General features: G+C 38.9%; 4 protein-coding genes across 7 annotated transcripts in view; 1 reads left to right on the forward strand and 3 right to left on the reverse strand.

The window, feature by feature from the left end:
- Positions 1-1,841: 1,841 nt before the first annotated feature.
- On the forward strand, positions 1,842-4,933 carry LOC116842769 (guanine nucleotide-binding protein-like 1). 2 transcript variants are annotated; one of them, XM_032812435.1, is made up of 6 exons: positions 1,842-1,968; positions 2,039-2,158; positions 2,343-2,665; positions 2,749-3,394; positions 3,976-4,398; positions 4,606-4,933. In XM_032812435.1, exons 2-6 carry the CDS (start codon positions 2,062-2,064, stop codon positions 4,848-4,850), a joined length of 1,734 nt encoding a protein of 577 aa, XP_032668326.1. In that variant the 5' UTR covers positions 1,842-1,968; positions 2,039-2,061; the 3' UTR covers positions 4,851-4,933. The 2 variants fall into 2 exon arrangements, with proteins under 2 accessions (XP_032668326.1, XP_032668327.1); XM_032812436.1 differs by having other exon boundaries at positions 1,863-1,983.
- Positions 4,922-48,013, reverse strand: LOC116842767 (otoferlin-like). Of its 2 annotated transcripts, none has more exons than XM_032812430.1 (27): positions 47,496-47,574; positions 40,387-40,445; positions 32,734-32,922; positions 30,067-30,338; positions 25,664-25,925; positions 24,888-25,064; positions 23,572-23,634; positions 23,150-23,234; positions 17,227-17,570; positions 16,718-17,028; positions 16,337-16,580; positions 15,875-16,111; positions 14,791-15,099; positions 14,564-14,716; positions 13,837-14,037; positions 13,177-13,428; positions 10,235-10,542; positions 9,794-10,155; positions 9,387-9,572; positions 8,531-9,269; positions 7,971-8,141; positions 7,287-7,456; positions 6,759-7,077; positions 6,382-6,580; positions 6,007-6,225; positions 5,729-5,829; positions 4,922-5,632 (listed from the first exon to the last, which is right to left on the reverse strand). In XM_032812430.1, the coding sequence occupies exons 1-27, from the start codon at positions 47,572-47,574 to the stop codon at positions 5,452-5,454; spliced, it is 6,192 nt and encodes a 2,063-aa protein (XP_032668321.1). In that variant the 3' UTR covers positions 4,922-5,451. The 2 variants fall into 2 exon arrangements, with proteins under 2 accessions (XP_032668321.1, XP_032668323.1); XM_032812432.1 differs by having other exon boundaries at positions 5,452-5,632; positions 13,180-13,428; positions 47,496-48,013.
- Positions 48,014-54,465: 6,452 nt separating this feature from the next.
- LOC116842801 (putative fatty acyl-CoA reductase CG5065) lies at positions 54,466-61,686 on the reverse strand. 2 transcript variants are annotated; one of them, XM_032812502.1, is made up of 9 exons: positions 61,601-61,686; positions 60,011-60,291; positions 59,383-59,580; positions 58,049-58,245; positions 57,811-57,920; positions 57,451-57,646; positions 56,923-57,162; positions 56,567-56,821; positions 54,466-56,403 (listed from the first exon to the last, which is right to left on the reverse strand). In XM_032812502.1, exons 2-9 carry the CDS (start codon positions 60,230-60,232, stop codon positions 56,292-56,294), a joined length of 1,530 nt encoding a protein of 509 aa, XP_032668393.1. In that variant the 5' UTR covers positions 60,233-60,291; positions 61,601-61,686; the 3' UTR covers positions 54,466-56,291. The 2 variants fall into 2 exon arrangements, with proteins under 2 accessions (XP_032668393.1, XP_032668394.1); XM_032812503.1 differs by having other exon boundaries at positions 60,011-60,236; positions 61,601-61,676.
- Positions 61,687-67,442: 5,756 nt separating this feature from the next.
- LOC116842771 (putative fatty acyl-CoA reductase CG5065) overlaps positions 67,443-72,089 on the reverse strand; it is a 5,060-nt gene continuing 413 nt past the window's right edge. Inside the window, exons 2-9 of the mRNA XM_032812438.1 lie at positions 71,638-71,883; positions 71,254-71,451; positions 70,900-71,096; positions 69,778-69,887; positions 69,478-69,673; positions 68,664-68,903; positions 68,312-68,569; positions 67,443-68,207 (exon numbers count right to left, since the gene is read on the reverse strand). Coding sequence (XP_032668329.1) covers positions 68,129-68,207; positions 68,312-68,569; positions 68,664-68,903; positions 69,478-69,673; positions 69,778-69,887; positions 70,900-71,096; positions 71,254-71,451; positions 71,638-71,838 — 1,479 coding nt within the window. The 5' untranslated portion in view covers positions 71,839-71,883 and the 3' untranslated portion in view covers positions 67,443-68,128. The remainder of the gene's footprint in view (positions 68,208-68,311; positions 68,570-68,663; positions 68,904-69,477; positions 69,674-69,777; positions 69,888-70,899; positions 71,097-71,253; positions 71,452-71,637; positions 71,884-72,089) is intronic.

A 72,089-nucleotide genomic window follows, 5' to 3' on the forward strand; every position in this document is an offset into this window, starting at 1 on the left:
ATCTTACATCTTAATCTGTATCCTGGCGTCTAACGAGGAACTGTACACATAGAAAAATTTGTCGCTCGTATTCTCCATCGCGCTGATGCCGGTAGGTTAAGAGCGTAACGCGTATATCCCTTCGCATCTCCTGTCACTGTTAACGCTACATTCCTTCGTACCCTTGCAAATCGCGTTGGTTACAAACGCAACTGTATACATCAAGAAGTAAATTCCACTTGGTGATTGCGCCGCCGCGAGTATCATTCTATCCTTTGGTCTGTTTCTTGTAGGTGCGTTCCGAAATTCACTGTAATGGAGGATTTACACCGCGTCCGATATCCGATATCCAATAAAAGAATAGCTTTCCAATGGAGAATTGAATTCTCTATTAGAAAGCTGTTCTCCTATTGGATATCGGATGTCATATATCGGACATCGGACGCGGTGTGAATCCTGCATTAAGGTGCAAACCATCGACATTTATATCATGTTCTGGCTCTGAGTTAACCCACTCTGGATTATTCAGCCTACGTTTATTGGTCGAACAACTATTTATAAGTAGCTTTATGATTGGCTAGTAGAGACTTATGACATCATTAATCGCTCTCGGAGCGATTAACCAGGGGGTCGATTATGTATCTCGAAACGGAGTGAAATTACAAAAGTGATCAAATTCATTAGGCGTTGGCCAATGAAGTTACAAATATTCTAGTAAATTTACTCACTTTTGTTATTTTCACTCCGTTTTCAGATACACAATCGACCCCCAGGACTAGTTGTACGGTTATAGTTTTTGCACATAGAACACGGTAATGCTTGCCGCGCGGTGGAAGTCCACGCGACAATTAATCAATATATTATTTTTCCGTAAGAGCTAGAAGGTTAGATTACGGAAAGCAGCATATTGATTGGCTGTCGCGCGAACTTCTGCCGCGCGACAAGCATTACCGCGTCCTGTGTGTAGGAGCCATTAGGCTGATATTCACGTGTCGTACGACAAGTTTTTGGATACGTTCATTGGTTCACGAACAGAGAACCTAGAAATACTCTATTCGCCAACTAATAAACGTATCCGAAAAACTTGTCGTACGACACGTGAAATAGCACCCTTAGGCGACAATTTCCCGAAAAGTGGAAGGGATAATGTTGGTACCAAGGAAAATCTCTACACGATATAATTTAAAGGTCTGTTCTTTGTGACTGCACTACTGAATTGGTGCAATAAATTGAAGGGAGACAAGTTTCTTCTCACTATAACTTTTTGCATTAGTTCAGCAGTGCAGCAAGAACAGATCATTAAATTATATCGCGTAGAGATTTTCTTTAGTACCAATATTATCCTCTCCACTTCTCGGGAAATTGTCGCCTAAAGTATCTTTAAATAGAAGCGTCCGAGCGTCGAGCGTCGAGCGTTAAAGCGTTAGCCAATCAACGTATCAGGTCCCAGAAGTATACTTGTAGTTTTTGCGGAAAGTGGCACGTTGATTGGCTACCGCTTTAACACTCGACGCTCGATGCTTCCATGTAAAGGCACCTTAACCCAGTCGAACACGCTATAAGGCTGTGTTCGGAAACGTCACTCGAGTACTCTCCCTCTCTTTTTATTTCACTCTTGTATTTCGCTCACTCCAACGGTTATCGTCTAGTAGTGTGCACACAGTGTGTGTTTCCGAACGCAACATAATAGCGAATCGGTTGCTTGCACTAGTGCGCACTAAGTACGCATTAAGGCTTGTTCATAGTATGTTATTATATTTAAAGATTGTCTTAAATAAATTATCAAATATTTTTAACCGTAATGTGATATTTACAACACCCGTACGAATCATTTTATTAGCTAAAATGTTTTTAAATATGTATTTAAGACACGATCTTAAATATAAGAATGTACTGTAAACAAGCCTTAACGTACACTCAGTGCGCACTAGTGTAAGCTGCCGAATTCGCTATAAGAGACTGCGACAAGATACGAAAGATAAATTTGAAGTAATGTAGTATAAGGTAGAATTAGTTACAATTGATACTTTGTGAAAAGTCACGAAAAAGATATTTTCAGAGTTACAACAAAATTGCGAGAACATGCCTCAGGGAAGAAGAAAAACTCCATTCAGTGGCAAAGCTAAGAAGCAGCAGATGCAAGCTAAAAAGCAGCGACAACATCAACAAGTCTTACTTGGTAGGTATTTATTAAAAAATCAGTGACTCCTGATAAGTTTAGTATCACTTTAGTTATCTCCAGCAACTGATCTTTAAAAAGACTATCTTCAACATTTCTGTTCAGAGTAGTCATTAGTAAATTATAACATATGTTGTCATATAACACAGCTAATATGAAATGATATATACATTTATGTTAATAGCAAACCAGGATTTGGATGATGACAATTATTCTAGCAATGCTAGTAGCATGGAATATGAAAGAGAAATGCAGAAAATAAATAAACAACCAAAGGATGGCAAGTCATCCAGAAATAGGTATACACTACAGTTTTTTCAAGAGACCAAAGAAGAATTGCGAAAGCGCAAAGAACAAGCCATAGAAAGCATTGAACCGGTGAGCCTTAGGGATCAAGAAGTATCTGACAATTATTTTCCACCTGAAGTTGACATGCCTAAACGGCCACCATGGGACTTTAATATGACAAAGGATCAATTAGAGATGAGGGAACAGAAATACTTTAGAGTAAGAGATCACAGTTTGATGTTAAGCAAAATTTCAATTCATCTCTACTATGTATTGTTGACTAATAATTTTCTTCTGCTTAGGAATATTTAAATAGCATAAAAGAATTAGGTGACCTTAGTTATTTCGAATTGAATTTGGAAACTTGGCGGCAGTTGTGGAGGGTCTTAGAGATGTCAGATGTTCTGCTGGTTATTGTTGATATTCGCTATCCCGTCCTGATGTTTCCTCCTTATTTATATGATTATGTGTCAAACAAACTGCAGAAAGACATGATCCTGGTGTTGAACAAGGTTGACTTGGCACCACCGGCTTTAGTAGTGGCTTGGAAGGAGTACTTCCATAATCAGTATCCAAAATTGCATGTCCTGATGTTCACATCGTATCCTACTTACAATCTTCGTGATAATATAGACAATGACGAAGGTATAAAAAGGAGACGCCGAAAAGGAAAGTTAAAGATGGCCGCGGAAGGAGCGCAGAAGTTATTGGAAGCCTGCAAGGATATTGTCGCGGACAAGGTTGACTTAAGCTCTTGGCACGACAAGATCCAGGAGGAAATGCATTCTGAGTATGATCTTGACGACATAGATCGTAAGGATAACGTGACAATCGAGAAAGAAGACACCACTTATTTTCAGCATGAAAAGTACAAGAACGGTGTTTTGACGATCGGATGCATCGGAACACCGAATGTCGGGAAGTCGTCGTTAATGAACGCGCTAATGGGTACATAAAAAATTCATCACTTTTCACTTCGCAATAACCTATACGTTATGTCGGCAGTAAATTGTCAACAGATTCGATTAAAATAGTAGATCATAGCCATCTATATTCTCATTAAATATTTGATCTATCAGCAGAGTCTGCAGACTTTTCTTTTTCTTGTGGAATTTTGTGGTGAATGTTTATTTACGGTAATGTTCATTATATTTTGTCAATAAGGTTCGAAGTAAAAGAAAGAAATTAAACGTATCTAGACGCATAAATATATGTCAGTATTCCTGAAAATTTTAACTGCATTTAAATGCTTACAGAACGACGGATGCTGCTCGATTTCTACCGTCATCGTACTCTGTGAGAAGCTTCTATTATATTTCTGTTGGCAAACTGTCGGCAAAAATTTTTAGCAACATAGTTTTTGCAAATTTAGACGTTTAAGTTGCAGCCTGTATTTAGTGTCAAACATAGCTATTTGATTCTCAACTGGAATAAGATCCTGTTACAATTTACTGGACAGATCTTAGAATAACCATGTTTATTTGACGAATACGAATTTAACGAAACTCCGTCGTTTTGTTCAATTGTAGGCAAGAAAGTTGTGAGCGTGTCTCGCACGCCCGGCCATACCAAGCACTTTCAGACTATTTATCTCACGAAGACTGTGTGTCTGTGCGACTGTCCCGGCTTAGTCTTTCCTTCAGTAGTGCCCAAACAATTGCAAATATTAATGGGCTCGTACCCGATCGCCCAGGTCAGAGAACCGTACACTACCGTGAAGTTTTTGGCTGAAAGAATGAATCTGCCGAAGCTGTTGAGAATCCCGCATCCAGAAAACGACGATACATGGTCCGCTATGGATATCTGCGACGGTTGGGCTCTCAAGAGGAGCTTCACGACAGCCCGGACAGCCAGACTGGACACTTACAGAGCGGCAAATTCGGTCCTGCGATTGGCATTAGAGGGAAAGATTTGCCTATACATATATCCACCAAATTGGACTATTCATAAAGGTATTACATCTTGTCTTTCTTCATTAGTCACTTCTAAGCATACGAATAAAATGATTTTTTTCTTGATTTTTCACGTTACGTTTACGGTTATGTAAATATTTATTAATGGGAAAGTCCCTCTTTCAATAACAATAAAAAAAAAAGAAAATTTGTTACTTAAAATATGTATGGAGAGCAAGTAATTTTTATTCTGTTCTTATACTATAGAACAATGGGAAAGTCACGGGGACGTTGAAACAGTGAGGTGGATCCAAGCCAGGAATCAAGTGATGGACGATTGCGACACACAAACTACGTATATATCTTCTTCAGACTATGAAGAAGAGACCTACGACAAACAGGGACATAAAAAAGCTGCCAGAGGCGTAGCGAATAACTCCACAGGATCGTCCAGCGACGAGAACGATATACCGCCCGTAGCTAATAAGTTTGCAGCGTTGTCTACAGAATAGGAAAGATTTAAATAATGCTATATTAATAAGTTAAGAAATAGCTAATTAATAAATTAATAAAAGATAAATGATGACGTTAGTTACACGGAGTGCTTTATTGTGTTACACCTTTCTCGGATGTTTTGTTTATCCGCGCGTTTCTTATAGATATATATATATCTTACTCTTTTTTTCTTTGAATGTACAATGAGCAATTCGATGATGATGGAGAATAGTCGGGTGGTCTTCCTGTGTTTTCGCCCGCGAAACACAATCGTTGCGATGTGACAGAACATTATGAATAAAAATAGATCATCTTGTGTAAGCTGCTACTCTGCTAATTTTTCTTTTTTTTTTTTCGTCATTTTTTCTTCCGTCTACTTCTCCTAAAAAATCACCGTGCATGAGTTATTTACAATGTGGTCCTAGCCTGCGACTATTCTGGTGTATTCACGTTGGTCCACTATGAGCTAATCGAGTAAAGATTTCTTTCCTCTCAGCTATAAGCTACATTGCGAAACGTAACAGCACAGTAATACGACTACATCTTCGTGACTCGTCGGATTGTTTCTCACCGACCGAAAACAACGATTACATTCTACGCTGCGACGAATGTGACGATTTAAGCTCCTAGAATCTTCTTCACGGAGTAGCCCGGTATAGCGTAGAAGAATAAGAGCATAAGTACGATCAGTCCGATCGCTACTATAGCCTTCAATATAGCCCACTTGTAATTGTGCCAAACTATATACTTGATAGACTTCAGCGGGTTGAGAAACCACATGAAAGATGCGTCCGGCCGACTATAAATCAGAGAAATACAGCAATGAAGAATGTATCGAGCATAATAAAAGACCACGAATAAAGTCAGGTTTTATTATTGTGACTATTATACTGACTTCGGCTTGTCTAGTGGATCCGGCTCGTTCCTACCGTAACCGGCAGGATTTTTCTCGGCCTCTTCTTTCGTGAGCAAATGTATCTCAGCCTCGACCTTACCCTGCGCGACGAAATGTACAATTGACGCGTTAAATTTACTCTTTCCAACACATTTAAACTAAATCAAACATAATTACATAACACAGAGTGGTTTAAAGAAACTTCAATATGCTGCAGATTTCGATACCTCTCTCGAGTTATCGCTAAATTATAGTCTAGTTGCAATCGTTTAGCTCACCGTCAATTCCATATCTTCGTTCTCCTTCTTCACGTAGAATGGCCACCAGCCTTTTACACGTTTCTGCTTGAAGATGTTGACCGTTGGCACAGAGCCGTCAGTCTTCAGCATGCTCAACGAGCACAGTTTGCTGTTCTTTGCTCCACGTGGGAAACGATTGAGATCCAGGGTGATCGCACCCAGAAAATCATCCGCCGAGAAGTGGTCCGCGTCCCAGACCTTGAAGTAGCATCAGACTCGTTCTATTCAGCTCTACCTTATCTTCTCTTTCTACCTTTCGAGTAGAATAGAATCGAACGCTCTATTCTGTTCTACCCGTTCTATTTTACTCTACGACACTGTACCGAGACCTTGGCTCGCAGGCGCGATTTTTACCTGCAATTCCAAACGCGCCGGTATCTTGCACTCGGTCTCGTCCCAGCTGAACAGACTCTCCTTCCGATTGATAACGATCTTCTCTTCTGCCACCAGGTAATCGAAAGGATATGTGAAGCGCCAGTTGAAGTTCCCTTCGCCCGTCAATGAACGATAATGGATATCGGTGGATTGACAATCCTCCGGCCCCTTCAGCCATCTATTGCGAATGCGACCGTGAATATTTTTTTAGATATTTTATTTATAAATATATTTATTATTATATTTTATATTTATTTATATTCTTTTCTTCCTCATATATTTACGTCTTTTATATTTTTCAATATATCAGAATAATTCTAAATAATTCTGCGCGAAAATCTAAACGGGAAACTTACCCCTTTACGTAAATGTCGCTCATCTTCTCGCCGGTGAAGAAGGCGTCGTCCTCCAACACGACATCGTCCGTGTTCCATATAATAACCCTCAACTCGTAACTCTTTGGCTTCCTGGGCGAGATTTCGATAGACGGTCCGGGCGAGGGCATGTCCATCGGAAACATGTCCACCCACATCTCCAGTTTACCTTGCTCAATCCCGGGCTTTTCGGGGTTGTAAAGCGGTCGGGTTTCCACGTGTTCGGGCACCAGCGCGCATCCTATTCGCGGGAAAGCGCTCCATTGGTGAAGCACCGCCAACGCGAGATGCTCTTCCATTCCTGGAGAAGTGATAAATGAAAATCACTCATGTGTGTGACGAAATAATTCTAGTCCATCTTTTCGATAACCAGCTTAATTGCAACAATGAGTCCAAATCACACTTAGATACGGGACATTAGGTATTAAACATTGTTATCATCATTGTGTATTAGATCATGTTATAACTGATTGGTAATGTTGTGTAATAGTTAATTGGATGTGAAAGTACCTTTCGTATGCACATAGTATTCCATTTCCTCGTTCGAGAGAGGAAAGGTTTTCCTACCGATTGTGACGCGTCCATGAGAGTAAACCGGTCCATCAACTTTGCCATCCTTGCACAATTTCGAAAGTATCTGTGTCGGTTTCATCGCGTCCCTCCATTTGTTGTAGCCAGATCTGGAGTGGAAATAACAAGTGATCGATCTCGCGTATCGCAATTCATTTACATTCTTGCATTTAACTCGCTTATCCCGCACACGTCGACATGAAAACGTACTCTAGGAGGCATTGCGCGATTATTTTTGCCTAATAGATATATATCGTGCGAAGCGTATGCAATGACGAATAATGTTAATGCAGAAGTAACGTATTAGAGATAACGTGACCTGAAAAGAAAGGGGAAAAAAAGAGTTTAACATAAATACATGTTAGATTAAAGCAGAGTGAGCATTGCAAAAATATTCCGGCACATTAGCTTCAAAGCTCGTTACAAATAAATCTCGACGTGATATTTCGCGCGCTACACGCAGATTCATCAGTTTTAAGCAAATGCTAATTACTGACGGCGGCTTTGAAAATCGCCGTTGCTAGATCACCGAATCGCGTGACACGTCTCGTCAAAGTATGTAGTGGAGGTCTGGAATTTATTCATGGTGCAAGTCGCAATAATTGTTACTCGCTCAACACTTACTCGTCGTATTTCTTCGCAAGGCCGCACGTAGCGCGATGCCTACTATAGAAACGATTCTCCAGATCGATCTTGGTTTCGCCGATCATATCGTCCGTTCCTACCAAGTCCCAGTCGAGAACCTGTACGGTCAGCAGAGAGTCTTGCGGAAAGGTGGCCTCTATCTCGAAACACCTGAAGCATATTGGCGCGATCAAATTTATGAAATACTTTGTCACTAAAACATATAATGGTGTAACATTAATTTTTATTATCGACTACGTTAATACATTAGCCTCAAATCTGTTATGATATTGCAACATAAGTATATTTATTTATCTATTTATGGGGGAAAACAATCTTTGATACTTTGATAATACATTTAAATAAAAAAAAAAAAAAAATGAAGAAGGGAAGAAAGTAATCTATGTTCGCCGAGATAAATGCAACAATGTATACATAACAGACTTAAATAAAGTTAATTTAAGGAAAACAAGTCACATGATCGCGCAGGGTATGATGTGAGTATACGTATACGTGATGTATAATATTATTAATAATATAGACACGAAGTGCACACGTACTTGCCAAAAACAGGATTCAGTTGCTTCGACACGTAGTTTTCTTTGTCGCTGATCCTCTTGCCTCCCAATTGTAAGACCACGTAGGGATCGGCCTTTCCGTTCAGGTCGCAAGGGTGCAAGTCATTAGCTTTGACGATATACACTCGCACCAGGACGTGAATAGGCTCGTTGGATGGAACGCCTTGGAAGAAGCCGTACTGCGGATCGAAGCCCATGACGGTGTGATCCACCAGATCCTTGGGCAAGGGCCATTTGTACACCTTCAGCGCGCCCTTGAAGCTACCGACGATTCTCGACTCGTCCTCGGTCTCGTCGCCGGTCTTCTTGCCACGATATAGCTCGAAGGTGTGCAGCCACTCCTTGAACTGCTCGAACTCGGGCTGCGCCTCCAGCTCATTGGGGTAAATCTTGAGGAGCGCAGTCTTCCTGGTCTTGCGCGCGCTGTGCTTCGGGCTCAGCTTCGAGACGAACTTAGCCGCGTTCGCCGTTGATTTCAAGCCAAACAGCTTCTTCGTAGTATTTATGCCGGGACTCTTCTCGGCAGGTGAGCCGGCAGGCAGATGGCCCTGCGCGACGGCCTCGTCTAAGAGCATCGTCAGCGTACCGTTCGCCTGGTTTTGGAATATGGATTTCTCCTTGCGCAACTCCTTGTTCTCCTCGATCATCGCCTCCACGGACGCGAAGTACTTCGTCCACCAGTCCTGGCAGCCGTCGCCGTCTTCTAACATGTTCAAATCGCCTGAAAATACAGCGGCTTGAAGGTCTGTATATTTGGTTCACTCTCAATTTTAATCAAGTAAATATTTTGCTGTCGTTTGATCAAACAAATAATTGAGGATATCTTTCGCACACATACCCATGCTGTTGTCGTTGGCCAAGCTCTGCTTCCTGCGTAAATTCTGCTCGGTCTTGTCCTTCTTTGTAGGTCCGCATCCTAGCTCGAATCCGAGGGTGATGATGGTGTCGCCGTTATTAGATTCCAAGTCGGTTAGTGATTCCGGTAACGACGTTTGTTGATATTTCGACTTAGACTGATCGAGGGCTGCATCGAAAGTTTTTTAATTGAAGAGGTGGAAAACTCTGTGAACTTTAGGCGCGCAATCTCGAAACTCAACATTAATAGAATATTCTATATTCTATATTCTATATTCAGTATTCTTAGTATATTCTATATATTTTGCTAATTAATTGACAGAATATTCTCTATCAATTACAGAATATTTTATATATATATATTTTTTTTTAAGGTGTTTACATAATTACCTGTACACTGTAGCTGATACAAGCTCTTCTTTCTCTCCTGAGCATCCTTCGCTCTCTTCGTCAGAGGATAGTACATGTACTTGTGAATCGAATTGATGGTGTGAGTGCCGACGAGAGTGTATCTGCCGAAACTTCGACAGTCCACCGCCCTTATCGTCAACGGCGGTCGATAGAGCTCTTGCTCGGGAAGTTCCAGTTCCAGAAACTTGATGGGCGTGTTGAAATTTGGATTCTTCTTCGCGTTCGCGATCACGGACGAGTAAAGAATGTGACCGGCACACTCGACGTCCACGCGAGGCTTGTCGACCGTTAGGAGATGAATTCGCTTCAGATCCCGCAAACCCCAGAAGAGCACCTCGATTCTGAAATCATCCGTGACGCACGATCGTGAGACCCTCCGGCCCGCTCACTTCTAACTTTCGCGAGGATCGCCGAAGTTACCGGTATTTCGACAAAGTTGGCCGGATCCCAACGGGCACCGGAAGAATTGGTCCCTGATCTTGGCCGGAGCCCGACATCTGAGATCCACAGCTAGGGTCCTTGGGATCCGGCAAAGTAGGGAATCCGAAGTCCTTTGTGGATGGATATTCCAGTAATTCGAACACCGCCAAAAGTTCGCCCGCTCTCGAGGCTCCTCTCGTTACCTCGTACCATTCCAAGGACGGCGGATACTGCGGGGGAGTGTAGGACTCGGAGGCAAGCTTGACGTGAGGCCGCGCGACCGCCCGGCCAATGTATTCCGACTTTCCCTGAAAAGTCACATGGAAATTCCGGCGCGAACCAGTTACCAAGTGTCGCTGTTCGACCGTGTATCTCATGAGGATGCGAGGAAAGAGCGTGACGCGGTGTCGTTTAAATCCAATCGATCTGAACTCGCTTACGGTCAAAATATCCATAGCATCATGAGGAAGCGTTAAAGGTCGAAATTATGCAAGGTAGGATAAATAGGTGGATATTTTTTACTCTGGAGTAAAATCCCTTTGGTCACACAATACTTAAATACAAGAAATGAGGTTCACAATTAAAGTGCCATTATGAGAAAAATTTAGCTAAAGTGAAAGAATTTTAGATAAAGTTATGCTTTAAGTCAATCGATAAGTAAGTAAATAAGTAAATGAGCCATAAACTCAACCGTAAATTCAGCTATAAATTTAGCTATAAATAAGCCATAAATTTAGCCATAAATTCAGTAATAAATTTAGTAATTTAAAATTAGATATATATGTATACTAAGTAAAGTAGATATGAAAAAATTTCGTTTGATAAATAATTAGAAAGTGTAATGATGCACACGTGAGTCTAGAGGGAGAAAGAGAGAAATAGATAGATAGAGATAGAGAGAAAAATATTGAAATTTAGTGCCATTAAGAAATTCGGGTGCTGGGCCAAGTGTGTGTCATGCGTGTCTCCAGTGCGAGTAGTCGAGTCGTGTACGACACGCGTCGTGTACGATCAACTGCACAGATCAACGTCGATCCGGTATAAATGTCAATATGTTGTATACAAACTGTCAAAGCAGAGACCTCATGCAGTATTATGTCCATAGTTACAACATGACTCTGCAAAAAGAACGATTATGAAATGAAAGAGGTTGCAATGCCGTCTATTAGCGTCTATTCGCGCTCAATCACAATTCCAATTAAAATCAAACATGACGCCGATAAGAAATCAAACACAATTCAACGCCATCGCATCCATACATCCCGCGATTTGCGCGAAGAGCTATTCGAGCTTTACTAAGGTAAACGTACCGAATTACGCCACTCTAAGCAAAGACTAATTTTTAAGAGATTATCTAAAAAAAAATAAAGTGATACTGTAGGTAAGACTATAAATTTAATGTTAATATTGTAAAATATATATATAGCAAAAAAACATATAAACTTGAATATAAATAAAATTATTTATATGTACACAAGAATTAAATGTAAACTGTAAATGTCCCGAATTACGCCCACTGAAATTATTGGATGTCCTGATTTACGTCATTAATATTCCCAAATGACGCCACTTTATTTAATCTGTTTTCAATATAGATAATTGTAGTAAAGAAAATGAAATTTTTACACTTCTGTTATCTATTCAAATATATTTATTAATTCAACATAATTATTCATAAATAATTTAAAACCTAAATAAAACAACACAAATAAATACTAAAAAATAAATACTAATGAATAAATACTAATAAATACTAATAAATATTATAATACTAATAAATATTATAAATATACTAATAAATATTATAATACTATTAAATAAATACTAAAAAATAAATACTAATGAATAAATACTAATAAATACTAATAAATATTATAATACTAATAAATATTATAAATATACTAATAAATATTATAAATATACTAATAAATATTATAATACTATTAAATAAATACTAAAAAATAAATACTAATGAATAAATACTAATAAATACTAATAAATATTATAATACTAATAAATATTATAAATATACTAATAAATATTATAAATATACTAATAAATATTATAATACTATTAAATAAATACTAAAAAATAAATACTAATGAATAAATACTAATAAATACTAATAAATATTAATAAATACTAATAAATAAATACTATGAATGAATGAAATTAATATATTCTCTCATATATATAAAACTTTTCTATTTTAAAATAGAATTGATGGGACTATTGAAAATAACGTTATATTTTCATATACTTATTTTGATGGAGCCATTTGATATACTTTTTTTCACAATTCTTGTTTTCTGACAATTCTTTGACACTTTTAATCAGCTGTGTTTTATTATGCGCACAAAACAAGTTAAGGTGGCGTTATTCGGGTCAGTGGCGTCATTCGGTACTTTTACTTGATCTCGGCAGGCAAAGTAGATGAGTTTGAAAACAAAAGTAAACGTACAATCCCTAACACGTCTCGTTGTACCATAGTGGGTTGCAAAACGGTTTAGATACAATGAAGTTCGGACTTCAGTAAACTGCTGATTTCTTGACGAGTAATTATTTCTTGAGAGAATTATATTATTGGCGAGTAATTATACTATGAATTATTATTATTATTAACATCATTATTAGTATCACTATTATTTGTTATTATTACTTAGTGTTTCAATTATATTACTGTTGCGTAATAATTCTCAAGTTGGACAGTTTGGCGTGCCCCTCACTTCATTGTATCTAACCATTTTACAACTCTCACTGTACTTAGTCTCGACGGATTCTGGATGGATTTTTTTCTCGAAAGTGAGAGTAATAAGATAATATTATTATTAATTAACATAAATAATAAACTAATTAACAATAATAATAACGCGAAGAGGATGCCGCTAAGTCGAGAACCAAAGATGCACACGAAATGGAAGAAAAGCGCAAACTCGACTCACCACTTTGTCCTGATCGAACAACTCGATGACGACGGACGATGGGTCCTTCTTAATCTCCTCGGCGGTACCGTAAATCAGGATATCGTCGAACAACAGCAGCTCGTCCCATGTCGGACTGAGCGTCTCGTCGATCACCTGGGTGCACTTACAAAACTCACCGCAGATCACCCTCGCGAAGGGATCGGACAGGCCGGACGCGTCGCTGCCGATCAACGACCTCGCTTGGTACATGTGGGCCCGCAATTGGAATTTCTACCGACCAATTAAAAATAGTGGCTGACATTATGCGTTTATTCGTGGTCGCGGCTAAGATTTTTTGCACACAAACTGTCGCAACTGTAAACTTGAATAAAAAAGAAATAGAGTTCTTATGATACACAATGAAATTAATAGAGTAAGCAGTAGATTAGTTTAATCAGTAAATCTAAGGTGAAAAATCAATCGAGGTATTACTTAAGGATTGCCTTGTCTAGTGAAAAAGTAATCGTGTGATTAAAGTGTTTGAGTGTAACAAAGGTCTCACAGTTTACGGTCAAATTTACTGCCAGATCTATTTTTTTATGGAGTGCACAAAACTAAAGCAATATCCTCAGCTGAAGTTTATGTTTTAAGTTTACGGCAGCTTGCTGTGCGAAAGCCCTTTCTCGTAAGAATACGCACGTGTTTCTGAGTGTAGTGGATTACGGCAGGTGGCAATGCGCGTGGTCTGTCCACGTTTCTCAGCTCGTTGCTGACCTCATATCCCTTCGGTAGGCCTTGGATGAAGTACTTCTTGTGCTTCAGCATTCCTAGCCACATGTAAACTTGCAGCTTAGTCTGAATCGCCCACCCCGCCGGTCCGAATCTCTTCTTGCCTGGAAGCTGTGCATAGAAACCGCTCGAATAGCGCGAGATCGTTTGTCGATTCGAATCAAAAGTATAAATCGGTTAGTTGATTGGAAAGTAACATTACAAATCATTTCTTTTCAGTAATACGACATAATAATGATTTTATTTTTCTTAAATCAAATAACGATTTTCTTTATTTTTTTTTTCTTACCCAGACAGCACAGAATGTCCCAGAATCATTCTGAACGTGTCCAAAATGTCTTGAGGAATGTTTTAGGATGTCTGAGTAAATAACAACAACGAACACAATCGTTGCTATTCACGTTATTTCATCGAAAAAAAAAGAAAGAAAGAAAACTTTGACTTGATGAAAATTGTTGGTAACGGAAACCGTTATCTTTAGAGTCGCAAATACAGCGATCAAAATGACAGAGTTATTTCTCGAAATAAGTCATAGTAACGGCAATAAGATATTTCTTTCAGTGATCAACGAGTGACGTTAAAATCATGAATTACTTTTAGAGAAGATCGCTTTCTTTTAACTAAATATTCTAACTACCTTGAGGAACATAGTCTGCACTTTGCCGCAATGCCGGCCACATTCCTCGTCAACCACCGAGTAGATGAGCTCCCGACCAGGTATCCTCTGGTAGGCCAGTCGTCGTCCGGAGCTGATCACCCAGATGAACACGTCCGGCAAGGAGTCTTGCGGCTGCAAGAGAAAAACCGGCAATTCGATTTCGTGAAGCGAGCACGCGCTGAATCGTCTGAACGTGCGCTACTAACATCCTCCACGAGAAACTTCAGTTTCTGCAAGTAACTGTGCGCTGTCTTCAGCCGTTCCTTGAAGCTGCTCTTGGTCACGAGCGCCTTGAGGTTGCGCGACAGGATCCCGATGCTTTCGAGCTCCCGCTGGCACAATTTCGTGCGCTCCTTGTCCAACTTTGTCTTCCCCACACCGGGACCAGTCACGCTGGACTTGCTGATGCTGACGTAGCGATTGCAGTTGACGCTCAATTCCTCGAGGGTGGTCTTCAAGAGTTTCTCGCACGTCGAGTCCTCCAAATGCGATTGAACCTCCGACAACCCCTCTTCCTAGAATAGAAGAGAAGCCGCGTCGATTTTATGCAAATCCACTTTGCTGCGGTTATCTCGATCCCCGTGTACCACTTTGATCCGACAACAACCGTGCTAGTACGAACGATCCAACTTTCCCTCTCCGGGGAAAACAGATATACGACAATACAACCGTTCGAATTGACAAAATAACGCGGAATGATGGATGAATGTACGATAAATGGTCTCTCATAGTTCGTCGAGTTGTTCGTTTTTCAACACGTTCCGGGTCGAAACTGTAATGTTTCATTCAAACTTAAAATATATACTAAAATATATACTAAAATATATACTATAATATATAGTATATAGTATATACTATAATATATAGTTAATAAATATACTATTATATAGTAATATTTTTCAATATGATACTCATTGAAACGGAAATTCTTATGAAGGGCTACTAAATAAAGATTTTACAAAAGTACCGCATTTCATAACCCCATAAATAAGGAAACCAACATTTTCGATCATCAACGCTTCAGGAATTAAAGATATCTATTCACGTCTTCAATTCGCGATATTTGAGAAACATGTTAATTACTAAATACGCGAATTATCTTGGAAACAATTCTCTGTTCCATACGTCGATCACAAGTTAAGTTCCGTGGAAATTTCTTTCTTTTACGGAAATACTTTCTATTGTGAGTTTAGCTGAGAATAATAAATATCCATAAATTAATTTAAAAATGGCGTCGACTTTGTCACTGTCATTGTGCGGCAGTCAAAGCGTTAAGCTGCGAGTTCTCACCAGCTTATCGACGATTTTGCCTATTATATTGCTGTTATACATTCGACGCCTGTAATCCGGCCAAATACTCCTCACATGGAGACACGGCTTATCGTCCCAGTATGGTAAGAAATAATAAATCTTATCGTGCGTCATCGGCTTATTAGCCGGCGTGGTGCTCTGCCAAGAGCCGCTGAGTACTTCCTGTAGGTCATCTTCCTCCGTGATCGCGCCACCCTTCGACCCCATCTCGCACATCTACGACAGGCGAAACAGATTTCTCTAACGACGAAATTGGAAGTCTCTCTCTCTCTCTCTCTCTCTCTCTCTCTCTCTCTCTCTCTCTCTCTCTCTCTCAAAGAAATTTCTCTCTTCTTTCTGTTCGTCGCAAATTCTCAAAGAAGGACTTTTCCAAGTAAAGTTTGCCCCGATTGAGAAATTCTTCCGAAGAAACAGCTTTGTTAATTAGACGAGATTCCTCACCTTGAAACTCTCGTTGTGACCGTCGAGAGCGTTGCCGGCGTTGCCGATTGAAATTTCAAAGTACATCGGCTTGTCGCCGAGCTTCTTGTCGATCATCGTGGCATCCATGATCGTCGCGAACAAGAAGAACTCCTCGTTCCTCGCGTACGCGGTCTCGTTGATCGGCACTGTCGGCTCCATCTCGACCTCCGACGGTGCCATCTCTACGTTGTCGCTGATCTCGGTGCGAATCGCGATCAATAGCCTAATAATGCAATTGTCTATCTTTTATTAGAGAATATATCCAAGTATAACGACGGAAACTCGCTAGGCTTTTTTCGCCAGCTTTGCCGTTCCAAGAGCCAGCGGATTTCCGCGTTCTAATAACGATGATGTCGCGACCTTGCTCTGTAGGAGATCCCCTCGCCCAGGCCGGTGTTCAACGTCGAGTGCTCATCTATGAGACTGTAATCTCTGATGCTGCCATAAAGGTGGATAAACGCCGGGCCGAAAGTGGGCAGAAAGCCCTTCTCGCCGTCGTTACTTATCTGCTTCAGGTCGACGAAGTGTGTGCCGATAACGGTGGCGTGCACGGGGTCATTGTCGCACAGCTGTATTTTTATCCTCTGGCAAAGCGGCGGAAACATCTCGGTGAAAACGATCTGCTCGTTCCAAACCGGGGCGTAGCTGTGCCTCTTCACGCTGGTTTTCCCCTGAAGCACCATAAACAGAAAAATGACTGCATCGTCGCCGTATGCGAAGTCTAGTACACTTGACAATGTCGTCGATAGCGTCTCACACGGCGAAAACGCAACCATTTCGAACTAATAGAATTGCCCTCTTCAGCAAACGTATACTTTCGAGCGAGCGAGCGAGAGTTAATCGTTAAATCGAATTCGCGTCAATCTTACGCTCAGCCCGGCGAAGGACACTTGGACGTATGGATCCACCAGGTCCTTCACTTCCCCCGTGAAAGCCTTTTTCACGTTCGCCATGATACTGCTGTTCATCTTCGGCAGACCATCGGCTCTGTAAACCTTCACCACGAATCGGGCGCGCTGTCTTTCAATCGGCACGCCGTCCGGCAATAAAAGATTTCCTTCGATGTCGTCCTCGTCCTTTTCGCTCTTTGGAGGTATCTTCACGGTATCGCCTTTGCCGATGACGCTAACGTCGCACTTTAAGTAGCCCTTGGGCCCTCCAGCCACGTCATCCGGATCGGTGAGCAAGGCCCATTTGTGATAGAATTGATGATCTACGAATAGAGATCACTGCCACTCATCTAAGACACGCGACGATTTTGCGAAGGGGAAGAGACATAGAAAGAGAAACAGGGAAAAAAAGAGAGAAAGAATAAGAGAGAGAGAGAGAGAGAAAGATAATAGTTGACACTTAACTCGAGGAGTTCACTCTAAAGGAGCGAGCGGGAATAATGATATTACTTAGTCTTTTCCTCATTGCATACACTCCTTCAAGCGGACTCCTCGATTTGCGATTCACATTTACGATCATAAGAACAGTCACGGAATATAGTCAAGGGAAATAGCTGAGAATTGAAAAGAAATCTGCAGAAAGCCACTCGAGGGCTTTGCTTCTCACAAAGAAACCCACAACAGCGTTTCTCTCTGATTTCGATATGTGCGTTTTAGATACGCAGTAGCCTAAAATAAGAGTTATTTGTCGTTATAAGTGCTCAATCGCAAAACTTAGGAAGTGAAATGCAACGACTTATTAGTTAGGAGGATTTATTACGATTTGTTTTAGCAGCAAACCCGAGAGGTTGTACAACATTTTTAGAATTTCGTTTGATTTATTAAAGTTACAGATGGATGGAAATTGTGTTTTAAGTAGCTCTGATTAAGTCTCTTCTAGACGGAGGAGTATATTCTCTTCTAGTGAGGAATATATTCGTATTCTCAGAGGGCATCTTAACTCTGAAAAATCTTTGTCGAATTTCGCGATGTTTGGAAAAATTTTATTACCGGTAAATATTTCGCGACTCCACGCGAAATATTCCTTTGCTTCTGTGAATCGTCCTACGTAGAGGTCGCTTGCTATTTCTTTATAGATATTATCGACTAGTGGGTTTGTAATTGCGTTATATAACGTAGTTCCATAAACTCAAAAATATTTTTATTTCTGATATTTTTATTTTTTTATTTTTCGTTCTCTTTCATACACACACACATGACCTCTACGTGCTTATATGTCTACACTATCGGCTTCTGAGGAATTGAATTTTAAATTTTATTTTGCGATAGATTTTGTTATTTCGCGATATGCATGCGGTGAATGGTTGAGTTCTTCGAAATTCTTTTTAAAACGTGTTTATTGTGTGAAAATGTGTTTCACTGTTTATGTAAAGTTCTGTTTCTTCGAACTCTTTGTATTTCTTTAAGTTCTTTTATTCATTGTTTCTTCTCTTATTCAACGGAAATGGGTTTGTTTTCTTGTCATGGAGAGCTATAAGTCGAATAAAAATATTTTAACTTTAACGCGTAATTCACAAGACACAACAACATCATACAATGTAAATATCTCGTTTCATATAGATTACTTTCAAACGTATTCTTGGAAAAGTCAAGGAATCAAGGAAATATCTGTAGCGTGATAATTGAAGATTACGCGTAGAATATTCCATCTTAATTGGAAAATTATACGCAATTCAAAGTAAGCAAGTTTAAATAATTATTATGCAAAAAGAGAAGATAGAAAAAAAGCAGTCTAGAATATATTACATATATATATATTCTGTACTGTAATATTAATGTATGCATTGACGTAATAGCGCATCTGTTTATATTCTTCATTATGTAAAATTTAATATTGCAGTTCAATATTGCAGTAATATTAAAATTTAATGTTGCAATAAATAGAAAATCTAATATGTAATTCCAAAAGAAAGACAGGTGAAACAAGAACAATTTTGTGTACAATATAATGTCGTCGGTAAATATAACGATTTATTAGTTAGAAAAATTTAATGGATACTACATAGAATGTCGTAAATACATTAATGCGACAAGTCAAGTTTATACGTTTATTCCGTAATATAAAATTACTCTTTATTATTTCACGTACAATTACATTATTTCACAATTACAGCAAAGATGATTTTGTCCCATATCTATTCAAACACATGTTACGTAATTATAAATGTAACATATGTTATGTAATTATAAGTGTAACGGAAAAATATTTTCAGTTCGTGCAACTGAATAGAGGTCAGACGGAAAACTTATTGACGAGAAATATTATTTCTATCACTATGACCAAAAGCGTTCGTCTGAATATTCAGCTGTATTAAAACTCGATTGAGATAATTAAGAGCAATTGACTGAGTGTAAACTTCCAACAGGACTCTTTTTGTTCCTACAACCGAATTTCTCATCTGGTCTCCAAATAACAAAAAATTCAGTAACAGTAACGGAATTTTCCGCGCACGATAAGGGAGTCCCCAAAAATTCAACATGCCAAGAAAAATTTAGAAGAAACATTGTGAAGTACATCTGAAGCCAAAACTCTTTCGTGTATGATATTTCTTCTCATTCTTTTTTAGATATTTGCCCAGAAACATAAAAAACAAATTCTCTCTCAAAAGAAGATTATGCATTCCTAAACTTGCGATTAAGCACTTACTTTACTTAAGGAGATACTCGTATCTTATTTTGTTCCAAGTTGCAATGTATCCAACGAAAAAAAAAAATTAGCTGAGGACATCATTTGAATTTCTTTGTTAGAGCGCGAAATGGCGGAAAGAATAATCCGACACCTCTTACTTGTCTTGTTGCTCCGCTCTCGTTTCTTTCTGCAGAGTGCGTTTTAATTGAGGGATTCCAACACCAAAGTAATATAAATGACTTCCTCGTGTACTCGGTCATTTTTATTACTTCTCGTGGAATGTTTGATGAATACCTCATCCAAAAGCCACGCGTCTCACTCGCGCATTGTAATCTCGTAGGAAAAATATGGGGCCATGAATAGACAAGTGTGTAGGATTAAAACCCATGCGCGGTCATTTTATATTATTGCACGCGCTGTAATAATATTATTGCGCGGCGCTCGTGATGAATTAATTGCAAAACGTCCTCGTGAATATATAAACGAACTGCAGTTATTTATAACATTAGACGATGGAGCGTGAGAATATTACGCAATTTCGATGTAATTGAACCATAAACGGTTACGTGGCGCCTCTTACGATCCAATCGACTGAACTTTGCTCGAGACCTTCAGCCGTGATGTAAAATTAGTTTAAAGAAGTTTATTCAAGTATCGATTTACAATCCCGCGTATAGTATCACATACAATATAGCACAAATAAAACGAAAAATTGAAAGCGGGTTACATAAAGCGAACCATTTTTAAAGACAAGCCGTACAGAGTGTCTCGAAATCAGCGGATAGACCTTTGCGGGAGAAAAACGAGATGCATTGTGAAAGAAAAAATAAAAACAATAATAACTTAAGAAATGAGAATATTTGGAGGATTAGATCTCGGCTATCCACGCGTGTTCAATCGAACCGTTCGTCAGGCTAATCGTTTTAGAAGCAATCGATGCGCTCAGCCCGACCAAAAGTTCATTCGGCCACGAACGATTCATTAGCCCGACGGGAGAGCCGTAAAATTTGCAACCGTGCCACGCGGGACTTTAACGCGCGCGAGGACGCGTGGGTCAGGATCAGCTCGGGCGTACACGGAACGTAGACACATGCGCGGGAATATAATGTGTGTGAAGGTGAAAAGCCTAGCACATGCGAACACGATTCGCGATAAAAATAGCACGTCCAGTCCTCGTAAACGAATGTCAGACACGACGACGGACGTTTCTCCAACACTCCCGCCGTCGTTTTTTACCTAACAATCCCCTCCTTGGTGTTGATCGACGAGTCAATCAATCGGTCGGACAGTCGGTTGGTCGATCAATCGATCGATTGATCGATCGCGTACATGAATTATGTGCGGGATTAAAATAAGGAAGCACGTTTCAGAAAAGCCGAGGCGCTCCGCGCTGAACCGACAAGATAAAGTTTTCCGTGACGTGGGGGATTACTTGCCAAGTCTTTCAAATATCGTTCTGTTCGCGAATAGGTGCCTGTTACTTGCTTATCGTTATTCACAAGAGCTCCGTTGTTATATACGACTATGTGGATACTTCTCGCACAATAAATATTCCGAGAATGACGAGATATGTTCTTTAAAATCAACACATTTAAGTTCTCACCTCTCGAGGCCATTTGCTAATAATGTCCTTTACAATCGACAATAACAACGCGAGAGTTCTCCAAAAAAAAAAACCAAAAAAGAGAAACGCGAGTTAAAGACTAAAATTGCCGAATTACTATGACAACAAACAGATTGTTGTGTTAACCCTTTAATTGCGACGCGCTTTGATACGAGCCCTTCATTATATACGCGCAATACTTGCAAATTAATGGCTACAGAATACTAATCAGTCAGCTCGTACTCCCAGTACAGGAGTTGGAGGTGGTTATTCCAAGCGAGATATAAGGAAGTAAATAGACTATGTTTATAAATCGAAATTGTCAACGATGGTCGAGATGTTATCAACAATAAAATACGTTATATCGATCGAGATTTACTAAGCTTGTGTGTGGACGCTTTTCATGCATATTAATGAAAACACGAGGGTGTATGTTGTACATCTTTCGCAGCTAAGGGGCTAAAATTATTGTTAACGTGTAAGTTACATCGAAAATAACGTGTAATGCAAGTTAGACTTTGAGCTCTTTGAGAGACGCCATGATCTGATCATAAGGCGGCAAGTATCGCGCGTACCCACTGAAAATTCCTTGAGTTACAATCGCGAGAGGGAGAACTCGAGAGTTAGGAGAAATTTTGCGTTAGACGATGCTACTTTGTAACGAATTTTGTCTCGTCTCCAAGTTGTCGCGCAGAAAGACTTTCTCTCGAGGATCACGGGACTCCCTTCAAAACTCGCAGGCAAAGTGCAAGAAGTGGATGACACAGTAAGGGAAAAAGACTCTTTGTTGTCGGTAACGAAAAGAGAAACACACACGGCACTGTTACATACCGAGTCTCATACTCGGTGCACGCCTAAGAATTTAATCCACGATAGACGGCGACAGACGTTATAGAGTAAGACGTTATAGAGTAGACGCATTAGCGCGCGTGGATATGATTTTCCTCTTGCCTTAATCGGCCGCGCGCTAATGCTAAAGAGCGTAACTTTGAAGCCTCTTAACTCGAAAAGTACTTAACGAAAAAATACTTAAGTATAGTGTTTTGGAAAGCTCTCGAGATAAGCTACAAGAATATACAATAAAAAATGGGGGTATCCATTTAAAAACATCATTGTGACCTTGACCTGATCTTTATGACGCAACTCAAGGTCAAACTGCTAATATCATAAAATAGATCTTTTTAAACCCTACAACTTTTGTATTTAACATTTTTTTATACAACGCTTTGTTTTCGAGATATTCAGGTGTTCCGGTATATAATATTCACCCTGTATAATCGAAACGAACGCATTAAAAAATAATCAGTTTGCGTACACACATTTGTGTTTTTAAGAGGTATTGTGTCGATTTACAATTCAAATGCAAGATTCGTGCTTCCTTTTTCTTTTTTATGGACATAATCAAGATATCATGAATATGTTATACGCCTTAAATATTCTCGAATATCGCGAATATGCCACCATTTTCAGGGAACGCGTGTTTCGTAATTTGCATACTAGACACGCACGCAATTTCTTCGCGCGACCGTCGAGTCACGGAATAAAATTCCTAAGTGTGCACCGAGCATTAGAATCGTCTCTGGTCTCTTCGGACGTTGCGAAACCTGTACCTGGTTGTGCCCATACCGTCGCGATGTCTAACTTAAAGATGCCCAGCGTTAGATTAGCGCGCAAGAGATTCCGCGATTGCTGCACCTGCGTATTACCAAAAGATGTGCTGTTTGAGCGATCTTCTATTTCATCGCACGCTTGGAATTTTCATCTCGAGCGTCAAGCGCCTGAGTTGAACGTAACTCCCGGCGGAATTTAAACGCCCTCTCTCCCGTAAGTCTTCCTCGACAATCGATACTCGTGTAAATGCCGAGGCGAGTAATAATCGCGGGTTGACAAAGGCGCGACGGAATATCGCAATTATCGCGCTAATAATTATATCTCGAATATATATCTGTTCAAGCATGTCAATGAACAAATTTAAATTTCTGCCGCTACGAAAAGCTTGAGAAGACACGTAACAATCGATAGGGAAACTTACCGAAAGCGTGATGATCTTGTCGAAGAGCATGACGGGCGGCATGTGGAAATCGAAGACAAAATACTGAAACAAGATGTACGAAAGTATATGAATCGGCTAACATGCGCGCGCGAAAGAGAAAAAAGAGAGGAATGGGAACAAGCAGATACATAAGATCCAAATATATTAGCGAAGGAATTTCTTGAGGAAGACTCTTTGTCTCTAATTCTATTCGGGACTTTAAACCGAATCAGTTATGGAAAGTTATCTAAGTATATCCCGGGTATTTCTCAAATTAACCAGATACTCGTGCGAGTAGCCATTTGGTTATTTCGGATATTACTTGGGGATCTGGAAATAATTAGGGACTTAAGCGCCGAGAACTATAAGCGTATTACCCAACTGAGTCAACCTTTTCGGCTTTACACATGCGACGAATACACACGCGTGTGATATATGCAGTGCAAATTTTGCATATAAATATGAAATGCAAACGAATCCAAAATTTTTTGCGAATATGCCACTCATAATAAAACCGAATATTTATGCATGTTTTTTCAAAGTTTGTAAACGAGTTTGGCCAATATGGGATATTTCGTGACTGCACTATTATTTGGCTATTATGAGATAATTCGAAAATTAAGTACCGTAAACTAGAGTATCTCAATTTTACTAAGTTAGATTGGCTTTTTCGATTAATATTCAGGCGAAATCTGTGAAGTGTGGTCGAAATTCCATGTGTGAATATAAAACGCACATGAATCTAAAACTTTTAGACATGCCACTCGTAATAAAGCCGAAAGTTTTCACATGTTTTTTCAAAATTTCCAGACGCATGTTGTCATATCGAATATTTCCCGGGTGCGCATTTATTTGGCTCTTTTGAAATTATTCGAATAACTGTCGGAAAGTGTTGTCCAACTAAATTCAACCGGTTAATATTCCCGGCTGAAATTCACGTGAATGATATTACGCAATGGAAAAGTTCCATATTTGAACATAAAACGCTTATTAATCTAAAACTACCCGTTGAAAATTACCCGTTGTTCATACAAGCTTTTGCAAAATTGCTAGATACAAACGCAATTATCAACGACTTTGGATACTCGAGGCTACTCGGATATTACCCGTTTTATCATCACCAACTTTTGATTAATGAAAGCCGAGTAATAGCCGCGAAGTTGGGTAATAACAAGTGATTAGCCGGGCAGCCGGTTATGGTAGCCATTTAATTTACATCGACAGCGTCAACTCCAACATATCCAAGTTCGCTGAATTCATCGAATTGCGCTTGCGGAATCCTGTTCGCGCGAACTTTCGCCATCTCGGTTTCTTACTTCATTGTAGTACGGACAGTTAGTGGACTCTTTGACGCTCGTGTATTTGCGCTGATCGCCGACCTGCACGCACACCACCGGATCCATATTGAGTCCGGCGAGTTGCCTCGCCTCGATAATCGTGACGCACACCTGGTAGTCCTGCGCCTTCAAGGCGCTGTGCCCGGTGTCGCCGGTCTGTAAGACGAAAGAAACGTGTGCCATCTCCAGGGCGACGAATAAAAAGAGGCAACATTGTGCTCGAAGATCGCTGGGATCTTTGCCTCCTGATGAACGGCTTTACCTGTCGCGGTGGACGCGCCTAACGAGCGGCGCGCCAAGTTAAAGAACGACAGATCGATGTGACATCGAGTCGCGGCGCGATATTTAACGGGACAGGAGTACCTCGTTTCTCCACTACTCTGTTACCGCATGAGCGTTAACATTTTACGAGCTGCACAATAGAGCGCCGTCGTAAAAGGCGGAGACGGTGACGCGTAAAAATTACGTTCATCTCCTTCGCTGCGCTATTTACTCTTGACCTCCTCGGAACCGCTCAATGTCAATTTCTTTATTCATAGACGACCATAGCACTTATGGAGATCGAGCCGTCCGCGAGAAACACATTAAACGCTCGATGTTTATGTACTGTCGTTAACGCTTAATGCACGAATCGCGATATGAGATTTTTTTTCAACACTACCAGGGGTAGTGTGCGGTTCTTTATAGAAACGGGCTATGTCCTCGCAAGCGTAAAATAATATGGTTTATTAATTGTCATACGGGGAGATATTAACCTTGGGCTTTGGTCTCTTGGCCGGCTTTAGTGCGGTTTCCTCCTGCTCGTGGTTAGCACTCAGCTGACTGTCGTTATCGGAAGTGTTTGTTTCGAGGGAAGTCAGAGAATTTGTTCGCGACGGCTCGTTCGAAGTTGGGCAGCTGGAGTCCCGTCTGTCGAGGAGGTCCTTCGTCTCTGAATTGCTGTCGCAGGAGCGTGCCCGCGGCGGTCTCTGCTTCCCCAGTTTCAGGAACGATCGCATGCTCCTCAAAGTGGTACTCCTATAGAGGAAGCCATAAAGGGATGTTATCAGCGGGAGCAATTTCTTCTCGAAAAGTAATTCTCACCATATTACATGAAGACCTTCAAGAGTATGAGCAGCGAGATGCTCTCTTAAGAATGGGTTATCGTTCGGCGCACGCGGTATCGATCGGAAAGTATAATTCCGCGCAGGTTCGCCGCGTTCTGCTATCGAATCTTATTTGGCGGGTTTTTAAATTTCAACGACGATTGTTTACCGTCTCGTGTAACTTATATTGGAAAATAGAAAGGAAGATGGAAAGATATTTAGATCAGATATTTTGAAGATCGTCTTCTCTGGTCGAGAGGATTCGACATCATTAATATCGTTGTCTTATTATCTCTTCTTATATTTCAGAGATATACAAGAGTGACTTCGGAGATATACGAGACTTTATTTCAGACCGTCCACTTTAGTCCGTGTATCCTTCTCGCAGGATAAATATAACTTTCTTCTCAGAGCAAAAGCTGCTTACTAGCGCGTCACGTTCATATCAGTTATCTCGAGTCTCCTGCCGTTGCACACGTCGCCGGCGATCCCGAGAATGTCGTTTTCCCTGAGCCGCAACGCCACTTAAATCCCGCTTGTAACCATAAGCGCACGCATTGGCGGATTAAAATGTTTAGAGATGCAAATTGAAAATCTGATGCTTCCTACGTAATAAGCAACTGCCCTGGAGGGTAAAAATTTCAAGAGATCTGAGAAAACGAGACGAAAACACTTTTCATCTAAACAAGCTAAGCTACGAAGGAAATACATGGAAAGGCTTTCCTTCATATCACATATCTCAAATTAAATTTATTTTTATTCAAAACTATATGTTTTTACTCGTTAAAGAATGAAATATATGCAGGGTATAATTTATAATACGGGTAAAACAATTCAAGGGTTAGAAATAATTGGGAAATAATAATTGGATAACAATAATTACAATTGATGATTGTACAATAAGAGAAAAATTGCAATTGTAAAATTTCCTGTTGGAGAGATCTGAACATTTTGAAAAATTAGAAAAATAATTGGGAACAGTGATTACAAGAAATAATAATAATTATGAAAGAGAATATAGAGGATGTAGCTTAATATATGGAAAACACTTCGGAGATAGATTCAGAGCATTTCAAAACAATAAAACAAGTTTATATAAACTTATTTTATCATTTCCGATTGCAGAATCCACTTCTGAAGCGTTTCCCGCGTACTAAGTCACATCCCTTTTTCATAATTATTATTATATTTCGTGATTGTTAGACACTTAAGAAAACGAAATTCCGAAAGTTTGAGTGGCATCGAATAAAAATCTCGAGCGATAATCCGCAGTCGAAATCGCTGATCGAGCCCCCAGAGTCGGCTAAGGACGAAATTGATGCGGGTACGAGTCCTCGCACCTCAGAACGTATATCGTGTTCGTTCTATTCCATCCCTCATCGATTATACCACGGTTGATGGAAGCTGTGGGCGACGGTTTTGCCAACGAGAATGTGTCACGCGCACGATGTTACACACATGAACGGCCGCGAATAACGTTCTTGACTATATCCTCGCTGAATGGAAGGTAACAGGAATTGCCACGGCGCTCCCTGGAGCATTTAATACGAAGGTGCCGCTCAGGAGGTATAAAAAGCATCTTCTTTCCTGCGTCCGGTCGACGCGCCGGGATAACATTCTAATAATAACCGGCCTGCCGTACTCCGTAAGTCGCATCTTCTTCATTCTGAGAGTTGGTAGAAGGAGGAGGAAGAGAGGCGACAGGTATCGGACAAAAGATCGATTGCCACGAGCCTGGTGAAATTCCACGACAAAGGGTTGTTTTACTCGCGAAGCGAGAGCGGCTCGAAGTGGAAAAGCGCGCGTCCGCAGCGTAGGACGATTTGCTCAGTAACTGAATACCACTCAGTGAATGAACAGTTTGCAGTGTTCATTATAACACTAAGGCATGTGGCGCACTTTATGGTCCAAGTGAGTTACTAGAGGTAACTCATAAGTTATGTTAAGAAAAATGCGTCACAAGAAGTTAGCCTGACTGCGTCCGTTCAAATATTGAAGTTTAGTATTCGCTTTAGTATTCGGTTACTGGATAGGTCAACTTAGGTCGAAATATTCCTTTTCTCACTTCATGGTTTCAGCACTTGAAGACAATAAAACACGTTTGCACGAACTAACTTTGTCGTTTCTAAGCTCTAAATCCACTTTTGAAGAGTTCCATTGAGCCACGCCCTAAAATGGCTTTTCCACAATTATTTTATTTTTTGTAGTTGTTAGACGCGCGAAGAAGTGAAATCCCGAAAACTCGAACAGAGATCCCGCGCGACAATCCGCCGTTGGAATGACCAGTCGAACCTTCAGGTCCAAATATGCCGGGACGCGATTGACGCTAGCATAAGTTCCTCTATCTTGGAATATGTGTCGCGTCACTTATAGTTCCCAGATATTGCGAAACTACCCGAAAAAACATGCGGACGGAGTAATCATTCGATTATTTCCTCTACACTTCTATCGTGCTTTCGAAGGAAAATGGGATTATTCCGATTGGGAATTCTTCTGAATCATTTTCTAATGTCTGTTTATTATCACACGCGACATCGTCGCACCGGTCGGGCAAAAATAAAGCCCCGCGTGTGTGGGCGAATTCGCGTCGGGGCCTTTCCATACTTTCGTCGAGTCTTCCTGATCTGACCTTTCCGGCGCGGAAAGGTTCACCAAGCGCCACGAGCGATAACGAACTTTAACGCATCACCGATCGCTTTATAGCGCCCTTATTATAAGCGATCGTTTCACGTCTCGGTGACGCGACGGCTGCCACGTAGTTACGCTAATGACGTCGCATGAGCCGCCGTGTACTAACGCAGCTCGGTGCGAGCATTGAATGGCTTGAATGGGGTAAAAAATAGACTCGGTTAGGGAATAATATCCCGTTCATTCCTCGCGCGTGCTCGACGCGCGCCTCTCGCCTTTTCAATTGCGCCGTTGTCGACGACGAGAGGAAGATAGGGAGGGAGAAAGAGGGGGAATGAAAAGTGGGAGCTTTTAACGGCACGGCGGGGCAAATATTTGATTACGATCATCGTTTTGCATTTGAAATAGCGCGCGAGAGAGCAATTTTCTTAATAGCAGCCGTCACGTTCTGTCACTGAATTTAAGCAAATAGAAGCACGAACGCGGCTCGTGCGCGCGTACTCAGCTGCCTAACCGTAACGTTATTTGTCGGTGATTCAATATTATTTTGATGTTTTAGACGGAGTTAACAACTTAACTAAATATTACATGATCATAAAATCGTCATAAATCGCGTCGGCCCATCATGATATATACCCTTCCCTTTTCTGGCTTAAGAGATGATGTAAATATTTCGCAGTAGTGTTGATGTTATCATCTTGCAGTTACATATATAAACACGTTGGCTGTAATAAAGGTAAATTATTAAATAGCTAGCGAAACAGAGGTAGCGACACAGCTACGTAGTAATTTTGCGTGGGTTTAATGTAATCAGACAAACTATTGTGGACCGTTCTTTGTTACGTGCTTTTGAACGCGAAGCTGCATATTATTATTATCATTATTATTGCTATTGTTATTGTTATTAAATTAACACTAAAATGCCCGGAAACGACAATTCCTTTTGAATGTATAATATACATATACATATAAATAAATATACATTTAATTATATATTCAAAATATATGTTTTATATATTGTGAACACAAGTTACAATTTTTATAATTTTTCCAAACTTATAATTCCCTATCGCAAGAGATGCATAATTGTTACTTGTTTACTACTTTATAAGTATACTGATATTATACATAATAATAATATTAATAGTATCTCAAATAATATAGTTGTCTATCTATGTACACTGTCCATGACAACACTGGCAATTAAATAAAGAGTCAAAATGACTATGTTTGGGCGTCTAAGGTAAATCACAAAATAATTCGTCACGACGTCATCGATCTGTTCCGTTACTCTTTCAGCGTGTTCTATTTTACAATTTTTTACCAAAAGTCATGAGAAACAGAGGTAGCGACAAAAAAAAAGCCTTGAAGGAGTCAAAATGTTCTGATGTTAATGCATGCCTATTAAATCCAGACGAGGACTCGAGATGGGCTGCACTACTTACCGCTTCCGATCGGGCGACTTCTCGCCGGTCGCCACGGACGCACCCCTCGGCAGGAAACCTCTTTTGGACGTTTTCTCGGGGGTGTGCCATGATCCTCTTCTCTTCCCGCCGGCAGCGCCGCTGCTCGCCTGTTCGAGGCTCTTCTCGAGGTTCGCGATGTTCTGCTCGATGTCGATCAGCATTTGCTGTTCGTCCTCCATTATTTCCGTGGCCGCGTAGGAGCTGCAACCTTCGTCCGGGGGATTGTATCGAATTTCGAAGCACACCACCGCCTGCACAAGTACATACACACGGTACATCATAGGAATCGATCGAAAGGGTCGTTTGAATAATCGACAGAGATATACACACACACGAAGTTTCCTCGCGCGAATTCCATTCTTCATGAAGCGCGCGCGAGATTGCACGGACCTAGCGACGATAGAGGAAGAATAACGTTCCGATATAATCTACAATAATCTGTTGGAAAATACACTGAGCCGAGAAAAATACTCAGCAATTTTCGACATCGCCCAAGCTGTCGAGATGAGTCTCAGGAAAAATGGAGAACATTATTTTCAGACCATTCTGTGAAGCGACGGGATATACATCGTGTTTTCTTTGCTTCCCGAAAAACGGAGGAGGGAAAGAGAGAGAGAGAGAGAGAGAGAGAGAGAGTAAATATAATAAAAGAGATAAAGTTAAAGGGATACCATAGTTGGAAACTTTATCGGCAAAATACTAACAAAGTTTACGTCGTACAGTGATTATATAGGATTATAAATGCTTCTACACAGTGTAAGTAACGAGCACAGTGTGCAGATATAAATTGAAGCATTAGTCAGTTTGCAATGAAAACGATAAAGTAATCAAAAATTGTCATCTCGAGCTGTCAATTAGTATAGATATTTACTTATTTTGCAAAAGTTTCGCGTAATGCTTTAATTCATCCTTGCACGTATTAATTCTCATAACTTATCGTGTCGTTGCAGTTTTATGAGTTCATACTTTCGGTGTTTAAGCGACGTTTATGATCCTGGTTGGAAAAATGATTTCTGTGGAGAAAAGGCGAAGAAAAAAAAGTGATTTGAATTCGCATTTTTCGAATATGATTTCAAAGGTTTCATTCGCATTAATGCAGCGGGCACCATGCGAACTTTTGCCCGTCGTGTATCCTTCGCTCGCTCCGCGCAATACGCATAATCGCAAAGCCAACACGGTTGGCTCCCAAAGATCATAAGGAAGTTCAATACATTTTGTTTGCCTTGCAGGAAGTGCTTGGTGTGTTCGCAGACTGCGCGCCAACTTCGTTAGCAGCGCGTTTAACCTCCGGACGTTTTCGTGACGACGTTTCGCTTCCACGTAGACTTCCGCCGCGAGAGCGGCGACGCGTTAAATATCACGTGATAAAAATGAGCTCGAACGTAGTTAGCCGCGATACCGCGTTTTCTCTTTTTCTCTCTCTCTCTCTCCCTCTCTCTCTCGTGTGAAAAAAATGGTTCTGCGAAAAGTCTCGTCTAACGTGATAAATGCCATGCACATTATAACGACAGTTTTGCGTTCTTATATTTCCGATAGTTGCGTAATGAACGCCAGAGAGAGAGAGAGAGAGAGAGAGAGAGGACGCATGGTAAAGGAAAGAAATCGAGCGGCTGTTTTGCAAGACGCGCAAAAAATTGTCAAAATTAATCGATGTTAAGATGCAACATGCATGCTTACTTCCGAAGCTTGAGTTTTTTATTGATCACACAAACTTGTCCATACTGTTGTAAAGCGGAAGACGTTGTGATACTCGGAATATCGCGCGGCGAGTACGAAAAAATTATTAATTTCCTTATCAGAAGCGATTTTCTCGAGTAGAAGAAGAGAACAAAGTCTCCCACGAAGAAAATTTATTCTATAATTTATTAAGAAAGGTACGCCTTTGAGAGCCGCCGTTAAACGTTAGTCATGATAATTTTAATCTAATAACAGAAACACATAAAATTAGACAATGCGATATATGTAGAGTTCTGATCGGAAGCAAACCATCACATCGAACCGATCCTGCGTCTCGGAAATAAAATTTTTTCGTATTTAATAGCGCCTCCTGTCTGCGCCCCGGAGCTTCATTGAAAACTATTGTCACATTATCATACACAATTTTATCCTCCCGCTGTTAGATTAAAATTATCTCGATCAACATCGAACGACGGCTCTTAAAGACCTGTCTTTCTTAATACGGTTAAACACCACAAAGGAGGTCTAATATAAATAAAAATAAATATAAATAAGATAATAAATAGATAAATAATAAAATTTATTTCGTTCTCTCCCCCCTCCTTGCGAGGGACACAAAAGGGCAAGAAACCGCGCTGTCACAAAAATATTAAAGGAAACTTTGCATTCTGTATTTTAATAAAATCATTATTAAGGAGTCAAAAAAATGAATAAAAATTAATAAAATGATTATTAGAGCGAATTTAAGTGAGAACGAATAAAATCATTATTACAGCAGATCTGAGTATAAAAATTTATTTCGCCCACGTGGAACAAAAGGAAAAAAACAGCGTCATTGTACAAAAGTGTTAAAGAGAACCTTGCATTCTGCATTTTACCGGCGATCGTCGCTGCGAGAACGGGACGCGTTATTTGGAATACAGAATAGCGATTACGTATTCAGTCGTACGACTCTATATCGGTACGTACCGGAAGCGGTTTGTTATTGAGGTCGACTAGAGAGTCTGAGACTAAGATCCGACCTTCCCGCACCACCGTCTGCAACACCAGGCCGTACTTCGCCGCGACTTTTTCATTTCTCAGGACCCCGCGCGATACGACTGCCAATTGCAGCACCTCCGCCTCGTCCACCGGCCTCCCTAGATTCCACGTGAAGCTCTGAAATATGAGGATATGAATTATTTAGGACGCGCTTATCCCGAAGGACCTGGCCGACTTCAGCTCTCTTCCCAGCGAGAAAACTAACAGGTGGCTTATCAGGAGATATCATTTTGCGACGGACAGTAACTTTTCCTTTCCTTCGGCGGACTTTCTCACCGCGACATTCAGTTTATATCCAGTTGTGTACGATAAAACAGCTGGACACGGATTTCTGTTATATTCCTGGAGAGTCCATCTGTTTTTGGCAGAAAATCCTCTCGCGACTGAAGAAAGCCGCCGTCGAGACTTCGCATTTCTCGCGAATTAAACGCGAGGATCACAAACAAGAAGATTTGAATCACTGTCGCGTGAGCTTGCACGCATTCGGTTTGCATGCACGCATGAAACATGCATGAGAAATGTAGTGACGCGCGCGGTACGTATGTATAAATAAAATCGGAAGATCAATAAGTCCCGAGCACAAATTTATATATGCCAAAAAACCACATGATGTGCTGAAAGGATAGAGAGACAGAGAGAGAGAAAGAGAGGATTCTGCATGAAGCCAGATTAAGTCTGTTTTATTATTTAAATACGCTCGGGAAGCCACGAGCGTGATTCGAGAGCTCTGTCGAGATTTTTGATATAATTATGTCCATCTTGGTCGTTCTGGTCGTCTTTATTCTCTCTCTTTCTCTCTCTCTCTCTCTCTCTCTCTCTCTCTCTCTCTCTCTCTCTCTCTCTCTCTCTCTTTCTCTTTCTCTAATACAAGTTTTTCCTAAAAAATGTCTGTGCTTTTTCTTTTGCTCCGTAATATTTATTGTAAACTGAGATGATTATATCTTTCATATTATTTTACATTACTTATCTTTATCACTATTATCATTATTATTATTGATCTTTTTTATCTACCGTTAAAAATCTTTTCACGTATATTATAATACGTGCAAATTAGTTACTTACAGGTTTAGAGTTACAATTATTTTTGTTTCTAGCGCAATGTCTCACTTCTTATTTTTTTATACACTACTTTTATACATTCGGTATAACACTTTGTACCGAACGCTATTTTTTTTAAATACAAAAATAATTGTAACTCTAAATCTGTAAGCAACTAATTTGCACGTATTATAATATGCGTGAAAAGATTTTTAACGGTAGATAAAAAATATCAATAATAATAATGATAATAGTGATAAAGATAAGTAATGTAAAATAATATGAAAAATATAAACACCTCAGGAACCATATTTATTTACAATAAATATTACGGAGCAAAAGAAAAAGTACAGACATTTTTTCGATGTTACTAAAGAATAGTTTTACGCATCCGTCAGATTTCTTTCCCAAGACCTTTTCGTCATTCTTCTTAGCGGGAGAATCGGGTTTCCATGAAATAAAAGAGTAGTCCTTTCTATCCCATACTCTCTTCTTTCTCTCTCTCTCTCTCTCTTTCTCTCTCCTCTCTCTCTCGGCGCATATTTAGTTACATATAGCTTAAGAAAAAAAAACAGAGAAAAATAGAACGCGGAATTCGAAAAATTCCGCGCAAATTCCCACAGAGACTCCGGTTCGATTTCATTTTATTCAATTTCGCAAAATTAAATTCCTCTCCATTCTTTTGAATTCATCTGCCTTTTCACAGGAACCATCTGCCTTTTCATGTTCAGTACACAAGCCTGTCTGTCTGTCTGTCTATCTGTCTGTCGCGCAATGGACAAGGCGACTCGAAACGTTCAAAATTGAATCCCGAAACTGCACAGCCATTGAGGTGTATTCTCCATGAGAGAAACGCCAAAACTTTGAGGGAGCGAGTCAATTCCCAACGATGAAGATTGAGTGTTCGAGCGCTCGAGCAATTAATTTCAGTCCACAACCCTGTATCTCGCCCGAACTTGACGATCTCGCGACAGCAAGCCGAAGTTCTTAATCACGCTAAAAGCGTTATAAAGCCACATTCCTCGAATTTACGGGCACGCGTAAATTGGACCATTTATGCAGAGTTCCCACATTTATTAGTTGCGTCCCGTTATCGCCGTGCGGGCGATCAGGATATTGCGAAAGTTCATTTCCTACACGAATCGCGAGAAACGAATTTACGAGAAACGATACCTTGTCCTCTCCGGATAGAACTGTCAGACAACTCGCTGTCAGTTTCAGCCACGTACAGTGGTATAGTAATGGATTGGTCATGTCGACATTACCAAATCGGGCTTTCAGTGCTTATTAGATGTAAAATTTCCGGTGTAGCTTCCCTGTTCTCTGCAGGCAGTAGGCAAACGCGTCCATGAAATTTCGCACGGGAGAAAGAATTTGGTTGTATTAAAGTGAAGTTTGATTTTAATGAGCGAACCAACGTTGGTTTTAATTGAAGGATACAAAATTTATAACGACCCAAATTTAGCTGTAAGGACCAGAAATTCCGTTCCCTTCAACCAGCGTTGATCCGTTACCTAATCATAACTTTACGTTAATACAACCAAATCTTTTTTTCCATGTGTAATCTTTCGCGTATTTGATCTTTTGCGAACGCGATGTTTTAGAGTGTTTACTATCTATTCTTCTTTCCTTCCTTCAATATTTGGCCTTGCCTGCCACTGTCTGGACTTGATACGCATGCTATTCGCTGTATATTGTCTATATACAGCGTACTATATAACGTAAAAAATAAGAATTCTAAATATGTATGCTTCAATCAATCTCATACGAATAAAAATCGTTTTTTGTCATGTACTGCAGATAAACGTTTGATGACGCGAGATGTGTTTGTTAACGCGAATGTGTCGTTCCTAACAAGTGTGTCAGAGTATTCTTGCAACAAGTTGAAAACTGTAGTATTTTGTTGCAAACATCCTGATTGCATTCACAAAGAGTTGACTTATGTTACTTGCTGTAAATATTGAACTTCTTGCAATTTCGATTAGAATTCCGTACGAGCGTGACTAACCCTGCCGTCCGGCCGTCTGTTCATTAGAATGCGCAACTAAAACTAATTTATAAACAGTTCTTGTATATTGCGCGGTTAGAGAGAGAGAGAGAGAGAGAGAGAGAGAGAGAGAGAGAGAGAGAGAGAGAGAGAGAGAGAGAGAGAGAGAGATATAGAGAGAGAGAGAAAGTTATACATGGGTGAGAATACCATAACTAAACCAACTATCTGCCTTCCCATTTATTAGCACTAATTCTTCTTCTTCGTTCACACATTCGTTAACTCGTTAACTTCGTTAACTATAATTCTTTTCACTGTAATAATCTTTCCGCCATTGTGCGCGCGCACAATAAGCTAAATCGCCAATATATTGAGAAAAAAATCTAAGTCTGAGGTTTACGCAAATTTTGTTGTATAAACTGCAATCAACGTAAATTGAATAACTTTAGTCAGATAGAAATTAAATTACTACATTTAGCCAACAAGAACAAATCAATGGAGCTGAAATACAATTGAATGTACAATTTCTTCAATAACCAGAATGTTGATTCAGTTGCACAGTTTAGGTAATTTGATTTCTAATTAAAGCTTGAATAAATCAGATGACAAATACGATCTATAACATGTTGTGTCAGCTTTATGATTGCATTGAAGTAAATTTTAAGTTTGTTTTACGTAAACAATAAATCAAAGAAAAATTTTGCTGAATATATTAAGACAGTTCGTCTGTCATGTACAATTCTGAAGCTGAGTTCGTTTAAGATGGTGTCCCCAATCAAGGAGGGATAAAAAAGTTGATTTTTTATTGCATTTTTAAAAACGTGATATTTCAAAAGCGTGCTCCTGAAATGCCATGTTTGAATTAAATGAAATAACGGAGATAAAGCGGGCCTAAGAAAAGACCTTCGAAATAATTCCACGCCTTTTGCCGAAAAAATTCCCTACGGTTTCAAATACTTAAATAATAGACGTTTAAATACCTTTTGTGCTTCGTAAACGTTTCGTAGCCGTGCTTATAAAGAGTGTTGTAAACACGTGCCAACCATCTGAAGTATTCAGTTTGAGCTGTCTGCATTTTTAATGAAGTATTTGATCCAATTTTGCAAATAATAATTGTAATTGCCATCAGCACTAGTTAACAAGCAAAGATTTCTTGCAACGTGAAACGAATTGACAAGTCAATATGACAGAAAATGTTAAAAATTTTGTTGTTTCCTTCAAAAAATTTCTTAACGTTACCTATTAATCGGCGTTTCAAATCGGCTTTCACATCTTTCATTGATTCAAGTTGTTTCGGCATGTTTTCTTGCAGTGCAAAACTGAACGGATCGGATTATTTTGTGACAAATGTTAAGTAATTCGGGTAGATTAATCCTTCGAGTGATATTTGCGTTACTTTCGGAGTGGCAACCAGAATCATTAGTGTCTTCTTGGATTTTCCTCTCTTTAGTGCTCGAAAAAATTCTCGAAAATTATTGAAACTTCTTTTACCCTTCTAGTTGAGGATCATATGGCTTTTCTGCAAAAAATAAATTGCTCTAACGAAATTATGTATGAAGCTGCTTGTATTATTAAATTAACCAACAAAGTTTTTAAGGCTAATGAGAAGCGAAATTGCTCTAAGTTTATTTTATTTTTAGTAATTTTTAAACACAAATACTTCGAAAAACGAGTTCTTCTCAGAATGGTCAGGACACGAGTAATCCTGGTTGCCACTCGGAGGCTTGAATATGAATAAAGATGCGCGTGTAATATAATCGAATCAGATATGACGCATGAATTTACGCAGACACAAATTGGGTGACGGATTACATTTGCAGATCTCTATCTCCTATTTGCAACAATTTGCACTCATGGATTATATACTTTTTTCTCTCGCTCTCTTTCCCTCTCTCTTTCTCCCTCGCTCCCTCGAGAACGCATGTCGAGCTTCCACAGCTGGATGGTGACAAAGAGCTGTCTCGCTATTGCGAATCGGCGCGTTGTCGAGTTATTGTGAACGATAAAACAGCGGTATGCATTCCCTCATTTTCTCTTTTTATCTTTTTGTCTAAAAAATCAACGATTAAATTCACGTCGACAAGTGGCGCGCTTGCGAATCGCAATTTAGATTTTCATTATTAGCGAATGCAAGTCTCCCACGCGCGTGATATTTCTACGTATGCGGGGTTGATACGAGAACGAGATAATTATATTGTAATTGTGGTCTCCACGTCGCCGCGGGCGGATAAAAACGATATGATGTCGCGCAAACGTTACGATCGGTAGCGTGGAATTTAAGATCGCGAAAACGTGCGTCACGCGCGCGTTCGCCCGTTGCAACGTTGCACAGCGAGTCCGCGGATCGATCCTGCCATCACGCACCTTTGCCTCGGCCATGACATAAAAGCTGAATGAAAAGACTCGCCGCAACATAACGTCGCTCACATGTTCTATTACATGCACACGAAAGCCGAAACGCATCTTGCACGTGTCTAAGCAGTAATGAGAGATGAGGGATCGTTAATTACGCTGAGAGCGCGCAGTTAACTCTCGTGAGCTCAGTTCAAACACCCGATGTCCATTTTACACGTTAAGAAATGTGAACTGCAGAGGTACAGCTGTCACGTAATTCGTATCGCAGAACAGTGAAATTGAGGTGTGAAGAACAGTGAAGAAACCTTCACGTACAATGTTGAATCCGTGAGACCCGGACAAATATTCAAACGTTCAGCAAATATTTGTAGTCTGGGAAAATTTCATTATAGCGAAAATCTGTTTGCAGAGTTTGATTTTATATTGCGTTATTATCTTGTAGCTGAGATCCTTTTATATCTTGGTTGTCCGAAGTTGCCTCGGCTTAACAGGCTCAGATTGTACTATATAAGTATATATATATATATATATATATATATATATATATATATATATATATATATAAATTTAAAAAATTAAGAAGAGAGAAAATTAATTATATATTTAAATATATTTTACTTCTTATATATTTTGTATATATTAATTAAATATACAAGATATTCCATTTTAAGCCAGCTGAATATCTTGAACACACACATAAATTCGCGCACATATCAATGTTGATGGAACTTAGCGACGGAAGTTGCATTTTTTATTGCTAAATAACTTTTAAACTTTTAATTGGACTTGCGTCATATACGTTTTTGGGATTTTCTACAGAGAAAATTGATTTACGATTGTTTAAAATCTACTACAAAAAGTACTATTTGAAAAAAAAACTTTCTATTTGAAAAAAAACTTTCTATTTAAAAAAAAGTTTTTTTCTACTATCAAGTTTTTAACTACTATCATTCGCCAAGGTTGATCTTGGCGAATGATAGTAGTTAAAACTCAAGATTACCATTTTTTTTCTCTCTTAAAACCCTATAAATTTTGTTTAAAACATTTTTGTCTGCCCGGTTTTCGAGATGTTTGGCTGGCCTGTTTAAAATGTAATTGCCTGCATAAAAGAAAATTAATTTTTTTTTATATTTATATATAATGTGTATATATATATAATTTTTTTTGTTTTTTTCCTGCATATCTATATACAAAGAGGAAAGAAATTATTTCCTTTACATATATTAACTGATATATAAAATACATATCAGGTAAAATATATATATTTAATATATATAATATAACACTAATCCTTCGCATATCATTAACCATAATTTTTTTTTTCTTTATACCTGTATATAAAAAGAAACGAATTCAATCTTTTCTAGATCCATTTGAATCTATGTCAGTTTGAATCGCAAATCGGCGAGTTTACGGCGCAATCTCAATCGCAGTTCTTGCGAGAAGGCTGTTTTAAATTGCAAAAAGGTACGCGCTATATTTATCTCGGGGATATGCGAGCTTGCTGGGATTACAATTAACGCTGCAGGTAACGCTCGACGCCAGATCGATAAAGGCTTTATCAATTCGCTCTTATTAGGTATTTGCCGAAATTATTCATCATTCCTCTCGTCGTAGTGTCTCACTGTCACGTATGTACCAAATACCGTTCAATTCGTCGTTTCGTTAATAAACGACAACGCTATCGGGACAATTTTCTTGTTATACATTTGCATAACCACACGGTTGAAGTTGCTCGAAAGCGATGTCGTGTCGGTGTGATACATTTGCAATACGGGAGCGCGATGAAATCGTTATTTTCCAGACGATACGCATATTTACCGCTACTTCGACGTTCACAATTACGCTCATAACGGGACATCGACACTCCGATAATCCAATACTCTGCTCAACAACACTTCAGTCTAAAGGCAATTATCTCGCGACGTATCGGCCGCGTATGTGTGAATGAGAGAAGCGGCAGAGGAAGAGAAAGAGAGAGAGAGAGAGAGAGAGAGAGAGAGACAAACAAATAGACAAACAGGCAGAGAGAGGCAGAGATAGTCTAGAATGCATTTGACCACGTGTAATTTTAACGAAAATACGGGCCTCTCGGACTGCTCTTCATAGCGTGACTGAAGCGAGATCGAGCAAACTACTTTAATAATTCCCTACTCTCTGCATAAACATTTTATACGCTTAGGAAAGAAGAGAATTTTTACCTGCTCCACCTCGATGACGTCCCCATTGTCCTCGAGATTCGTTGAATAATGCGATACTTCTGCAACAGAGAAAAAATGACACTATATATACAATCTGATGAAAAACATATTCGATAAAATAACGAACAAGGTGATTTTTGACATACGCGCGTCGTCCATCGTATGAAAGCGAGACAACGGTTTTGGGATGATCGGGGTGGGCTTGACGCGTTTTGCTTGTGTATTCACCGCGACAGGGACTTTCCGCGTGGAAAAAAGAATCGCGATATGTCTTTATAGAAAGCAGATACCTCCCTCTGAGCTTTTCATTTATGTTGGAAAAATGTTACAATTAATCCTACAATTCTAAACATTATAAAGTTACATGAAGTATAAACATAACGGCACATTTTCTTTTACCCGGTACATATTCCTCTACTCATGACTCTTGGGAAAATAATTGAAATTTAATGTTTTTGTTTTCTTAGTCAAGATGCATAGAAAAAAAATATATGATTTACATAAACAGGAAAGTCCTTTTCGTGTTTACATGAACGGGACGTATCAACGTTGACGTCCTGGCCTTTGTAAGTGTTTTACATTTAATGTATAAGTTGTTTACATTTGCGGAAAAATCGGCGAGGCGACGTTTCGTTTCTCAGAGCGGGAGGAAAAGCGCGGTCTACATCGCGTCTCGCGTCTTATTTTCCCGGCGCGACAATTCCCATTAGATTCGTGAACTCGTGGCAACTTCGCCGGATAATGAAGGCATTGCAGAGCAAATTAAAATCATATTTCGCGGATTTGCGTCAGAAGCACGGCTGTTGGGACGGGGCGGAAAAGAAAAAAGAAACCGTATCGAGCAAAGCTGTAGAAGGTCGTACAGAACTACACAAGGATTCCTCCGAAGCGGTTAGCGCACAAAGTGCCTTTATTCTACGGTAAATTCCATGCTTCGGACGCTGAGAGCTTTTCCTCCTCTTCTATCTCTCTTTCTTTGTCTCTGTCTTTGTCTCGCTCGTGGTGCGAGAGTGCAGTGCAACATGATTAAATTGCGCTCGCGATGCCCGACAAACATATGGATAAAACGCTTTGCGAGCGTTACGCAACATTTCAATAAAGTAAATTCGTGATCAATCGGCGATTCCGCATTATATGATTTAGAAAAAAAGGGGAAGAGAGAGCACATAAAAAAACCACACTCGCAATCTTCCATCGCGACATTTCCAATTAAACGCGAACTGATCGCCATTTCCGTGACTTTTCCATCTGTCGGGCGCGAAAGACCGAGCATCTCCGAGTAACATGTTCGACAACACGAGCTAAAGTTCAAACACGAGGTGGCCGAGGAACGCTCGGGCGAAGGCGATAAAAATAATTCTGTTTACATCCCGAGAGACTTTGCAACACAGTCTTCGGTTAGATAAGAGGGCGCACGTATGTATCGACGCCGCGCTTTCCTTTTCGTGAGGAAAGCGACGCCATGGCGGAGAAAGCCGGCGGGAAATACTACGGCGTGCTCCCGTTCGACTCGGCTTATTTATCTCCTGTGAAAATCTGCGCGACCTATGTTTGTCAAACATGGAAAGCCAACAAGCACCTTCGGAAGGCACATCTCACTATCTCTTTCCTTCTCTCTCTCTCTCTCTCTCTCTCTCTCTCTCTCTCTCTCTTTGTCTGTGTGCAAGATATAAAACCGCAGGTCAACCGCAAGATAACGGAATTGTTATCGGCCGTTTGGCGGCAGGAAAACCACCACGACGACAGAAAGTTCCGCGCGCAAGTAGATAAGGAGCTTTATGGTCAGACAGCCACGTGCTGTGGATGTGAGCTTTCCCCTGCTCGTTAACGCGCGATGAAACCTGTCAGTGGCAATCTCGCGCGTTTCCGTTCTCTCGCCGTTCTTTTCAACTTTTTCTATTGACATTGACGTTTTTCCACGTGGACGCGAAACGCCGCAAACACCCGGACGGACGCACAGGGTATGCGACCAATATCGTCGCGTGCGAGGCGCATAAGGAATGCCGCGCGCATTCACCAGTCGCATAAAAATGCCGTTCCGGCTGCAGTGATATTTACGCGCGCGAGTTGCTTTCGCGAAATTTTGAGGTATTGGCTTGGAAAATATACGGAGAGACGACAGCTCAGCGGGAATGTCGAATACTGTTGATAATATGCACGCATTTCTTGAAATTTGAAATCATTAAAGGAAATTATTTGTTTGAACCATCGATATTAATTAATATTCGCGGCTGATGTAGTACAGCAGGTACAGTTAATAATTAATATCAACTAATAACATAATTAATATGCCGCCGTATCAGCATCATGAGAGGTGACCATATCGATTGTTTAGCGATTCGTTCAGTCAGACATGTAATTATCCTGACAATTCATCAACGCCGAATAAAAAAAGGTGAAAAAAGCTGGTCGACAATCATAACGGAATAATTCGGATATGACGCTACTGTCGATTGCAGATCAATATCGCCTCCGGTATCCACAGGCGTACACAGAGTGTCCCAGAATTCGCGAGCTTTACTTTACCAAGGGAGTCTCTGTGTAATTATACATTTTACCTCAGCGCAAACGTTCATGGCATTCACGGTCTCCGAGATGCAATCGATCGGGAAAGCGGGGCTTTTCGCGAATTGCACGCCCTGCTTTACCCGAGATATGGATAATAAAATTATTCTTTTCGTTCAATTTCACAAACAGACTTCGCTTTAATAAAATTTTACTTCGAGGCCTTGCTACATAGATATGTTGAGAATTGAAAAGTTAGCATAAGTAACGAGCTCCCTTGAGATTTTGCAACGGAGAGTTGTCCCAAGTTACCCAGAAAGAACCTCTTGGCCTGATTAAAGTCGGTGTTCCGGAACACCGTGTGTATAATCAGGTGCGATTAGAGCGCGGTTTCCGTGACGCGATTATTATAAATTTACTGTCGTCACCAACCTCGCAGTCTCGTGTGGCTGGTTATATGCGGTTTTATGTAATGCAGCGGCGAGAAATACACGCGGGGTGACCCGAGCGAATCGCGGTGCGAACTCGTAGAGTCGTTTTTCCCCAGCTGCGAGCACGGTAGACACGCGTTCGTGCCGTGACATTGCGCGGCATAATATTTGAATAACTCTCGTCAAAGAAGAAGAAGATAGCAAGAAAAACGATCCGGGAATGCATGAATATTGCATTCTGTTTGCGTAATGAACGATAACGTTGTTATCGATTCTTCGTCGAGGATTTCGTTTACAAATTTTTACTGAACAATGGACACCTTGTAAACGCTTCCGTGAAAACATTCGCCCGTCGAGTTGAATCTCGTTGTGTGACGATCGCTCTGCAGATTTGCGATGGAGATTTCCCGAAGCATGGCTGGTGTATGTATGTATGTATGTGTGTGTGTGTGCTCTCACCTGCCGCCGCATCAAATTGTCCCCTAATGATCGCGTGGTGCAGTTATGGTGACACATAATGCGCGGACAGAAAGTTACGGCCATTATTCGCGCGCTATTGTCGTTAACGATGTTGGGAAATGCAAAATTTCTCTATTTATAAAGGCCGCCGTTGACACACAGCTCGCGTATTCTCAGCGGGACGAGTAATTATTATTAATTAGCGGCAATATGTAAGGGAGGGGGGGAACGCGCAATAATTTCGCGACGTTCGTAATGCGAAACGATCGGCCGCGAATTAATTACTTCTGCGCGTATATATGTGACTCACGTACACTGCGCCGTTAATTACATACGGAATATCAGCAATATCATGGGAGAGAGCCGGCGAGAAATAGTTATTCTGATTACGGGAAACAGGATTGTAATGCGAGACGCGCGCGACTCTACTGAGACCGGTATGTGAAATGAACTTGAAGCGTCGTCGTCTTATGCTGTCTGTTATTACAGCAGCTGTGCGACTCCCCCCTTCCCCCGTCAAAGGGAAACCGCGCGTTTGTCGAATCCATCCTCGAATCTATTTGAGTAAGTTCGATATACGCCTCGTCGCATATAATCCATTTCGACGCGTGCAATATAACGCGCAATATTTTATTAACGAGTGTGAACGTATCGATTTTATATATTTTGATATTGATACGGTGGGAAATTCATATCAGAAACATCTATATAGAGTGTGTTCATGAACGAGCGTGTTGATCACTAATACGTTGTCTGCCCATCATTCTTGTATGGTTTACTGTCCAGTGAGAATTTTATTATTATCGCAAGCGCGTCCAGTGTATATCACGACCAAGTATTGCGCAATATGTGATTAAAGGGGACTACATCGTCGTCACGGTTGGGAAGTTATTTTTTACAAGCAACTCGTTACCGTTATCATTATTCATTTTGAAGAATGACTCGTTACCGTGGTCGTTGCTCATGAAGTAACGAGTAGTTAGGATTCCCATTTCTCTCGCCAAGTTATGAAGAGTCTTTTTTATGACTCGCTGCTGTCCATTCCAAGTGCGTATATTCTACGTTCTAAAGATGTTGCTTGGATAGGTATGGTTTGTTGCCACGATCAAATATGAAGGTTATTTTTTGCCTATGTATAAAAAATTGTTATAGAGGTTATAGAACTCCGGCAATAATACACTGGGCCTAGCAAACTCCGCCTACATTGTTACCTATCTATATGTGTTTGAGAGGAACTCTAGATGCTGTTTACAACCAAACTGTACAGACTTCTCAACTATAGTACTCGTTCTGCAGACCGCAACAGAGGAACAGCTATATAGGTTCTTTTACAACCATGTATGAAAATGTGCTAATTGAACATCACTTATCATAAGAATTGTGGCTTTGAGAGCTGTGTATAGATGGACATGTACCTGTCAGTAATTTTTAATTCGATATCTCTTTAACTTTTGAATCCACATAAATTTCCTTTCAAGAAAATTTGATTGTAACGACTATAACATTTTTCTTTGTGCATAAAGTAAGGATAAAAGTAAGGATAAAAGCGGTTATATTTAACGGTTACTGTAATTCAAAAAGTACAACTGTGTTACCGTTACTAATGAAGAAGGAGAGAAATGTCGTTATCAAGCCGGTAACAGTGTTACAAGTAATGCGTTGCTTCCGAACCTTGACCATCTTGGTGATGCATCCTACTGCGGGGGGTCACCGGTGACCCTCATGGCGCTACCGTAAAGGTCAAGTACTGGTCACCGGTGACCTCCACAGCAATCAGTGTGTTAATTCTGGAAAGGAAGGAGATAGCATTCCACCAGTGAGATACCTCGCAGGATAAATCTCGTAAGAAGAAGTAAAGATGTTTATTCGGTTTCAAAAAATTTCGAAGTATTTTAACCCGCAGTTTTACGTTTATCTCGCTAGGTTATCCGCGCATTAGCATCGTATAATGCTTGCAATTTATCTCCCACATTAGCGTTCACGCGATTACCACTGGTCGCTCATTGAACGGTATATTCGTAATCCTAATGGCTATTAATAATCCGCATAAGTCGATATCATCATTTTACGAAAAGTACATGATGTATTAAACGGATTACAAAAGGACAGTAATCTTGTCGCAGCGCACCGTCCATAAATCCTTATTACACAAACACGTACACGTTTTTAAATTCGAGCAAAGCATTCGTTAGTTTCTCTCTCTCTCTCTCTTTCTCTCTCTCTTTCTCCTGCTTTTTATGTCGACAGGTGCGTTCACTAACGAGTCGTTATTAAGGAGCCTTTTTGGGTTCGGCATGAACCTTCATGCCCGAACTGGGGCAGATATGATTAAATGAAACGTTACTCTATAGCACTTAGGCTCCGGGGCATGCATCTCACTGTTCACATCTGAATTCCCTTTGGTGTCGCGTATACACACACCGGTCCAACAATATTGTGAAACGGTACTGAGATAACACTAGGAAACAAAGTGAAACGCCTAAAGGCAATTCTCGAAAAATGAAAAATTTTGGACGCTTCCCGCGATTCTCACTATGGCGTATCGACATAAGCCGCGGATGGATATTTCGAGAGTATCGAGCTGATTATTCATGCGCCGTGCAATAATTAATCGCATCTCGAAATATGTTGATTATAATTGAAATAATAAATAAACACGGCGAAACGTGCGATTTATGCGATGTCTGTTAAACTATTATTATTATTATTTTTGGTTATTTCCATAATTTTTATTAAAAAAATATATTGCACAAACAACATCGTGTTTATCTCTCGTTACCCTTTCTCCGGGAAAATAAACTCTGCTCTCTCTCTGTTTTGCTCTTTCTTTTTTTCCCTTGCAAAGAGTGTAGGTGGATTTTATTTGCAATAATAGCGCGCGCATTTTAAAAATATCTGCGAAACGGAAACAGCAATGAAGCGTACATTATGCCTGCGCAAAGAAACGCAGACCGAGGAACGTGCTGCAGGATAAATTTAGTTTATTCGACCGCCGGCCTCGTTCGCCGACACCTGAGAGTAATCGATGTGTAACGTCGTGCGCATCTACAACCAGTTAACCTGAAAATTGGCGCAGATTAATCCCGAACATCGTTCACTCGCAGCATCGCGCCAGTGTCCCAATATCCTGCACAATCCGCGACAGGATCAATTGGCGAGAATGATGAGCTGGACAAAGGACAAGCACGTGGCAAGCATGCATTATTAAGGGAATTCGCGCAACGATCAGCAGACGATATCGAGAGTACATTTCAGCAATAATGTGATAGTAATCGATGTATGTGTAGCGCATTAATACGCCGAAAAACGGAATTATTACGTGAATTTGATAACAGCCCGATATCTTTACTCTTTATATTTGATTTACTGACGGTTCCATTATTTTACTTTCATAAAAGGCAATTTCGCTTGTCAATTTCCTCGACAAAAGAGCTGCTGAATTTTTCAGACGAGCAAAATATTTTGAATTTTATCGTTTATTCTATTTATAATATTCATTTTTTCGTTTTTTGTCGTTCTCATATTCGTTCTCTATCGTGTGTTTTCCATTTGTTTGTTCGTTGATTTGTTCGTTCGGAGGGAGAGAGGGCGATATGCCGAATATTGAATCCGAAAAAATTGTACAACGCCCCGAGCGCGCACATTCGTTCATGAAAAAGTGACATGTTCGCCCGCGCACATTAACGAAATAATAAACGTCAACTTTGACATTACCTCGAAATTCGATTCTCGCGACCTTCTCGCCTTTGCACTTGAGGCCCTGGAAGTTCTTCAGAATCACCACGAGCGACATCCTGGGTCTTCCTCTGTCGAGCCGCGACTCCGACGATTAAGGACCCGGAGAACAAGGATCTGATCTTCGTCTACTGCTCGACGATGGTGCGAGTTCTCGTGTAGCCAACGGTACCGGTTGCAACACCATTCATCGGTGCCGTTTTCGCGCCATTCATGTTCGCCAACACTCGCTTCGCGATTGAGCCAACGAGCTGCCGAGACGGGGAGTGAATTCGCCGATAACGAGCCCGCGGTATCGCCTCCCGTGGTCGTTGCGCGCGTTATCGAACCGGGTGGACGCCTGGAGGAATTGATGAGGTCAAGGTGGAGCTGGAGCAGGGCCTGAACCGCGAGGCTGCGACAGGACGCCTTGAGTTTCTGTTGCTACTTGGCGAAGGAGCACGTCGCTGTCGAGGTCGCGCAGGCGAGCACAATCTTACCTTCCGCGGAGGCTACCCGTCGACTACCACCGAGAGTTCGCGCCTCAAACAACCCCCAGCATACCGGGGGAGCGGCGCACGCGCTTCTGCAGCGACGGCGGCGGCCGCAGCCGGCATTCTCTCTACCACCCCCGCAGGAACCGTCATACTACGCGTACGCGCAAGTGTCATTAATAGGTGACGTATTCGTCCTCGTGCTCGGATCGCGGGGGTCAAGTCGTTTCCTTTTCAATGGCAGTGTTGGCCATCGATAAATGGAGATTATTTTTTACTTAAATGACCGACAAATCGATCATCAATCGTGCACAAAATTATGTAAAACTACAAATAATTTCACCGAATGATGCAATTAGTTATTAATCGAACTGTGATTGATTAATAATTGATTTCATCAATCGATTAGATAGTTGGCGTGATTACAATTGGTATATATGACAATTGACTAATTTAGATTATTGATTTGCCGAGTTATTTATTATTTTAGTCTTATTTTAGTGTATTTCTAGCACATATTTATATTATTTTAGTCAAAGGAAATTTTCACACAGGATTAATGCTTCAGATTTCCAGATTAAAATGCGCAACACCTCACTGTATACAGATTAACGCCCCTTGTTTACTTTTCACGTTTTCCCTTCAATTTCATTCCCGGACGACCGCTTTGTCCTTGCCCTACTTTCCTAACCAGTGATACTTTTCAAAATCGCACCAACAGAGATACGCGTTCCTCAACATCCGACGACAAATTGACTCGACAGAAACATAGTGGAATTCGACCCTTTTCTCGCAGATATGATAGGCAATAATATGGTAATAAATGGATATGGTAATAAAAAGTTCAAACGTATTATACGCATGAATACCATGCCATGTGACTCATGTATTTGTAATCCTTCCTCTCTTCCTATTCAAAACACCTGATTGCTAACACTTGTGCGTTGAGTCGTATTTTAGTGCCTTAATTTCGACCTACACTGCTCGCTTCTTCTATCTACAATTTTTGTAATTTCATGGAATCATCGAATTTCGACGAAATATTTCGAAAACGTGTTTCCCTCAAACCTTTGGGCAATAAAAAATAAAAAAATTCGATTTCCTCGATCTTCTGATCAAACTAGAACCTTTAATTGAACGAGGGATAAGTAATACACATCTGCCCTCTTAAACTTTCGTACTTAGCGACGTACTTGAGAGATCAGGACGATTAAAGCGACAAACGAATAAGTTTGAGACGCGGTTGGTTGAGGATAAAGAACGGATAGAGGGAGGATTATTTTTACTTAGGGGAAAAAGAGAGGGGAAAGATACGAACAATGCGACGGTTTAAAAGACGTTTATATATCTAAAGAGACGCAAAGTGTAAAAATTGTAGAGGTCAGAGGAGTCTTTTGGGCGTTTCCATAACGTACTTGAAATAGGTTCATATTGAGATATTTGAAATACGAAATATGAAATTGGAGAATTGCTGGAGGGGACTACGAGGTATGCGAGGACACTTCTTAAAAAGAAGATATTCTCATATAGTAATATATTACATATAAATATATTATATATTTTTTTTAATATAGATATAAATAAAAATATAAATTTCGACTTACATCGTTAGAATACCACACAAATCTGAAACTGCGACTGTAATAAATACAAGTCAGCCAGTGAAGATGTAATTTCGGAAATCAGGCATGTGCAGTATGTTCATGTGTGTTATTTTCTTACAAATGGCGAGAAAGGCTAGATCTTTCACGCTGAATGTATATATAAAATTTTCATAAAAAACACTGCGAAAGTGTGAAAGCAGGAGTTTTTGCGTGCGCTGTGTGCGAATAATAGTGGATCTACGTATAAAAGTAGGGAAAGAAGAAGAGTGCTTGATGAAACAATGGAGAAGGGAACAGGTTCATTACGCCCGCCACATGGTATCCTCTCTCTATTCTTGCCCCTCTTAATTGTTGATTTAATTACGTTAGCACAACTTCATCGAGTCTCACGGCGGCGCGTGAAATAATACTTCGCGATTAGTTATATCCAGTGTAACAGAATTTCAAGCTTCGCTTCATATCGAAGATCTGCGTGCTGTCCACTCTGAGACGCGACAGCGTGACAAATGTAAAGGTCAGCCGAGTCGCCGCAATCGAGCCGAGAGAAGGGTAGCGAAGAGTGCGGACTGCTCGTAAACCTACACAGAGATATTCGGTAAGATAATATAAGATAAATTACGAAAAGGGAAGCGACAGGGGAAGCGACAGACCGGCGCGGATATCGTAAATTGTGCTCACGTGAAGAGTATCACGTACGTATGTCTGCGCTAAGATTGTTCAGTTGCATGGAGACAAAAATTTCGTTGTAAATTTCAGTAATGTGACGTTTGGCCTTAACGAGCCGACCCGTTTTGGTCGAATGACGCAGAGTTTCTGTACCGTTCTTATCACCAAAATTTGGCCCTAAAAACCGAAATTCCGTTTCCTTCAACGCGTTGGTTTGTTCATTATCAAACTTTCTTTCCTGCGGTATCAATGAAGTTATACTCACCCTTGTTACATAATCATATCCGCTCCTGCTTTCTCTCCCTTTTTCTGATTTCATCCATTTACCTCTTGCCTTTCGTATCGCAAAACTTTAGTTACACTCGGAACACAGCCTGCGCGTAAGGGAGAAATTAAAATTCTATTTAAGGCGTAATTAACAAAGTAAACTGCAGCACCTAACGTGATTCACCGTCATGTGAAATTAAAAATTTCAAACTTCCCGATTACACGTGTAAAATTGAAAGAACGGCAAATGGGAGAGTTGTTTTCCTTAAAGTGTTGGGGGTGTATAACGCAATTTTGAGTCCAAGTGATCGTGACTGCGAGATATTGAAATTATTCAATTCGTTCGCCCTGCGACTGTTAAAGCTCCAAGATGCAGCTGCGCGTATCTCGGGGCAACAGATAATCGAGTCGCGCTATTACCATTTTTATCGCCCGACGGCGATCAGTTTTGCGCGCATAATTCGTAGCTTCATTTTTGTTACAGACGAAGCACGTTATATTATTGCAATTTTTTTCGCATCTGTAATCTCGCTGGACTGTAACTTTCCAACACCCTTAGGAGCCGCTCAAATTTTCACGGGTCTCAGTTATGGAGCCCCTCTAAAATATTCAGAGGCCGTGAGAAAGCTCGGCTTCTCAAATCAGCCAAATAGACTCGCGGTGACATGCTTCGCATTTTTAGAATTGAGAATTTCTGGCTTCTCACGGTCTCTCCCTTCGGGTAACATGACCGTCTAAGGGAAGTTGCAAAGATACTTTTCTAATCTTACAAATTAGAAAACCTTTTAATTAAAATTAATTTATATCCTCGTATTTTTCTTAATCTTTCTTTACTCGTTTTTCCAGCGTTAAATAAACGACGTTATTTCTAACAGTCAGCCCTATGCTCTCACAAGCTTCTAATTGCGAGTCCATAATTCTTCCTGGAATAACCGTGTTACATTTATCACGTGAACCCAATTACACCCGCGCTCGTACATAACACGCACGCGACGTCGGCGTTTCCTCGATTTACTCGAAGAGGCTTCGTTCACGCGACTCGAGAGCAAAATCCACGTCAACATCTTTCGCAGGAGATACGAAATTCCGGCGAAGGAAACAGCGGGGAACGGCTTCGTTCTGCGGCTGAAGATCGACACGAGCGATCGCGGCTGCTTGATGGATACAGTGCCAAATTGTCAAAGAGCACCTATGTCGCTCTCGCAATCCGCGTCTACATGTAATGTCAGATGCAATTTTAAGCGCGTCAAGATCGAGACGAGATAAGATCGGGGCAGAAGGGTGAGATCTCTCGTACGTTGTACGCCACGCGAAGCAGCTGCCGCGGGCTTTCGAAGGGAACGCGCGGGGTGGATCAATAATGGAATGGGGGGTTGGCTGGGATTTCTCAGCGCCATCCCTCTATATAATGTGGAACTAGCAACTGTTGCTTCACCCTTTCCTTCCTGCCCCGCTGTGGAGCCTAATCTCGTTCCATTTCGTTTAGGGATCCGACTGACCTATATACAGGGTGTTTCCAAATACAACCGACAAACTTAGAGAGAAGTTTGAGCCAAGATCAAATTTATAAGGCTAATAAATTAATCTTTTTACATTCTACAACTTTTGTGTCTGAAACAATTTTTTATAAAACTTATATTTTTTAGATATTTCAAGGTCCCGACCTTTTTCGAATATCCCGTATATCGTAGCGATAAAACGACCCATTTTCGACCCTAAGTCTATTTGTAAAAAATAATCCTTAGGGTCTCCCCAACAATCTCTCAAAGTTTGTTGGTTGCATTTGGGAATATCCTGTAGAGTTCTAAAGTGCGAACTTCTATCCTCTGATTTGCAAGTCCTCACACTGAGGGAAAGAAAGCAGTTGGAACGATAAAATCGGCGGTCGGCCGCCTTAAAAAAAATGTTGTATCTATTGAACTAAGTATTCGCGCTACAAAAGAGCTGCGTTGATATACTCTCTTAAGATGAATCAGTGAATAGTCACTGATATCAGTTATAAGTATAGTACTGAGCACTGAAAGTGCAACACTTATAACTGCAAATCAGTATATATTCACTGTTTTCAGTGATGTTTCACTGATTCATTTTAAGAGAGTAGTTACCGATTAAATCGCGATCATTGAATCAATTGATAATCCTCATCACAGCAAGTATATAATTCGTTCAATCGACTAAACGTTCGCTTGAATAAATTTTATTCGTTCAAGGAAGAGCTTCACTAACTCAACCTTTTTTTCAGTAAAAACAAGATAAATGAAGTCGTAGTTCAATCAGAACCATTTTGCATAATAAGCGCGAACAAGCAGACATGATAGATTAAAATGAAAAAAAAACATGTGAAAAAAACTCGCATGTGATATTTCATTTTTTACAGACTTCCACCTTTGGTATACGTTTTATAAAACTGGAGGGATAACTTGGAATCAGAAACCCTAATACGAAAATCTCGAAGCCATATAGCAGTTTTTCAGATAATAAACGATTAAAGTTGATAACGCTTAAATACCGTATAATATATAGTGGAAATAAAAGTATGTATACATATGTCGTTTCATTTTCCATAAAATTGCTTATACGATATATTTATTGAAATAACGACGAACTTATTATTATGGCATACATATATAATTTTTATATCAATAAAGAAACATATGTGCACCTTTATCACTATACATTCTACTGTATTATACATTAAAGAGACACTTGGATAAGGAACAAAGTCACAGGATTATACAGGTGTTCTCGCACAAACTGCAATCGAGTAGAATTCAGTAAAATCTAATCAGATAAAAAATCGCCAATCTTGGCATCCTCGCAGTAGGATTTCTGTCTCAAAATTATTCAAGGATTTTCCATAAAAAGGGAAACATCCTGTATATACACGCATTTTCGTCTAATTAAACGATTAGTATGAGGTGATTTTCCCATCGCAAATTACATTACTTAAGAATCTCATTAATTTGTTATACCAAGTAAGGACTAAGGCGTTTCCAACGACGAAGTTCGCGTGTCTTGTTGCCTGAAATGTCAACGTTAAACTTGATATAAGTCGCGGTCGTTGATTATCAGTTTTGCATACCTTCTAAGAATGAACGCCATATAGCGTTACACTTTATCAATATTTACTTCGGTCTCCTAGTTCCACGGCGTGTATGCATACAGGATCCATGAATATATGCGGGGAGGTAGTTGGCTGTGTGTGTGTGCAATAGCCGAGGCAAGACTCCTTTGTTTCTTAAGAGAAGCATCGATTGAGGTCGCGTTGCGAAAAGACGTAGTCACGAAATTGGATGAGCTCTCCTGGATCATGATATAGAACGGAATCTAGCTTCGTCGTAACACGGTGTCGGCAGCAATCTGTTACAACCTTTAATCCCTTCACACTTCAGATGTGTTACGCACTCTCATTCCTCGGAGGAGATTTCGTCAGACGTTGGAAAGGATTTCGGATTTTTCCGATCTATCTTTCGTGTATCTGTTGTTTGTTTGCTTCCTTCGCTTTTTTCTTTATTGCCCTGAATATACGCTTGGGGAATATACGTTTGGGGGTTTGTCGTAATGAACAGCTATGGAGGAACAATGTCGCCGTTCTGCAGTCACTGAAACCTTCGAGGCCAAAAGTATATCCATCCGGTAACGTTGGGCCATAAAAAAGACGCTATGGCTCTTTTATCGCGCTGTGCTCGATACACGTTTTCGCTATCTCTCCTGGGAGATGGTCAACGAGAGATTTTATATAGAAATGCTTTACGACGCTGCGAACGGTTCAACGCAATGAAAGTTGGATACATTTTTTAACGGAAATATATCCGTAAATATCGGCCCGAGCGAACTCGCGGTACGACTTCGAACGTAGCGTGCGGGAACCTCATTGGAATAGAAGATTCTTAATTTCAGGAAGATACGAAGTCCTAACGAAAGAAGGTACACGATCGATTATACGGTGGCTTTTAATGGCTTCAAGTAGTCTCGAAATTCGGAGTCGGTATTATATAACGCGTAATACATGTAGCGCGCGCGTTTATATGTGTACACATACACCTTTATTACAATAAGCATATTCGTGTTTAGAATATGTACTATATACGCTATACAAACTGTATTATATATACTGTACATTAGATGTATCAAGAGAGCATAATAATACATTAATTAAACCTTTACCCATAATTATCACGCGTCCCTCGCGCGTATCTCTTGATTAAGATCGCTAGGATTTCTTAAAAATACGACTGGTCTACTTTACATATACGGAATTTATGCAACATGTGGTGAGCAAACAATAAAGAGACGTTCTTGGACATCGTCTGATTTTCTTCGAGAAACTTTGAACCACCTGCGAGCGGGCGGTAGTGCGCTAAACACATAGTGGAGAAAAGCTCAATTTGTATACCGTCGGTGTGCGAAACTGATTTTGAACTTTGACTTATGCTGGAGTTTTTAATCAATTTCTACGTGAAGATTGATAAATTAAAATAGATCAGTCATTCTTAGAAATGTCCTGATCTATATGTGTATTAGAAATTGATTAAAAATCCTAGCTCAAGTCGAAGCTTAAAATCAGTGGCGCACATCGACAATATACAGATTGAGCTTTCCTCCACCACGTGCACCATCGCCTGCTCGCAGGTGGTTCAAAGTCTTTCAAAGAAAATCGGACGACGTTCGAGGACGTTTCTTCATTGTTTGTTCGCCACAAATTGCATAAATTCCGTATGTGAATATATGTACAAATTGCATTGCGCAAATTACGTACACGAATAGTACACTAACAGACACAGTAGCTTTAACACATTATCCTGGCAATCACAAGGCTCGTAATGTCAATCATAAGATGAGATACGAATGTATCATACAACTTTTTTCAGCAATTTCTAAGTCCTTGCTATCAAGATACAAAAACATTAGGTTTTCATCGTGTCTAATTAAAACTAATCAAAATGTTAATTTTGTTGGTTAAAAAATATAATTTTGTAATTATCATATGAACAGAACAATTTCAGATCTGCAGACTTGAATTTTTAGTCTTGTAAATTTTATTTTCTTCTTTTGAAATAAAAGTGAATGTTTAATTACACAGAGAAGTTTATTAAAGATAATCATAAAAATTATAATGGCACAAAACATTCACATAAGTGCTAAAGCATTGAAGTTACGAATATATAACAAATATATATATTCATATATTCAAAGTTACAGCATTTATATGAACGTAATGCAATTGTTTAGCCCACACTGCAAATTCAAGTTCATAGGTTTGCAAATTGTGACGTTCTATTCATAAAGTAAATACAAAAATGTGTTTTTAATCAATAAAATTAATATTCTCATTAGTTTTTATTATTATTATAATGCTGTTATAATATTACTACGTATTTGCGACCTGTGACAGTTCACGAGATGCGAAAAGCGTAATGATTTCTTCAAAACTAAGACAAAAATTCAACTGATAATTACTGCGAATTTGGAATGATATGTACGTATAATTGCTCATATTACTTGAGCAAGTACATACATATAATTACCCTATATACTATTCAACAAAATGTACCGTTTAGGTTATGCCCATACCCCACCTTGTCATTTTCGAGTTAAGTTATGCCATTTTAAAACTTCTCGTAAAAAATACATTATGAGCTTTAGAAAAGAGCAATTGCATATGATAAGGCTAGGCCAGTCTGTGTACCAGCGAAAGTCTAACGTGTGAGTGAGGTATTATTCTTAAACGTTCTTCATAACGCCGCTCATGATCGTCAGTCACTTTACAAGCTTGGTAAATGCAGGCAGTACCTCACCATCTCCGAGTTCTTATAGATGAAGAACAGTATGCCGAAGTAGAAGAGGAATTTCGTGAGAAGATGGACAACGTACATTCTGAAATAAGTGTGTGTCACAAAAGACTCCAATATGAGTTCTTAAAGTAAGCTGAGAAAGTTGATGTTAATCTTTCCGCTGCAGTAATTGTGTGTACATGCTGTCAGGTACTTTTAAACACAGAAAAAACAAGAAAGAATTATTTTAAGTAAAGAATACTCACGTTGCCTGATGCCGACGAGCTTTAGGCAAACTAGACAAGCTCTCTTTCATACAGTACTGCCGCGTGCCAAGTATAACTATCTTCATATATTCTCTGATGTTCATTGAAAAAACGAGTGGGAAGATTTTTTTATCCTCTGGCGACGATTCCTCGCGTATAATTTCTAATTTGGTATTATCAAATACCCAATTCCTCATGGTGAAATATTGCAATACCTCTAGGCCGGTTGAAATTCGCTTCTGAATTCTGACCATACTATTTGATATGCGCGAATAATGGTTACAAAATGTTATCTAATTACTCACAAATTCTTGACATGTAAACAGACATCCAGCTGATAAAAGCACAATACTTACAATCTTTTTTGTAGAAATATCAGCATCAAAAAGTCGATCAAGTACGCGGGAATGATGTGGAAGAAGAAGACCAATAGATAATGTATAAATTTGTTAGTATGCACGTTTCCACCCGGATACCAGGCTTGTCCTTCGAAAGGATATTCGTAACAGATGCTTTTACTTATTTTTAATATATCACCCCAGGTGACATGTACGTGATCGTTATTCACTGCATTGTACACTGGTATACTTTTCGGCCTGATGAGAAATAAAAAAAAGTTGTAATTCTTGGAGCAATATTCTGTATATAATAGTTTAAGTTGTCGACAATTTTTTAGAATGCCTCTTAAATATTACAAGGTGAATCTTCCAATATAAATATTCAGAGGGAGATAGACAGAGACAGAGAACTAAGAGGTAGGATAGGGAAATTGTCAGAAAAACAGCCTGCATGTTACGAACGCAAAGTTCTATAGAAGAAATGACGTTTCATTGCTGCAAAAAAAAAAAAGAAAAAGTTAGGTCACACAGAAAGTAAGTACTCACTTCTGTTGGGTAGCCACTTTGTGGGAGATATTGATTAAAAAATTAATTACTATGTCAACCGGAATAACTTCAGCTTGATACTGGGTATTGCATAGCATCGTTCTGAGGACACCCTTGCTTGCAGCGACAATTATTCCAGTAGGGCCGTTCAAATTGTCGACCCATCCCGGCAACGGCTCCGCCATGGCAGGAATTACTGCACGAAGGGATAGAAAAAGAAAATTAATCGAACGAATTGTTTCGTCTTGTTGCATATGATATGCTATCCTCCCTCTCAATTATCAAGAATTAGTTGAACGATCTGTTCTCTCTTGTTAGATATTTGCTATTTCTGATAATTATCGAAATACGTATAATTACCTATTGATGGCCTAGCGATGACGCAAGGTAGATTGGGATATTCCCTAGTCACTAGCGTTTCAGCTAAACGCTTCGTGTAAATATAAGTATTTGGAAACGGACCCAATAGTCTAAGATTAGGAAAAGAAACGAGCGCACAAAAGATTATTTCTGACATATTTATGAGTACTGTGTGATACTATGTGATATCTGGAATTAATTGTTGCCGCTGAATATTGTCGAATATAAATTCAATTACTTGGGTGTAAGTAGATCAATGGCGCTCTCGTCCATCCACTCCACGAGTCTCATGATGTCATTTGGATCGTGAGGGGCGTCATAAGCGATTTCGTCAACTCGCTCTTGCTCGACCAGACAGAAGGCCGTGCTCAGGTGCACGAACACCTGCAGGTGTTTGATCTGCCTAGCCAGATCCAGTACTTTTCTCGTACCAATCTTGAAGATTATCAGATCGAACCTTGTTTATATTATATACAAATCGTAAAAAATCATATATTTTTAAGAGCTCAGCACGTATCGTAACTAAATCTATCGTTCTGCTACCTGTTCATTGTAAATTTTTATGTTCATTGTCAATTAGTACTTTCGTTATCATATAATGCATAATATCAGGGACAGTTTCGAACAAGTCGGAGACTGTTTTTAGAATAAATAATTCGCCGAATAATTAAGATAAATTAAAATCATGGATAACAATGTAGGTACATGGGTTAATCGCGTATATGGTACAAAAAGCAGGGGCTGTATTCTGTATACATTTACCGACAACTATTGATTCAGCATATGTTGCTATTTTATAATATGATTATATCTGCACAACAACACAAATTGAACCGACAGTTGCTGGTAAACAAGTATGAAATAGTCGTCCAGAGCGGATTTAACGTTTAATGAATTTCATTTGTAAAATTCTAACATTCTATTTATAAAATTCTAATATCTTTAAGACGATCAAGTTTAAGGGGATGCTGGAGTCGATGACGAACTCGAACAATGTCGATAATGTAGAGACGATCGTCACTAATATAATCACGCTATTCTTTTCGTATTTCTTGTATATACATATAGAACTTACATGAATATGTTTTCGACACATATCGAGCAATGCTCCTATTTATTTTTGCACGTATTTTCATTGCGTAAAAGCATTTGTAATTCTGCGTAACCAATACGATTGTAAACTTCGCAAAAAAATGTCAGTATTCTGTCGATAAAGTTTTTAGCTTCAGCATCCTCTTAACGCGCGCGATTATTAATCTCTTCTTGTGAACGCATATATGAGCTTAAAGTTCATCGTGATTCCACGATGAATATCTTCCAAGTCTCTCATTTACATATTGCTTTGTCAGCTTCTTGACATTAGTTTTAATGGGAAGCTTTATTAGTTTACACTGAGAACACTAATTTATCTATGTCGCACTTACTACGTAACGTCTCTTACTACTATCGAGATTCATCCAATTTTGTAGCATTGCTCGATACTCAAAAAATTAAAGACTAAATGAAGTTAAAGAATAATTAATGAATCGCACGAGAGAGCACAAGACGACACTCTTTCGAGTGATATCTTACCGTGTTAAACTCGACGGAATCTTTCAATTTCGCCTCCAATCGAAGAGATGCGGCAAAATGGAATACTATGTGCACCTCGTTCATCAGCGTCTTCCGTTGTTCGTCGGTAAGACCAAGATTGTACATAGTTAGATCACCATTCAGCGGCAATACTTTCTTTAAAACGTGACGTTTTTCTTGACATATTCTGTGGAACATCTGTGAAAACACAATAAAACAATAAATTGTCAATCATCGGCGCACGTGTATGTATTTGTCATTTGAACTGTGCAAAATAGTGCTTGGCTTTTAATCCAGTTTCTGAACTCGGTACAAATAATTGTTACATTGAATAATCGATTTTGTAACCGATGCGTAATTGTATAAATAAATATATTTCATTCATTTCTAATAGTATATGTTAAAAATTATAAATAATTTATCATGTAACTGTAACAAATATGAAGAGAGTACCATTTCGTGCGAATCAAACGATTACTTGAATAGGTTCACAAATCGATTTCGAAGTCGGTTATTCCGATGTAACGATTACTTGTACCGATTCCAGAAACAGGCTTCAGAGCAAAGTACCATTTTACACGGCTCTAGTCAATCGCTCTTTAGTTTCATAATTATTAAAATGTCTTACGGGCAGCTTGAACATGTTATCGATCCGAGATTCGATATTGTGTCCTTTCTTAGGTCGTATGAGGATGTAGATTTTGTCGAGATCGGAGCAGCTGTATAGCAACTTCTCCAAAAGTACCTTCCCCATGAAACCAGAAGCGCCAGTAATAAAAATGGTCTTTCCTTTGTAGAAGGATTGGATTGTGGTCGTTGGTTTGTTCATGGTTGTGCTTTGAAACGTCATGCGTCTTTAAAGGAAATTTACGACTTAATAAAGTGGCACAAAATTGCAAGATTGACAATCTGAAAAAGAGCAAAAGGGGAATACGAGTAAGTGAGCGAGTGAGAGAAAGAAGGTACCCATGTCGAAGTTTTGGCTTTACATAGCGCTTTGAATTCTACAACGCAATGTTAGCAAAGTAGATTTAATTCTAATGATGCAATGCAATTAATTTACAATTATTATTTATAATTGTTACTTAACATACATATATAATATTATAAAACATTTGACGTTCCTTCTGTTTTAAATTTGTGAGGAAATATAGAAAAGTATAGTGTATCAATGTGCGCGACTTTTAAATTTAATAGTATCATGTATCACGCAACTGAAAAGTCAGCAATTTAAGCATTAAAATTAAAAAACAAAAAAATTGATAAAATCATTTTTTAAATTTAAATGAAATAAACGTAAATAGATTGCTCTTTATAACTAAAAAAAAGATTGTGACTAAATTAAAATTATACATAAAGAAACTGCGAAATAATACACATCTTGACATCTACACCTCAACGAGTCTTGTGCATTTCCGAGTCAAAATTTTGGCTGTATATTAAATTTCGAATTTTACAATAGAAACTAAGTTAATAAAGTAGGTTTTAATTCTAAGTTTTAATTCTAGTGATATAATTTGCTCCTACTTTAATTAAAATCATTAATCAAAATTTTAATGATGTCCGAAATTTCTCTTTTTACTTTACTTTACCGTCAAAATATTTTAATAATTATTTTATTATAAGCTTCAGAATATTAAAATAAGTTCAATGGAACAGAGACGTTGAGAATAGGATTAAAATTTCGACTCGAATAGGTTAAATAGAACTAAAATAAGCTGATGTAAATTTCAGCGTTTTAAAATAAGAGTTAAATGGAATAGTAACGCTAAAAATAGAATCAAAATTACGATTCAGGTTGTTTGACATATACAAAAGAACTAGTTTTCTGAAATTATCGACTTGGTGGACAGTTCAATTCGAGGTCTCAGTAGCGTAAACAAGGAGGGTGAGGAGGGATAAAGGGGCTGCAGCCTCGAAATTAATTTTCTGGGTTACGCTAAGTGTGAGAAAAATTTTTTCGAATGACTATTCTTGGTTAAAAATAAAAAGTACAGCCCCCCCACCGAAACTTTTTTCTGGCTACGTTACTGCGATGATGATGTAACTTTGCGCTTGATCTCAGCAAAATCGTTTATCTATCTGCGAAATCTAATTTTCTCTCGGTTATAAATCGATAATAGAACGATACGATGGAAACGAAATAGTCAAATGCGAAATATCGAGCACCTATCGATAAAACTCTGCATGTTCTGAGTTAATTTTTTGTATCACTTACGGTCTATGCAACGTTGTTTTCCGCGCACTTCCGTGTTCGAGAATCTACAAGAACTGAATCATTTGAATGCCGCTCGTGAACTCATTGAGTCGTGGAAATGTTGCAGTTTTATAGGTTGACATATCGACCTTCCTCCTCGTTTTTTTATTTCACTCACTCTTTACGTATTTCTCTCTTTCTCTCTCTCTCTCTCTTTTCTTTTGCTGCACTGCACGTGCTGCATATTTTCAATAATGACTATCTCGTATTAACTACGAGATTCGAATAAAAACGTTTCCGCGAAATGATCACTTCTTAAATAGAAATATAGCATAAACAGAAACATAGAATTATTGCTTATAAATACAGGAATAATCGGACAGAAAGGAAACTGTCGTTAACATTTGTACGTTACATTGTGGAATTGTCCCAGACGAACGATTAGCAAACTCCGTTTGGTATTAAGATGTTACGAAATAGTAACCTGGTGATCGACAATCAGCTCATTCTTACTTTGTCTAGTCTGTCTGTCTAAAGAGTATCTCTCTGTCTAAAGAGTAATTTACAAGCGATCCAGCAGTAATAGACAGGATAAGAATACGTCATGGACATTTGTGTGCTACACTGTATATTTTGCAGTAAGCGGTAATTATTAACTCACCATTATTAATTATTAGCGAAAGACCTGCTTCTCTTCAGCTGATATACATCGTTGCTAGGAGATTTTAAAAAGTAACAAATACATCATTTTTACAATATTATTTTTATTTTACTGGAATTTTTCATTAAACTTTTCTACAGAGTCCGTCTTGCCATATCCCATGTGCTTATTCGCCCAAATGGTTTAATAAATTTCTTAATAACTATTGTGAAATTAGTAAAATGATACATAACTCCCCTATCCCGCTGTGTGGTCGGAATTTTCCGACATCCTATATAAACAAGAAAATGTCCTTTGTGACGGTATAACTTTTATATTATCATCCAATTTAATTGCGGGCAGCTGTTAGTTTTTTATATTTTAATATAAAAACGTCTATAAAATGAATTATTCAACAATGTAAATGTGCAGGAGAAGCAAAGCGGACTGCATATCATAAGAATACAAGACTATCTAAGAATCGTAAAGACATAACGTTTGGTTGCAACTTGAAATTTCATGAAAGTATAATTTCTAATTGAACTTTCTTGTGTATTTGCACACTTATCTGATTACCTTCCTCATACGGAAAAATACAAATAATAATAGCAGGTATAATAAAACGGATCAAAAATACTTGTTCGATTATAACTTCAACTGCACGCGCGTAATATATCCGTTTTCGCAGATAATGGCAAAAAGTGAAATGAATATTCGGATACATACGCTTCTGATACAATAGCGAATGAGTGTTCGCACGAGAGTTTTTCATGCGCTCTTATACGTTAATATTCAGTTAAAAAGTATTTCTCAATCACTTTTTATGATATATTTCTCACGAGATAATTTTTCTTGTTGGATGTGTTGTGAAATATGTCGAAAGAGATTATTTCGCACACACAGGTATGCATACGCGACATCATGTATGTCTAGCCGTCATAATTAGCGTGACGTATATAATCTTCGAACTCTTGTGCTAACACACGGCGATGAGATTGAAAACAAATTACTCTTGTAATTGCTAGGTAAACATTTCATATTCCGAATAAACATCGATTTCCCGATTAGTGGGAACGGGGCTGCAACCTTTTCTTCTGAGCTCACAAGCATTCTTAACCATGTACAAACAGAAATTCATATTCCGATACGAAAATTTATGCCACATTCACGATCGCGTGTCGTCAGTGCGAAATAGCCGTTAGTGCGAAGATAATCGAGACATGGTCATATGGCGACTGTCGCAGTAAGCTCAGGCTTGTGTGAGCGTATGTGTATTCGACAGAAACAATTTTTCTCTCAAAAAATCTTCCTACTATTTTTATTTTTCTTTCTCACTCTTTTTCCAATAAAGTCTTACATACCTAAATTTTCAATAAAGTCACAATAACTCAAGCGCTTATATGATATTGATCAACGATGATTTAAAACTACTAATTGTTAAACTTGTACACCTTTGCCAAATCAGAACAAACATCCAAAATCAGCATGCATTTCTATATTGTCGAGAACTGACTATCTGCACATCACGGTCCCACGATAGTCGCTCATCTGTATTGTCGTCGCGATTAAACAACACAAGTTTCCGTATAATTGATCACTGAAAGACACTTAGGTCTCATTATTCCACATTTCGTATTCACATTGCGTTTATCTCGCATTGTTTCAAGCTAGAATGTCCGTTAGATGTCCGCGCATCTCATGAACATATATCCGAAGGATAAAAATTTTTATTCGCGAAGCCTACGCATTAAATCTATTACTTATAGACAAAACCTGTTATGCAAATTATATTATAATCGCTTGAATGAATTGAAATAAATATTTGCTGTGTGTAGGAAACACTGTATACTATGAATATTTTAACGATACGTGCAAGTGCCATTATTCAGTTGATACATTTATTTTGAGAACTTAGTGATAAGCGAATATGAATAAAGGTCGTATTACCTTGAAAAGTATAGTGTAGTATTTTTAACCATTTTTACTTATTTTAAACCTTTGATGTATTAGTCGACGAAACGCAGGTCTCTCAATACGTTTTGGCGATAACGTTGTTAGGACGTTAATTCCATACTTTTTACTCAGTATGCGTAGATTGTCGAAAAAAATTTAATAAACTCTGAGGTTATTAAATTTTTTCTCTATTGATTCCACTGTGTCCGAGTGCCTTCATTGTCATTTAGTATTATCGATTCTCGTAAACTTCTCATAAGAAATATACTATGAATTTTAGAAAAATGTCATCTCATACGTGTTAAAGCTGTTGTGTCGATCTGTGTACCGGTGAAAGTCAATCCAGCGAATTAAAATATCAGAATACGTTCTTTACGATATCAATCGGCAATAACTTTATTTATTGGATAACAAAGCCCAGACTGTATTTCATTTTCTCCAAATTATTATTTGGAACATGTATAATATGCCAAAGTAGAAAAAGTATTTCGTGAGCAGATGGACAATGTATATTCTGAAATAAATGCGTGTCATGAGAGAGTTGTGTAAGTCCTCAAAGTAAGCTGAGGTCTAAGATACTCCCAAATTAACGAAAAAAATTAATAAAAAATTAATTTAAATAAATAATACATTGTCTGACGCCGAAGAGCTCTTGGCAAACTAGACAAACTCTCTTTCAGACAGTACTGCCGAGTCCCGAGGATAACATTCTTCACGTATTCCTTTGTGTCTAAACGTTATAAATTAATTTGGAACGTCCTTTGATTTTCTGACATTTCGTTGCACATAATCAATAGTTTAGTATTGTCAAATGTCCAATCTCTCATGCCGAAATATTGCAATACACTTAAGCTGTTTAAAATACGCTTTAGGATCTTGACCATACTGTTTGAGATGTATTATAAAAAAAGAGAAAGGTAATATTATATAGTTAAGTATTATCAAACGTCGATATGTCAACAGACATCAAACTGAAAACGTGTTACACTTCCAATCTTTTTCGCCGAAATATCAGCATCAGAAAATCGATTAGATACGCGGGAATGATGTTGAAAAAGAAGAGCGAGAAATAATGCACAAATTTGTTATTAAGCAGACTGCCATCCGAGTACCAAACTTGTTTTTTGAAAGAATATTGATAAATGATGTTTTTACCTATTTCCCACAGTTCACCTCACGTGATCGGTATAATGCCGCTCTGCGTTGTTGTACACTGGTATACGTTTTGTCCTATAGAGAAATTAAACAGGAACAATTGTAATTTCTGATGCGTTATTAAGATACTTTCGGTTGGGCTTAATATGTCGAGAATATTTTGAAATATTTCTTAACACATTTATAGCAGGTTTTTTATCTAGAACCCTTCCTACACACAAACACGTGATTTTATATTTTTATGTAAATGTGTAAAAAAAAAGTAATTCGATAATATTAGGACAAGGAAGAAAAATTTTTTCGTTCTCTGGCACATATGACGTTGATTTCTTATCGTTCTATTATGGATACGAGGTTACGTCCTCATACGACTTAAGAATGGATGCAGTATTGAACTACGCCTCGACGATATATTCAAATTACCCGTAAGATATCTCGCTAATTATGTGTCACCGTACCTTAGCTTTGGCGTATTGGGTAAGTGACAAATATCGCGCTGTTACGCTTGATCGAGAATGTAGAATACGTCGAAACTCAAGAATGGTGATAACATATGCATACATGTAGACGTCGACGATTGAATCGTTGTGCTATTGACTGTTCAGATGTTCCACCGAATACGTCTAGAGAAAGGTCACGTCTTAAAGAAAGTGCAGCCACTAAATGGTGACATAACCATGCATAATTTGAGTTATTGATCAAAGAAAATTTGTGCATGATTACGCGACATATAGTAGATGAGCTTTGATAGCGATGTTTACGGCTGCATTCTTGTATATTAGCGAGTTTTATGATTGTTGCAAACTTTATTTGCTTGTCAAACAAAACAAGTACGCTAATATTCTGAGATCGTCAGATCAATAGTCCGACAGATCAGTTAAAGTTTGATGTAACTGTGCACTCCAGCCGATTTGGCATCTAATCGTCTGTCTTCCATCGGGGAAAATTTATATACTTATTAGCACAAATGTTCAATAAATATCCTAAGAACATTCTAAGAATATTCGAATATTTTTAGAATATTCTTAAGATATCTAGTGAACATTTGTGCTATATGGGTTATAGATCCTCAGAAAGATTTTGACGAGGACAGACAATGGAACGACAGGAATGTTAGATAGATGCGAAATATCGAGTACCTGTCGACGATTCTCCATGCGTCTCGACTTAGTCCTTTGAACCAAATGCAATTGGCTCGATATTGGTCAAATATCCTTTTTTGCGTTTGAAAATCTGTGAAACTTGACCTGATGACACGTGTAATGCTCATAAAATTATTAAGGTACTCCGTAATTCGCTCTGAAAGTTATACTTTTATATGAGAGTTTGCCTACTCCTTCCTCTATCTCTCTTCTTATTTACATGTAATGTTGCAATTAAGTTTTTGCGTCCCACATGTCTACTTTGGTTTACAGTTCGGTATAAATTAATAACTTATGTACAAAACTTTGTAAAAAATAAATTTATGAGATATTTATAATATTAACGAACGTAGTTTTCGCAGAAGAATATGATGTAGATTTCCCAAAGATTAGAGAATCAAAGTTGTAAAATATTACTCCCCGTCATATCTTTTTACGTAATATTTATTCTTAACAACGTAGAATAAGATAAAACAAACAATCGCACGGTTTGCAATATAAAAGTGGCACATGTGCTAACGTGTCAATTGCTAAATATATTTATCCTCTATTATAATTTCTAGTTGTAAGTTTAAATTAAATATGTAATAATAAGGTAACTATTCCGCGAAAAGAAATTACGTGCGCTAGAAATTGATACATGCGATTGTAATCATTAATGCATATTTATAACACACCTAGACTTGCTTTAACGACACAATTATAACTTTATCGTGGCACACACACACACACACACACACACACACACACACCGCACGCACGCATGCACGCACGCACGCACGCACGCACACGCACACAAACACATACACACACACACACTCCTTGCAAAAAACTTCTATTACGTAACTTTATGTACTTGCTGTTCTGGTTTACAGGAATAATTAAAGGAATGAACTGCAAAATTTACTTTGAGAAATTTATTTACTTAAGAAGTGATTTCATTTAATAAGCAGAATATCAGAACTGAGGCACATTAATAATATATACATTAATAATATAATCTGAAATTAGTTACATTTAAAAATCCCATTACAACAATGTTACAATACTTTTTAAGCTGTAGACGATTTACTAATTACGTTGTAATTTCGTAAGTAGATTTCTACATGCGTATCGATCCGTCGTGTACAGTTTATTATCCGTTATTTTTACAGATCAAGAAACATAAAAATTAGGTACTAGTGTTTCTAGTGTCCAAACATTAGTATTTCTTAATTTTAATATTAGTATCTTAAAACGTAATAAACATAATACGAGCGCTTGTTCTTGTAAACTTCTCGTAAGAAGTATACCATGTATTCATATACCAAAAATTCTAAAAAAAATGTCACTTTACACTTGTTAAGGCTGTTTTGTCGAATTCTGTACTGGCGGAAGACAAACAAGCTAGCGAATATTAAAATTAAACGCTCTTCACAACATCACCTACGATCGGCAATAACTTCATTTGTTGGATAGTGAAACTGAGACCGTACATCATTTTCTCCAAGTTATTTTTTTTTAACTAACAGAAATATTTGAAAGGCCTATCCTCCCACTATCGTATTAATATTATTAAAACAGTATTAATATCTAATGGCACTAAGACATCCGTGCTTGGCTCCTTATAGGCCTTCCAAATATTTCTCTTAGTTAGACAAAAGGAGCTTTCTATAACTTCTATTTACTTTTTTCTAATATTATGTATAATATACCAAAGTAGGAGAAATATTTCGTGAGTAGGTGGACAGTGTACATTCTGAAATAAGTGTATGTTAAGAGAGTGGTTTAAGTAAGCTGAGAAAATCTCAAATACATCCGAACACAAAGATAAAAAAATTAATTTAAATAAATAATACTCACATTGTCTGACGCCGACGAGCTTTTGGCAAACTAGACAAACTCTCTTTCATGCAATACTGACGAGTACCGAGGACAACAGTCTTTAAATATTCCATTAGGTCTAAATGTTCTAATTCAATTTGAAACGTCTTGCGATCTTCTGGCGACATTTCATTACGCATAGTCAATAGTTTAGTATTGTCAAACATCCAATTCCTTAAGGCAAAATATTGCAGTACATTTAAACCGTTTAAAATACGCTTTAGGATCCTGACCATACTGTTTGACATGGGCCATGAAAAAAAGAGAAAGTGTTATATAATTAAGTATTTCCAAAATGTCAACAGACATCGAACTAACGTGCAACACTTACAATCTTTCTCGCCGAAATATCAGCATCAGAAAATCGATGAAATACGCGGGAATAATGTGGAAGAAAAAGAGCAAAAAATTGTGTACAAATTTGTTAGTATGCGGGGCGCCATCTGGGTACCAAGCTTGTCTCTCGAAAGGATACTGGTAAACAAAATTTTTTGTTATTTCCAAAATTTTGCCCCACGTGGCCCGTATGGTGCCACTCTGCGTTATGTTGTACACTGGCATACGTTTTGACCTGTCGAGTAATTAAACGGAAAACAATTATAATTCTTGATACGTTATTAACTTGATACGTTAGTTACTTTCGGTTGGGCTTAAGATATCGAGAATGTTTTGGATCCTTTAATAGATTCACTGCCAGGTTCTTCATCGAGAACTCTCCAAATACTAACTCGTAACTTAAATTTTTCAACTGAAGATATAAAAGAAAATTTTTTCCATAACATGAGAATGACAAAGAAGACAAGAAAAAAACACTTTTTCCTTTTCAGATATCACAGATATCACATTGGTCCTTCATAAGTGATTATTATATCATGGATAACATGCTGATAGCACACGTGTAAAATATCCCAAGGTACAATCTTTAATTTAAACATTTAAAGAAAGCAAGGTAGAAACAAAGAGATATTAGATTAAATAAGATTAAACTAGAGCTTACTTCATTCTGGCAGAGGAGAAGCGAAGGAAAATAGGTAATAGAGAAGCAGTTCAAATATTACAAACGTAAAATTCTACGAAGTTGACAATTTTTTGTTATCGCAGAAAAATAAAGAAAAAAAGAAGTCTTAAAAGAAGTAGGTACATACTTCTCTTGGGTAGCCACTTTGTGACTGATTCCAATGACGGCGTTAATTGCAAAGTCGACTGGTATTATTTCAGCGTAATGTTGTGTGTTACAAAGCATCGTTCTGAGGATACCTTTGCCCCCAGCAACGAGTATCCCAACAGGACCATTCAAATTGTCGACCCATCCTGGTACTGGCTCCTTAACGGCAGGAGTTACTACACGAAAAAATAAAAAGAGAAAATAATCAATTTAACGATTTGTCCCCTTTTGTTATATATAATTTACTATTTTTGGCAATTATCGAGATATATATAATCACCTATTGACGGCCTGGCAATGACGCAAGGTAGGTTAGGATATTCCCTAGCCACCAGTATTTCAGCTAAACGCTTCGTGTAGGTGTAAGTATTCGGTTGCGGTCCCAATAATCTGCGATCAAAAGAAGAGATAAACCCACAATCAAAGAACTGCGAAATATCTAGCCCTCCCCTGCTCCCAGTACGATGCACACATTAATTCTAAAACATCACTCTTCTTTCGAGCCTCGATTTCAACACTTTGGGCGTAGTGCACCTAGCCATTTTCAACTACAAATATTTCTTCGGCATATGGGTATCTTTTAACATTTTTTTAATTGGAACATTAAAATGTTAGAAATACACTTATAGCATTAATTGCAATTCAGTCATTATAAATACAAGTTAATTAATATGTAAAAAAACCGAATAGAAATTTCCTTAATCAAAAAGCCTATTTGCTTGAAAATTTATAGTATTTTGTGTAACGCTGTATAAATCCAAACGCTATTTGACAAAAAAAAGGATGTAGAAAAAAATTAAAAAAAAAAAAATAAGACTGCGATTTAAAAAAATATATATATTTTTTTTAGAAAATTTTAGCGTCAAGATTGATTTCAAAATCACCTCCTACATTTGTTAAACAGCATATAGAACTGCGCAGTTCATCGACACTTGTAGAGGGGAAGATAAAGTTTTTTATCCTCCAATTCTACATTTCACTATATGGAAACGCCGCGCGTTTCAACAACAGCATGGATATGTTACACTCGAATGTGATGTTCTAGAGTCGTCCCATAAAAGTTTGTTTCTGATATATTAAAGAAAAGTTCATTCCTGATATATATATTCATATTGATTCCATTGCTTTCGTTGCGAGGTTAAAATCTCGCGATTTATTTTATTGCAGTTAACTTCTTGTATTAGACTCACCTCTCTCGGATGTTTCAAATGAAATTGTACAACATGTCTCATATACATAGTGTTTTTGTTTTTGCAAACATAAGTAAGCTTTTGTCTTCTCTAAATACTTAAATATATGCATATGTTTAGTATGGGCGACAATTAAATGCCAATGCAACACAACATTGATGCTCAACCTAGAATCGACCATTCGCTGAATATTGCTAATTAAGTGCAATTACTTAGGCGTAATCAAATCGACGGCGCTTTCGTCCATCCACTGAACGAGTCTCATGATGTCGTCAGGGTCATGCGAAGCGTCGTAGACCGTCTCCCAGAGTTCCTCCTGGTCTACGTGACAGAAGGCCGTGCTCAGATGCAGGAACACCTGCAGGTGTTTCATCTGCTTTGCCAGATCCAGTACCCTCTTCGTGCCAATCTAGAAGAGTACAGATCGAAACATGTATATTTCATACACATCACAAAAATCGCAAAAATTCGTTAAAGCTTTGCACTTGGTACTCAAAGGGTTAAAAATAATTAATAAAGCGCACGAGAAAGCGCATTAGGAGGTATTTTTTCGAGTTATATTTTACCATGTTTAACTCGACGGCATCTTTCAATTTCGCTTCCATTCGAAGACATGCGGCGAAGTGAAATACTATATGCACTTCTTCCATCAGTGTCTCCCGCTGTTCATCGGTAAGGCCAAGATTATGCATATTTATGTCACCGACGAGCGGCTGCAATTTCTTCAAGACATGACCTTTCTCTTGATGTATTCTGTGAAATATCTGCAGAACAGTCAATAAACACAACGATTGTCAATCGATGACATCCACAAGTATGGATATGTCATCACCGTTCTTTGGTTTCGTAGCAACCTATATCCTTGATTAAACATAACAGCGTGATATTTGTCGCTCATCCAACATGTCGAAGCCAAGATACGGTGGTACATAATTAGCGGGATATCTTACAGGTAACTTGAACATGTCGTCGAGCCTGAGTTCGATACTGCGTCCCTTCTTAGGTCGTACGAGGAAGTAGATTTTGTCGAGATCGGAACAACTGTACAGTAGTTTCTCTAAAAGGACTTTTCCCATAAAACCGGTAGCGCCAGTAACAAAAATGGTCTTGTTTTTATAGAAGGATTGAATCGGGCTCCTTGTACCGTTCATGATCGTACGAAATATCACGCAAATTTGTAGCGGGTCTGTGCTATACTGCAAAAATGAACGATTTTTTTTAACAAATGAGTGACGTGCGAGAGTATAAAGAAATATAATTGTAATTTTGCAGCTTATAATATTTCTCCTATTTACTCTCAGCTTATGCACATAATGTGCAAAATGCATGCAAACCTCAAATAACTGAGAATTGCGTCGCATTTACTTCCAATTAGTATTTTGTAGCCTAACGGGGGTTTACC

Source organism: Odontomachus brunneus, unplaced genomic scaffold, assembly GCF_010583005.1.
Source record: "Odontomachus brunneus isolate Ranch 3 - 2012 unplaced genomic scaffold, Obru_v1 Obru_scaffold_027, whole genome shotgun sequence".
Lineage (NCBI taxonomy): Eukaryota > Metazoa > Arthropoda > Insecta > Hymenoptera > Formicidae > Odontomachus > Odontomachus brunneus.

What these genes read in the sequence shown, in the direction of transcription:
- LOC116842769 (XM_032812435.1), top strand. Translation starts at nt 2,062, where the DNA reads ATGCCTCAGGGAAGAAGAAAAACTCCATTCAGTGGCAAAGCTAAGAAG. An exon ending in GGGAACAGAAATACTTTAGA is followed by an intron (nt 2,666 to 2,748) that starts GTAAGAGATCAC and finishes TCTTCTGCTTAG; the next exon opens with GAATATTTAAATAGCATAAA. An exon ending in AAATTGGACTATTCATAAAG is followed by an intron (nt 4,399 to 4,605) that starts GTATTACATCTT and finishes CTTATACTATAG; the next exon opens with AACAATGGGAAAGTCACGGG.
- LOC116842767 (XM_032812430.1), bottom strand. Translation starts at nt 47,574, where the DNA reads ATGTCGCTCGTGGTGATTCTGAAGAACTTCCAGGGCCTCAAGTGCAAA. An exon ending in ACTGTCCGTACTACAATGAA is followed by an intron (nt 23,635 to 24,887) that starts GTAAGAAACCGA and finishes ATCTTGTTTCAG; the next exon opens with TATTTTGTCTTCGATTTCCA. An exon ending in AGCGACATTTACGTAAAGGG is followed by an intron (nt 6,581 to 6,758) that starts GTAAGTTTCCCG and finishes CATTCGCAATAG; the next exon opens with ATGGCTGAAGGGGCCGGAGG.
- LOC116842801 (XM_032812502.1), bottom strand. Translation starts at nt 60,232, where the DNA reads ATGACGTTTCAAAGCACAACCATGAACAAACCAACGACCACAATCCAA. An exon ending in ATTCCGTCGAGTTTAACACG is followed by an intron (nt 58,246 to 59,382) that starts GTAAGATATCAC and finishes ATAATCTTCAAG; the next exon opens with ATTGGTACGAGAAAAGTACT. An exon ending in ATTGATCTACTTACACCCAA is followed by an intron (nt 57,921 to 58,048) that starts GTAATTGAATTT and finishes TCCTAATCTTAG; the next exon opens with ACTATTGGGTCCGTTTCCAA.